Source organism: Haliotis rufescens, unplaced genomic scaffold (assembly GCF_023055435.1).
Source record: "Haliotis rufescens isolate VD_foot unplaced genomic scaffold, xgHalRufe1.0.p SCAF_14, whole genome shotgun sequence".
Lineage (NCBI taxonomy): Eukaryota > Metazoa > Mollusca > Gastropoda > Lepetellida > Haliotidae > Haliotis > Haliotis rufescens.
Genome location: NW_025963824.1, coordinates 28,576,756 through 28,637,703, shown reverse-complemented (window position 1 = coordinate 28,637,703; position 60,948 = coordinate 28,576,756). Strand labels below are relative to the sequence as shown.

At 41.3% G+C, this 60,948-nt stretch overlaps 2 protein-coding genes across 2 annotated transcripts in view; one reads left to right on the top strand and one right to left on the bottom strand.

Annotated features, from left to right (window-relative positions):
- Nucleotides 1–11,714: 11,714 nt before the first annotated feature.
- On the bottom strand, nucleotides 11,715–26,129 carry LOC124152699 (serine/threonine-protein phosphatase 6 regulatory ankyrin repeat subunit B-like). The gene is made up of 6 exons (XM_046525730.2): nucleotides 25,993–26,129; nucleotides 21,119–21,194; nucleotides 19,377–20,754; nucleotides 18,165–18,209; nucleotides 17,119–17,616; nucleotides 11,715–16,334 (listed from the first exon to the last, which is right to left on the bottom strand). The coding sequence occupies exons 3-6, from the start codon at nucleotides 19,504–19,506 to the stop codon at nucleotides 12,184–12,186; spliced, it is 4,824 nt and encodes a 1,607-aa protein (XP_046381686.2). The 5' UTR covers nucleotides 19,507–20,754; nucleotides 21,119–21,194; nucleotides 25,993–26,129; the 3' UTR covers nucleotides 11,715–12,183.
- A 25,827-nt stretch (nucleotides 26,130–51,956) lies between these two features.
- The window catches only part of LOC124152704, an 11,771-nt gene continuing 2,779 nt past the window's right edge, over nucleotides 51,957–60,948 (top strand). Inside the window, exons 1-5 of the mRNA XM_046525736.2 lie at nucleotides 51,957–52,029; nucleotides 54,241–54,276; nucleotides 55,122–55,231; nucleotides 56,449–56,517; nucleotides 59,243–59,489. Coding sequence (XP_046381692.2) covers nucleotides 52,011–52,029; nucleotides 54,241–54,276; nucleotides 55,122–55,231; nucleotides 56,449–56,517; nucleotides 59,243–59,489 — 481 coding nt within the window. The 5' untranslated portion in view covers nucleotides 51,957–52,010. The remainder of the gene's footprint in view (nucleotides 52,030–54,240; nucleotides 54,277–55,121; nucleotides 55,232–56,448; nucleotides 56,518–59,242; nucleotides 59,490–60,948) is intronic.

Genomic DNA, 60,948 nt, shown 5'->3' with positions numbered 1-60,948 from the left:
CCCTGAATTTATGTCAATCTCAGTAACAGAGCAGCAATTCTACCCTAGACGTCCATCTCGCGATCGGTTACAGAGGAGCAATCCTTTCCTCATATAAAGATATGTCCAACTCGGTTACAGGGGATCAATTCTAGCCTGAATGTCCAACTCGGTTACAGGGGATCAATTCTACCCTGAATGTCCAACTCGCTTTCTGGGAATCAATTCTACCCTGAATGTCCAACTCGCTTACTGGGAATCAATTCTACCCTGAATGTCCAACTCGGTTAAAGGGGATAATTTCTACACTGAATGTCCGACTCGCTTAAAGGGGATCAATTCTACCCTGAATGTCCAACTCGCTTAAAGGGGATCAATTCTAGCCTGAATGTCCAACTCGGTTACAGGGGATCAATTCTAGCCTGAATGTCCAACTCGCTCTCTGGGAATCAATTCTACCCTGAATGTCCAACTCGCTTACTGGGAATCAATTCTACCCTGAATGTCCAACTCGGTTAAAGGGGATCAGTTCTACCCTGAATGTCCAACTCAGTAACAGGGGATCAATTCAACCCTGAATGTCAAACTCGGTTACAGGGACCAATTCTACCCTGAATGTCCACCTCGGTTACAGGGATCAATTCTACCCTGAAAGTCCAACTCGGTTACAGGGGATCAATTCTAGCCTGAATGTCCACCTCGGTTACAGGGACCAATTCTACCCTGAATGTCCAACTCGGTTACAGGGAATCAATTTTACCCTGAATGTCCAACTCGGTTACAGGGATCAATTCTACCCTGAATGTCCACCTCGGTTACAGGGACCAATTCTACCCTGAATGTCCAACTCGGTTACAGGGATCAATTCTACCCTGAAAGTCCAACTCGGTTACAGGAATCAATTCTACCCTGAAAGTCCAACTCGGTTACAGGGATCAATTCTACCCTGAATGTCCAACTCGGTTACAGGAATCAATTCTACCCTGAATGTCCACCTCGGTTACAGGGATCAATTCTACCCTGAAAGTCCAACTCGGTTACAGGGACCAATTCTACCCTGAATGTCCAACTCGGTTACAGGAATCAATTCTACCCTGAAAGTCCAACTCGGTTACAGGGATCAATTCTATCCTGAATGTCCACCTCGGTTACAGGGATCAATTCTACCCTGAATGTCCACCTCGGTTACAGGGACCAATTCTACCCTGAATGTCCACCTCGGTTACAGGGAATCAATTCTACCCTGAATGTCCAACTCGGTTACAGGGATCAATTCTACCCTGAATGTCCAACTCGGTTACAGGAATCAATTCTACCCTGAATGTCCAACTCGATTACAGGGATCAATTCTACCCTGAAAGTCCAACTCGGTTACAGGGACCAATTCTACCCTGAATGTCCAACTCGGTTACAGGAATCAATTCTACCCTGAAAGTCCAACTCGGTTACAGGGATCAATTCTACCCTGAAAGTCCAACTCGGTTACAGGGGATCAATTCTAGCCTGAATGTCCACCTCGGTTACAGGGATCAATTCTACCCTGAATGTCCACCTCGGTTACAGGGACCAATTCTACCCTGAATGTCCAACTCGGTTACAGGGAATCAATTCTACCCTGAATGTCCAACTCGGTTACAGGGACCAATTCTACCCTGAATGTCCAACTCGGTTTGAGGGCATCAATTATACCATGTCGGTTACAGGAGATGCTGTAACGGTATGTGACTTTTGTCAGGCAGCTGTGTAGTGAGTGAGTGAGTTTGGTTTTACGCCGCTTTTAGCAATATTCCAGCAATATCACGGCGGGGGACACCAGGAATGGGCTTCACTGTACCCATGTCGGGAATCGAACCCGGGTCTTCGGAGTGACGAGCGAACGCTTTAACCACTAGGCTACCTGACCGCCCCTGATAAAACGATGAATTCCTTTCCATAAGCATAAGAAAGATCTGCTAAGAGCAGAGTCCGTGGTACGATTCCTACTATACATATAAGTATGTGTTTGAGTGGGTAAGTGGATTGTTGTTTTTGAATGTTCAGCCTTTAACACAATGATCTCCACGTAAGTCTGGACCAGGCAAGCTTGAGCAGCTACCAACTCTTTAAGGACACGATTCGAACTGCCGTATCATCCGACCGACCTTGCTATCCTCTTGAGTCGCCTCTTGCAACAAGCAATATAACGCTTGACACCTTCTCAGATCTGGTTATATTGCTAGAACATTGCTGACTGTGGGATAAAACAGCAGTCATTTGCATATATATTCCTAACATACGCAAAGGGCTCTTGTTTCATCCTAAAGCTACATGACGCACACACCTAGGTACAGGAATACACGAAAATATTAATATTATTATATATGTTCATATCTTTCAGAAACGCCTTTGTCAGCGGCTGACTATTCAAATATTGCACGGACCGACCCCAAGGGAAAGGCTACCCATCTTGCTGTGCAGAGTGTCCTCCCTCGTATCACGATCAAGCTATTGTGGGTATCGGAACAAATAATAAATTCGCCCCCATTATTAGCTGTGGCCTGCGAGCACCATACCTATCCGAATGGGTTCAACCACAGCGGAACTTATTTACATTTAGGGCATGTTGCAGCCGGTCCTCGTTACACCCTGAATTGACAAGGTGATGTGACTGCTAAAAGTGGAGTTTGGAGAAGAAATACATTGTAAATACTGACAAAGATGCTTTCACCCGCTGGCTACTTACCCCAGCTGTTGACTGTCATGTCAGCTCCGTCGTGACGGCAGCTCTAGCAGAATACAAACCTGATGACTGTCATGTCAGCTCCGTCGTGACGGGAAGCTCTAGCAGAATACAAACCTGTTGACTGTCATGTCAGCTCCGTCGGTACGTGCAGCTCTAGCAGAGTACAAACTTGTTGACTGTGATGTCAGCTCCGTCGGTACGTACAGCTCTAGCAGAATCCAAACCTGTTGACTGTGATGTCAGCTCCGTCGTGACGGGAAGCTCTAGCAGAATAGAAACCTGTTGACTGTCATGTCAGCTCCGTCGTGACGGGAAACTCCAGCAGAATACAAACCTGTTGACTGTGATGTCAGCTCCGTCGTGACGGCAGCTCTAGCAGAATACAAACCTGTTGACTGTGATGTCAGCTCCGTTGTACAAACCTCGTGGAGGAACAAGGAAGTGTAAAGTCATCCGCTGTGTTCATGAAATAAGTATTACTCTCAATCCACGTTCATTAAAAAATCATTTTAATAACTGCATCCAAGTATGAATGAATGAGTTTGTGATAGTTTTAATGAAGGGATAGAGAGATTTATGTCTTGGGAGTTTCTGTGATGTGTCCCAGGTCTCAGACGTTTACCACTTCGGTGAAACCTACGAGCACGGGTATGGTGCTGACAAACCTACAAACATAATCGGGGCGAACCGGGATTCCATCCCACAATCATAGGTTTATGGCGTGCCCAAGGGCCGCAACCTTGCACAGCGAATCGCGGCGCCTAAGACTGCCCTCTCATAATAATGATCAACTGATGTTATTTGATTATTATAACCGTGACAATCCGGGATAGAATAGGTCTTCAGCAACCCTGATTGTCATAAAAGGCGACTATGCTTGTCGTAAAGGGGACTAACGGGATCGGGTGGTCAGGCTCGCTGACTTGGTTGATGCATGTCATCGTTTCCCAATGGCGTGGATCGATGCTCATAATGTCAATCACTGGATTGTCTGGTCCAGACTCGATTATTGGTAGAATAAAATGTGGGGGATACTTGGTAATAACTTAATTGTAAAGGATAATGTTTGCATGATATCCATGAACGAATTGAACCACATTACAACCGGTAGTGAAGTATGACAGTAGATGTCAGGATTTCAAACGGTCTTGAGGTGAGGTGAGGTGAAATAGGGTTTAACGTCGCGTCCAAGATTATTGCACTTATATAGCGACGTGCATGCACGTGTGTGTGTGTGTGTGTGGCTGCTTGTACTAGTCCGGACTGATGCCGATTTATAGTGCTAGCTCACTGAGATACCATACCGCAGTTTAACATGAATACCCCACTCAGACAGAGTATACTGACTCCGAGCCGACCAGTCCTTGTTTAAGTCCCTTAATGCCGAGCGCCAGACAGGGTAACAACAAGTACCATCTTTTAACGTCTTTTGGTATGAGGCGGCCGGGGATCGAACCCCGGACCTTCCGCTCTCCGGGCGGGCGCTCTACCACTAGGCCACGGAGGCGGTCTCAAACGGTCTTGAAGGACGATAGGAGTAGGATGGGAAATTTCAAAGTTGACGTTTTTGGATCAAATATTCCTTCACTCGACGAGGCCCACTGCGTATAAGTCTCCCAATGGCGACTTGTGGGACACTCCTCTTACGGCGCCTGGCCAAGATCAGCCAACGTGGTCAGCGGCCTATGTCATGACGTTGACGCATACGTCTCCCTATGATATCCCAACACGTGACCGTAGAGCAGGTGGACGACGTTTCATCATCTGAGTGAGTGAGTGAGTGAGTGAGTGAGTGAGTATGGTTTTACGCCGCTTTTAGCAATATTCCAGCAATATCACGGCGGGGGACACCAGAAATGGGTTTCACACATTGTGCCCATGTCGGGAATCGAGCCCGGGTCTTCGGCGTGACGGGCGAACGCTTTAACCACTAGGCTACCCGACCGCCCCCAGCCTGATGAAAAGTTGAGGCAATTTGATTCGCCTTTTGAGCTCGATTTCGTTGAGCCTAATTTTGGTTCAACAATCCTGTACTGTTGCCGTGGACCTGGGACGCCCTGAACAGGGTCGATCGTCAATATTGTTAGTTTTTTGGTACCTGTTCCATAGTCTGCGAATCAGTATGACCATAGACGCTCCGGGCATTGCAGACGCAGCATTGCTAGTCCATACACGAACAATCAATGAAATCCAGTAAATCACAACTGTATGATAAGCTGAATCAATATGATTGACATAAATAATTGTCTACAAAGATTAATCGACCTCTCATGAAAGGTGTCAAAAGCAAGATTGTCACCCTATGCACGTGTGTCGCCTGCCAACTATTGGATGTGTTTTGGTGTTATGTTTTGCAAACATAAACGTTTTTTCACAGCATGTTTGTCGTCAACACTGATCTTTTTTTCTAATACCTGATATTAACATTTATATTTCATAATCCCCTTCTTTTTTAGAGAGTATTTCACCAAAATAGTTACCGACTATGAATAGAAGGGAAAAGGTGTAACTTCAAACTAGTCTAACCTTTTATTGGCTGAAGTAAACTTGTCAGGCGCTTGTCCCTTGAAGCTTTGCAATGGTACAAACTTCAGAAGCAGATCACAACTGTATAATAAGCTTCAAACTAGTCTAACCTTTTATTGGCTGAAGTAAACTTGTCAGGCGCTTGTCCCTTGAAGCTTTGCAATGGTACAAACTTCAGAAGCAGATCACAACTGTATAATAAGCTTCAAACTAGTCTAACCTTTTATTGGCTGAAGTAAACTTGTCAGGCGCTTGTCCCTTGACGCTTTGCAATGGTACAAACTTCAGAAGCAGATCACAACTGTATAACAAGCTTCAAACTAGTCTAACCTTTTATTGGCTGAAGTAAACTTGTCAGGCGCTTGTCCCTTGAAGCTTTGCAATGGTACAGACTTCAGAAGCAGATCACAACTGTATAATAAGCTTCAAACTAGTCTAACCTTTTATTGGCTGAAGTAAACTTGTCAGGCGTTTGTCCCTTGACGCTTTTCAATGGTACAAACTTCAGAAGCAGATCACAACTTTATAATAAGCTTCAAACTAGTCTAACCTTTTATTGGCTGAAGTAAACTTGTCAGGCGCTTGTCCCTTGAAGCTTTGCAATGGTACAAACTTCAGAAGCAGATCTAGACTGGAAGCAAGGAAGTCCAAATGTGTTGTACCTCCTGACGAGGAAGTCTTCATATTTGATTAGTGTTACTGTGTTCTGCAGTTTGATTTATATTAATAAGAATATTTCATGTTTTTGTGGGGTTTTTTTCGTATGAATCGTCCACTGTCATCGTCTTATTCTGAAAACAATACTATCACTGGAAAGCCTGTGTGAGTGAGTGAGTGAGTATGGTTTTACCACTTTTTTTGTAGTATTCCAGCAATGTCACGGCGGGGGACACCAGACATGGGCTTCACACATTGTACCCACTTAGGGAATCGAACCCGGGTCATCGGCGAGACGAGCAACCGCTGGAATCATCAGACTACCCCACCGCCCCTGGACAGTCTGAACGTGTTTCCTACAGTGTGTTGTGTTTTCCCCGTAAAAAACAAAAAACAGTGAAATAAACGCAAACATTCATCTATATCAGTTGTCTCATGCATTAAACAGGGAGCCGTTGGTTATGTTACTGGCACACACATGGCAGTCCGAATAAATGTACAGTAAACTACGGTTATAACGAACTCAAAGGAACCGCAATTGGGACCGATGACATTAATCAACCAAGTCAGCGAGTCTGACCACCCGATCCCGTTAGTCGCCTTTTACGACAAGCATAGTCGCCTTTTACGGCAAGCATGGGTTGCTGAAGACCGGATCTTCACGGGTCACATGCTTGTTGTATAAAAGTACATAAAATGAATGATAAAATAACATACGGCATAAACACTTAATGCATGAATTACCTCCCTTGTCAACATGATAATTGTTTCTGATCTGTGTACACTTTATGTGACCTATATTTTCTCTGACGCCAATGCGGATTTAAAAAGTTTATAACATTCCAGTTTGCTGCTATTGTGTACATTATCAGAACATGTCTGCCTCCAACAATGTACCATTCTCTGTGTTACGATAGAGAGGACACAGGGTTGATTGTCCACACTTTGCTCTGTCCAAGCCAAACGAAAGCAACAATGTGTCATACATGTGACCCATGTCGTTCTGCTGGATTCATCTCACTGGTATAACATTAGATAACAGGGTATATTGGTATCTACAACTGGGTACATATAACATTTTCAACCAGTATTATATCACATTAAACATGTAGGTAATATTGATGGGATGTCCACCCAGTTCACCTTAAACAGCTGCATTGTTTCTTCTTGGGTTGACAGACAATAATTGATAAGGGAACTTAATGTGTACACTTTCAAATCATCCATTACAAATGGCTGGCACCATCAATCTGTCAAACAAACACAGATAATCTTTATATATTAATGCTCATAGTATATACACATTTGAGAAAAATAAGTCATAGTGTTTTCAGCTTGTGGGGTTAAAGCATTTCTAGCCAAACCTCATGATAGCTTTGGGTGAAAAATATTCCCAAGTACTTGTATGCGGATACAATTTCAAGTTTTCAACTTTTTTCTGTTTGTTTGACTACTTGTCTGCGAAATACAATAATCTTTGTCTTGTCTAAATTTACATTCATACCATAATTTTCTAAAAAAGCTTGCTACACAGTCAATCTGACATTATCTGATTGTATTAGTTTAACAAGATCGTGAAAGAACAAAGTAAAAAGTATGGGCCTAATTATACAACCTTGCCTTGTACCCACTGTACAATAAAAGTATAATAATGTCGGATAATGTCAATCGGTCCACTTGTACATATACTTTTAGTTGACTGTACAGTAAACTACGGTTATAACGAACTCAAATTGACCACTAAGTTTAGTTCGTTATAACCGTAGTTCGTTTTAAGCATATATACAGCATCTATACAGCAAAAGGCCGGGACCGAAAAAAATAAGTTCGTAATATCCGTCAGTTCGTTTTAAGCGTACAAGGGTGAAAAGCCCCAAATACTTGCCATGTGTTTTGAAGAACTAGACAGTTTAATAGGTGATGATGTACACTTTCAAAAGCCTTAGAAACATCGATGAACAAACAACAAACAATGAACAAACTTTTGATTTTGCCAAATACATTCGAACTGAGGATTGAATTCTTGAAATATTATCTGTGGTATTTTTACCTTTTCTATACCCAGCCTGCTTTTCATATAGCTTGTTTTCTACATCACAGTAATGACTGATTCTGTTTCACACTTTGGTGAATGTGTATCAAGGAACTGATATCAGTGAGTTGACTCTGGAGTTATGTGGTACAGTCTTACATGATTTACTATGGAGTGGAAAGATGATAGATTCTGCCCATGCCAAAGGAAACACCCTCAGGGAGAATGTAGGCAAAACACTAATTGTCTTGGCTGTAAACACACCTTCACTCTCCTTGACAATAAAACATACTCTATCTAATAAATATTCATATATACTTTCTGCTATATTTAAATGGATTTTCCTTTCTGCACATGTCCAGCAGAAACTGGACCGATGCCATCATAATTAATTGAAACACCACAATGCCAGTAACCAGGTACTATACCTGAAAACTCACTTTGTGATCAGGTAAAACCCTAAAATCAAATAATATCAAAGTTTTTAAATAGGCATGAAAATTCAGTATTTATAAGTTTTTCTGATCCTACAAACGTTCCAATATAATATGTACGGTTTAGTCGTGAGGCCTTAACACAGAATAAACATGCATGCTTAAAGATAAGCTAGACGTACCTGGGAATCTCTCCTTCCCAGGAATCAACACTGAATAAAATCTTTTGTTAAATATTCAATCTAAGTGGGAATACTTTAAACATTTTATGTCAGGATCTTCATGGCGGAGAAAAGCTTGGGTTGAAGACCAATTCTAACGTGGATCTTCATGGCGGAGAAAAGCATGGGTTAAAGACCAATTCTAACCAGGATCGTCACGAGGGAGACAGCATGGGTTGTTGCAGATCAATTCAAACACGGATCTTTATGGGAGAGACAAGCATGGGTTGTTGAAGACCAATTGTAACCCGGATCTTCGCGGGTCCTGTTCACAACTGGAAGTTGAAGTTATTGCATTATATTTGTTCCAGTCTTTATTCAGTATTCAAGCTACAGCCCAGAGAACATGTTTGTAATTTAATATTTGATATAATCTACAATGTACAAACACATATACATACATATATGCTCATTTATGTGTGTAACACTCTAACATGCTTGTTGTAGCTGTAGAATGCTGTAGAATGTTGTTTAACGCCGCACTCAGCAATATTCCAGCTATATGACGGCGGTCTGTAAATAGTCGGATCTGGACCAGACAATCCAGTGGTTAATATCATGAGTATCGATCTACGCAATTGGGACCGATGACATGTATCAACCAAGTCAGCGAGTCTGACCACCCGATCCCGTTAGTCGCCTTTAACGACAAGCATAGTCGCCTTTTATGGCAAGCATGGGTTGCTGAAGACCTATTTTACCCCGGATCTTCACGGGTCACATGCTTGTTGTATAAAAGTACATAACATGAATGATAAAATAACATACGGTATAAACACTTAATGCATGAATTACCTCCCTTGTCAACATGATAATTGTTTCTGATCTGTGTACACTTTATGTGACCTATATTTTCTCTGACGCCAATGCGGATTTAAAAAGTTTATAACATTCCAGTTTGCTGCTATTGTGTACATTATCAGAACATGTCTGCCTCCAACAATGTACCATTCTCTGTGTTACGATAGAGAGGACACAGAGTTGATTGCCCACACTTTGCTCTGTCCAAGCCAAACGAAAGCAACAATGTGTCACACATGTGACCCATGTCGTTCTGCTGGATTCATCTCACTGGTATAACATTAGATAACAGGGTATATTGGTATCTACAACTTGGTATATATAACATATTCAACCAGTATTATATCACATTAAACATGTAGGTAATATTGATGGGATGTCCACCCAGTTCACCTTAAACAGCTGCATTGTTTCGTCTTGGGTTGACAGACAATAATTGTTAAGGGAACTTAATGTGTACACTTTCAAATCATCCATTACAAATGGCTGGCACCATCAATCTGTCAAACAAACACAGATAATCTTTATATATTAATGCTCATAGTATATACACATTTGAGAAAAATAAGTCATAGTGTTTTCAGCTTGTGGGGTTAAAGCATTTCTAGCCAAACCTCATGATAGCTTTGGGTGAAAAATATTCCCAAGTACTTGTATGCGGATACAATTTCAAGTTTTCAACTTTTTTCTGTTTGTTTGACTACTTCTCTGCGAAATACAATAATCTTTGTCTTTACATTCATACCATAATTTTCTCAAAATCTTGCTACACAGTCAATCTGACATTATCTGATTGTATTAGGTTAACAAGATCGTGAAAGAACAAAGTAAAAAGTATGGGCCTGATTATACAACCTTGCCTTGTACCCACTGTACAATAAAAGTATAATAATGTCGGATAATGTCAATCGGTCCACTTGTACATATACTTTTAGTTGACTGTACAGTAAACTACGGTTATAACGAACTCAAATTGACCACTAAGTTTAGTTCGTTATAACCGTAGTTCGTTTTAAGCATATATACAGCATCTATACAGCAAATGGCCGGGACCGAAAAAAATAAGTTTGTAATATGTGGTACAGTCTTACATGATTTCCTATGGAGTGGAAAGATGATAGATTCTGCCCATGCCAAAGGAAACACCCTCAGGGAGAATGTAGGCAAAACACTAATTGTCTTGGCTGTAAACACACCTTCACTCTCCTTGACAATAAAACATACTCTATCTAACAAATATTCATATATACTTTCTGCTATATTTGAAATGGATTTTCCTTTCTGCACAAGTCCAGCAGAAACTTGACCGATGCCATCATAATCAATTGAAACACCACAATGCCAGTAACCAGGTACCATACCTGAAAACTCACTTTGTGATCAGGTAAAACCATAAAATCCAATAAAATCAAAGTTTTTAAATAGGCATGAAAATTCAGTATTTATAAGTTTTTCTGATCCTACAAACGTTCCAATATAATATGTACGGTTTAGTCATGATGCCTTAACACAGAATAAACATGCATGCTTAAAGATAAGCTAGACGTACCTGGGAATCTCTCCTTCCCAGGAATCAACACTGAATAAAACCTTTTGTTAAATATTCAATCTAAGTGGGAATACTTTAAATATTTCATGTCAGGTTTAGTCTAATAAGAAAGAGAGGGAGAGGGAGAGAGAGAGAGAGGGGGGGGGGGGGGGGGGGAGAGAGAGAGGGGAGGGAGAGAGGGGGGGAGATGGTGAGGGAGATTGAGAAGGAGAGGGAGAGAGGGAGGGAGAGGGAGAGAGGGGGGAGGGAGATTGAGGAGAGACACACAGAGAGAGGGAGTTAGGGAGAGGGAGAGAGAGAGAGGGGGAGGGACGGAGAGGGATAGGGAGATAGAGAGAAGGGAAGAAAGAGAGAAGGGGAAGAAAGAGAGAAGGGGAAGAAAGAGAGAAGGAGAGAGAGAGAGAAAGAAGGAGGAATGAGTTATATCATGCACAATATAAATGTTTCACGAGAATAAAATCCATTCTGTACAATACACAACATCAGGTAGTTGGGTTCACGTACACACAGAGTTAGGCTAAACATTATATTCTATACACAACGCACCATAGAAGAGTTGCCACATACAACTGATATATTGTCATGTACAATACGACATATGAAATTAGTGTTGAAACACCAAGAAACTCAATTTACATATGCAAATAGCAACGTCTGTCTGTAATATGTGCCTGGCTATGTATTTTGCAATATGTTCATCAAATAAAAATAACAGGGGCATGAGTGACTGGTGACCAAGTCGTCACTCGTTCACCATTAAGGACTAGGCCTCATTTTAAATATCAAAAATAACTGTACAGTAAAAGAGTTATATTATTTGAACAGAGGTGCATCCAAGATTTGAAAAATAATAACGCACCTCGAATCTGCAATGAACGGCTCTGACCTCGTGTTTGTCCCATGTTTGTTTCCATCACCAAAGGCCCAATGATACAGCTGCTATTTTAACCTCAGTATAAATACATGTACATGTATATGTGACAAAATCCTTTCCATAATAATAAGAATCGCTGCCAAAAGCAGACTCCTTGGTAGTGTCCAACTATATGATAAGCACATATTTATGAATCACTGACAAATGGTGATGTTACCAGGTGTTTGGAAACAACACAACAAGGGACGGTGGGTAGTGGTTCTGGTATTCGTCCGTCATTCTTTAGGCCCTGGCTAACGTCATCACATGGTTAAAGGTTTCAGTGGGGTGAAGTTCTTTCTGGTGTCCCCAATCTTGACATTGCTGACATAGTTATCATCAGATTCTCTCACGCCACACTTTCATCCTCGTTATTGTTTGACATGGCACCGTGACTCTCGAGGACGCCAATGACTGTCTCGTCAGTGAGGTGCTTTGCTATGTCAAGTGGTGTCCTCCCACACCATCCACAACTATTGATGTCAACTACATTGCATGAAACAATGTACCTCACAATCTCTGCATTGCCTCCAATACAAGCCACATGAAGTATCGTCTCACCATAACCATCCTTGACTGCGAGGTCGCAACCTCCTCTCACAAGCAAGTCAAAGATGTTGCTGTGTCCATTCTGGGCTGCCAACATCACCGGTGTCCTCCCAAGGTGATCGCTGCTGTCAATGCTCACTATTTGATGTGACACAACGTACTCTATGATGTCTAAATGACCTCCTACACATGCCATATGGAGGATGTTTCCACCGCTATCACATTGTACATTCAGATCACATTTGTTCCTAACAAGACAGTCGAATACACTCTTTTGTCCCTTCTCTGCTGCCCACATTACTGGTGTTCTCTGAAGTGTGTTTCTACTATTGATATTCACAATGTTATGTGAAACAATGTACTCTATGATGTCTGCATTGCCACCATAACATGCCTTATGAAGGATAGTGTCACATTTATCATCTGAGACAGTAGGGTCACACCCTTTGTGTATAAGGAGGTCGAATACCCTTTTGTGTCCCATCTCAGCTGCCAACAAAACTGGGGTCTTCCTATTTTGCCCTCGACAGTTGATATCAAGTATATCCTGACCAATGATATCCTCTACAATCTCAACATGTCCTTCACGGCATGCCATATGAAGAATGTTGTCACCCAACACGTCCTCTAGTGTCATATCGCAATTTATACTAACAAGATGGTCAAACAAGTTCCTGTGTCCCATTTCCACTGTCAACATCACTGGAGTCCGCGCCAGCTCATCTCTACTGTTGATGTCTATTTTATTGTCTGAGAGAAGGTATTCTACAATCTCTATACTGCCACCTGAGCAAGCCATGTGGAGGATGTTGTTACGAGTGATGGTCTCTTCTGTCAAGTCAACCCCGTTTTCCACAAGGACCTCAAATGTTCTCCTGTGGCCCTTCTTTGCTGCTAATGTGACCGGGGTTTCGAAATTGTGCCCTCTGCTGTTTATGCTTACTTTATTTTGAAGGACGATGCTTCTTACAATATCGGCATTGCCTCCAATGCAAGCATATTGAAGGACATTGTTTTTGTCAACATCCATGTCAGATATATTCCACCATGTAAGCAAACGATGAAACATGTCAGCATCCCCTCTCTCTGCTGCCCACATTAGCGCTGTTTTCCCACGTATATCACCTTCAAAAGTACCTGTTTTCTTTAGGGATAATTGATGATCTGCAAGTTCGCGATTTCCTGTCTTAGCAGCAACAAGTACAACATCATTTCCATCATTATCCCGTATGTCTACATCAGCTCCAGCAGAGATCAGGTGTTGACAGATGTCTGTGTGTCGGCTATAGGCTGCCATCAACAGGGGTGTTCTGCTGTCACTGTTCACAGCATTGATGTTAACGACATGAAATGCCAAGATATCTTCCACCAAAGGCAGGTTTCCCCCATGAGACGCAAGATGTAACAGTGTGTTCTTATCTTTGTCCACAACTGATATATCTCCTCCTTTGTCTAAAAATGATTCAAATATTTGTTTGTGCCCCTTTTCAGCAGAATATGACAATGGCGTTTTTCCACAAATGTTTTCCTCGTTAACGTCATTTTCTGTCAGTGTGCGTATAATAAACACGTTGCCCCCTTGGCTTGCAAAATGGAGGATTCCACTTGACTGTTGATCTTTTATGGACAAGTCACAGTTTTTGCCAACAAGAAAGTCAAACATGCGATGATGCCCCGCGGTTGCTGCCAACATTACCGGTGTCCTTCCCTTGGCATCTCTGGTGTTGATGTCAACCTTTCCCTTTGATAACAGGAAGGCTGCAAGATCCATGTTGCCTGTATCTGCCGCTGTATGAAGCAGACTCATTCCACGCTCATCCACAAGTAACATACTCGATCCTTTTTTATCTAGACATGTGCTAAGTGGCGGTGCAACATTTATATTGTGTGTTATCTTGAACCTGTTGCCATGCTCCCGTGATTGGAGAAATTCTGTCAAATCTTTAGAGTTGTCTATGTGCCCGCAGACTAATGTCTCTGTCATACTGAAATGTTCAGGGGATATGTGACAGCTCTTCGAGAGAAGTAATTGAAATACATCTCTGTGACCTTTGAAAGCTGCTATCATCAAAGGAGTCTTTCCATACTGTCCAACAGTGTCTATATCAAACAATGAACTGGAAATGATATGCTTAACAATTACTAGGCAACCACCCTCACATGCCAAATGTAAAATAGTATTGCCGTAATCATCGACACCAGTCAGATCACACTTTTTGTCATTGGTCAGATAGTGGTACAAATGACTATTACCATGGTGAGCTACCATCATGACTGTCGTGCGTGAATCTTTGCCTTTTGTGTTCCATCCATCACCAAGATGTGGTAAAAGTACTTGAGCAAGCTCGGTATATCCATTCACACATGCCAAATGAAGAGCTGTGTCGTTAGCGTTGTTTCTCATCAGTGGATCGACACCAGCATCCATTAAGACCTTCACAATAGGCTTCACGTTCCCCATCACAGCTAGCATGAGAAGAGAGTTGCCATCTGAATCAGTGAAGCTCAGTTGATTGTTTCGATCAAGCATATTCTGCCATAGATACAGGAAAAACTTTGTGTGGTTCAGTCTTAGGAAAGAGGTGAGTGCTTCAGTGACATGAACTTGTGACAGTTCCTGTTTCTGTAATACTTTCTTACACAGGTAATCATTGCCTGACTGTAGGAGCCAGTACAAGAAACTATGTGTGGTAGCAGGATGCTGATTCGCTTCTCGTAAGTCCAACACCTCCTTAAGATCTTTCCCAAGTCCGATAAAGAACCTGTCTATGTTATCCTCCCTGGTAAGAACCGGATGGGAGAATGTATACCTGAATTTCCCTCTCCTAACACGGTCAATCAACTGTGCAAGGAGCTTGTCGTTGTTTGTTCTGGAGATAAAAATAGTCCTTGTATTTGAAGATTCCAGGTCATCACCTTCAAAAATGGCTATGCAGTGTTTCCACAGAAACCCAGGGAAGTTTGCATCAGCAAAATACACACACACATCGTATGTCAATGGATCATTGAAACATACTGTGTAGCCCTCTTGGTATAGGTAGGTCATATTTAGTTTGTGTATCATGTCAGGTAGGTCTTGTTTGACAACTTTAGGAAAGAGAGTGCCTATTGCCCTCAGTGCATTGGTGTCAACAGCTTCAAAATCATATTCATAGTCTTTAGTACAAATACAAGTAGCATTATGGCCAAGCTGATATAAACCAGGATCAGGATCAGGATCAGAATCATCATCATCATCATCATCATCAGGATCAGAATCTGATTCTTGATAATAGTGGGTAAGATTAACCTTGTTTCCAGATATCAGAACATACATTATTCCAGCAGAATAGTCTTGATTCGCAAATAGTTTTTCAACTTCCGTGATGAAGTATGAATGGGGGCTTGTAAAATATGAGACAGGATCAGCAATAGGTCTGGCCTTCCAAAACTGCTTCATCACCTTTGGGAAACCAACGTAGCATGGATCAAGCTGTGCAATAATCTCATCTCGTGTTTCTGATGGAATGTCTGTCTGAATTTGCATCATTCGAGAATATTCTTCTTTTGTTCTCTCCCAGTTCCTGTTACGTATTTCTGTAATGTTCACTGTGATTTCGTTTGCTTCAAACAGATACGGTACCCAGTGTCTTTCCTCTTTATCGCGTTCTTCTATAACAACTAGATGCACGTTCTTCCTGTTACGTGGGAATTTCCCACGGGTGTAGCGATCGATCTCATCCAGCACCACAAGTGTTGGTTTGGTCGCCTGAAGTACCTCCAGATTGAAGTCCTCCTTTCTGCTGTACGTGACAGTGTTGTAGCCTTCTTGTTGATAGTCATAACACAGTTTTTGTCCAATTGTGGTTTTACCTTCTCCGTGGCCACCAGTCAGTATAACAAGGCCGTTTTGTTGCAGTTTTGTCCGGACTTCGTGGTAGGCAGCCGTCTCCACAAATAAATCAGTCCACTCTGAAACAACGACCGATGTAGTTATATAACCTTGTCGTGTTTATTATTTAACAATTACAGTCAAACCCTGTTGTGTCTAACTTTTATATGTCGAACTTGCGATTGTAAAAGTAAAAGTTTGGTCCCTGCATATTCCATTTTTATTCATAATTTTTGGTTGTATTGAACCTTGGATAACTCGAAGTATTACGTATGTCACTTCAACTTTGACACAACGGTGTTTGGCAGTATTTCATTCAATGGAGATCGTTGTTAAAAGGTGACAAGTTCCTCATGCATATTGTTATAACTGACTACAGTGTGGAGGGAGTTAATGTGTCAGACAATGATTAGCTTAGTAAGACTTGGCTATTTATTGCCAGTCGGGATATAAATAGAATGATGACGATTGCTTCGTTTAAGAACATTCTTCCAACACATTCTAAGTGGTTCTTATTTTCTGAAAAGGTTGTGGCTTATTTTGAATCCTGTCATTTGACTATGATACTACTATGTTCTTATAACCAACTGTGTGGGTTTCACCGAAGTGGTTGATACTTGCATCACTACGGGGTATACACCAGGATATAACTGGAATACTTAACTGAATATAGTTAATTGACTATGACACTACTATGTTCTTATAACCAACTACGTGGGTGTCACCGAAATGGTTTATACTTGCATCACTACGGGGTATACACCAGGATATAACTGAAAATACTTAACTGAATATGCTCACCCACTATTACAAAATAAAGTACAGTACAAGAACTTTGGAAAGCAACAAATGAAAACTGCTAACCTCTCTGCCTCTCAGATAATTGCTGATTGAGCATCATTTCGAAAAACATCTCCCTGGTATGATCCAGTAGCACTGCATCGTATTGAAGAGAGTTGTAGAGGGTATACTTCTCAACATTTAACTGAAGGCATTTGAGAGTTTTATGAAACGTTTCACAGTACTTCCACTCGTCAGGTCTTATGACGCCATGAACAAGATGGAAGTTGGTGCCATGTTCCCTTCTTACTGTGCACGTGAGAGTCTGGGCAAGGGAGGAGTTGTAGTGCAAGGCGTCAGTAGTGTCACTTTCTACGAACGTGAGCACTTGAATCATGCGGTCTTTTGTAAACACATAAGCATCACAGATGACGCTGTCTGGAGCTGGCACCTCTTCCTCCGGCATCAGGGAAGTGAGCAGTGGAGAGTTCACGTAGATAAACTCTGTCGGGGGAATTGATTTGATCGCACCAAGAATGTCTTTCTTCAGGTACAGCTCTACATCTTTGGGATGAATGACACCTTCAACAAACAAAATTTCCAGAAGCTAGATACACGTTAAAAACGTTGCTAGGTAGAAGACAGTCAGTCCCCTGATGTACCATACTCATTAATATGGTGCATGTACTATCGCCTATGATACCCTTTTCACAAACATCACCATCGAATAACCATTTCCTCAAACAAACATGGGAGTATGCTTCCAGTTTAGTATACGTTGGTTTGAAGAATTGTGTGATGTAAAATAGTTTACACGCATGATGCACTCCATGCTAGATATTTATGTTATCTGTGTGCGCTATTATGATGACCTTTACATATCCTATCTCCTGCACATGCTTGCCGTAAGAGGCGACTAACGGGATCGGGTGGTCTGGCTCGATGGCTTGGTTTATGCATATTATCGTATCCCAATGGCGTGGATCGGTGCTCATGATATCAATCACTGGATTGTCTGGTCCAGACTCTATTATTTATAGACCGTCGTCATATAGCTAGGATATTGCTGCGTGTGGTGTTAAACAACAAGCAAAAAAACATGCTAGAAGGTACACAACTAATAGACTTACCCTTTTCAACATCACAGCGATAAAGATATGCCAAAAAGGAGAAGTCTGAAATAGAAAATACGTTATTGTTTTATCACATCATAAAGTTAAATGATCATAAAAAAAATTACCACCATCTTGACTTACTTGAGCCTCAAATAAAACAAGCATTGCAGTTAACCAACTTCAATTAGATGATTTACATGTGGAGAATATTTCCAGAGGTGACGCATCACCGACAAAATATATGACTGATGCAATTTCCTATTGTGAGTTTTACAATGTTTTCCCGTTGTTTTCCAGGTTCACAATTGACTTGCCTTTTCATGTATTTGTGACAGGTTCCACTGGTGGGATAGGATATGCCCACTTCTTCGAGAAAATCTTGTATCATTACTATTTGATAGTGATTGATTGATATTGCTCAAGATAGAGTTGGAATCGTACAATCGGTTCTGATTTTGGCAGAGATTTGTTGTGAATGCGGAAAGGGTTTTGTTGCTTATATTTACCTAAAACGTAATTTTGATCTAGAACTTGACGTTTCATGAGCACCTGCTTATGTTCCATTCAGTTTTGTTCCTGAGATATCAATAAGAAATATCTAAATAAAATGGCCATCACCCATAGGATGGCCAACAGTGGGCCCAAGAGAGGGCCCAACGCCTACCAAATAGATGACGGGTGAAAAATATATGATTTTATATAATAGCTTCATAGATAATAGGCTGGTTCAATTAAAGGTGGTTATTGAGATTTGAAACCTCTCATTGACAAATCAGAAGGTTTGTTTTCCAAATTTAGATGAAAATAGGATTTCACTTACAAATAGGACATATTTATTGATAATTGGCATGTTGGTATTACAATGATTTGTGCATACTCATTACAAACCGTCACTTGTGCCATAACTGAAAATTATTGTTTATCTTGTTGTGTCAGAACACATTTATTCATCAATTACCATTACAAGTTTTCTCGTAATTTTCGGGGTGAGGGAGAGGGTATTGTTCTTGGAGTTTTGATATTTTCCATCACAGCACCAAAAGATATTTTTTCTGTAATAAGGAGGAACCGGACACTTTCTCTTATTTTTTAATCACATTTTGTTCGGACATTCAGAAGAGTTTAACTTCATATGTATGTTGCAAAAGCTTTTTCCAGAACAGAATACCGCACGCATACAGGCACGCACACACGCACGCGCATACTGTATAATGATCAGCCCCTTACCACTGAACTCCAAGGGTCTTCTCGTCGGTGAATGCTTTCTTCTGTACTTGCTGTTAGAGCACTCGACAATATCGTCAGAGCTGTAGCTGCTAGATAGATCTGAGTCATCACTTTCAACAGCTGAATCCATGCTGATCAAAACTGTTCTTCACCTGAGGGTGAGCTTTAGTGGTTGAAATGTTCACTCGTCAGGTCGAGAGCTGAGTTCAATTTCTCAAAGATTTACAATGTGTGAAGCCCATACCTGTTGCCCCCTGAAATATTGCTTAATATGGCGTATACCGATACCCCCGCCTCCTTTTTTCAGCTGACTTTGTGTTAATTCCTTTCCATGGAGGCAGTTTTTGGATTCTCCTCAACCACTTTTGTCTGTCCATCCTGCGAATAATTCCATGGATTATTTCATAGGTACGAGGCCCTTCCCTATCACTGAACACTAAACCACTAAAATATCCAACAGCCACTTCTAGAATATATCTGGTAGGTGATACGGGAATATTGTATGTTTCAATCTTTATCAGATTAGGTGGGAGATCACCAAACTCCCCACTGCAGTGTAAGACGCACACATTTTTCTGGATCTTATCCAAAATCTCCTTCTTGAAGTTTTCAGGATTATCAATCTCAAAACCTATATTTTCGATAACCTTCTTCTTGTAACCATCCTCTGTTTCACATCGTTCGGCTAATCCAACATAATAAGACCCACCTCCATCAACTTTCGACAAGGACGTCAAGTTATCCTTCAACTTCAGACCATCCCAGATGTATTCCACTAAATCTGATTTGTCCCGTTTGTCTGGCAAAAACTTCACCTCAATATTCCGACACTCGTGATTGTACGTGTCAATACCTCTTAAAGTGGCTTCAACGGTCTTTCTATCTTGACTATATGCGAGTAAAGAGACAATATTCCAAGTAGATGCATTTAACTTTTCAAAATCATTACAAATCTTGGTGTTGAAGTTAACAGTGGAGATACAGCAGGTGTTTTCAACAGTAATTAGTAATACATCTGGAAACAGTTCGAATCCATTAAGAACATATAGCCATGTGCAAACATAACTATCAGTATATGACTTTCCACACTCAACCAAATCCTGCAGTGTTTTGTCAACAAATTCATGAAAGTACTCCAAATATCTGTCTCCCTCTTTGTGACCGTCCACGTGGACTAGAAGATGGCCCCCGTGTGTGTTCCTGAGAGCCGACACCTTCTTCTCGATATCCTGAAGGATCCTCTTCTTCCCCTTCTTCACCTCTTTATCCTTTCCTGATCCTGTGATGAGTTTTCTCTGTGCATGGACTAGGAACACATTCGGTTCGTTGTTTCGATGGACATACTCCTTTTCTACGTCTTTGCATACTTCACATGATTCTGCAACGAGAATTACATTGGAGGGTGTTTCAAAAGGGCCAAGCAATTTCTCCAGTGATACATGGAATGAGAATTTCACGTTAACTTCTATCTGGTACTGTGGGTACAGTAGACAAGAGAACCTGACATAGATTGGATTTGTCAATTAGAAAAGTTTAGTCAAGTGACTGTATATTTGACTATTCATTTGGTATGAGATCAAGGGTTTTGGAAAACCTGTTAATGTTTGCTAAATAGTTCAATGAAATAGCCATGACATACGTACAATATTTGGAAGATATTTTCAAAATTACAGACGCAATTGCTGACAAGTTAGGCATATCTTGGATAATGTCTAGAATACCTCGTATGGAACGGCTCTCACCTTCGTATGTTTGTGTTTTTGTTTGATTTTCCCCGGTTGCCATAGCAACTTAGCATCCATGTGTTCAGATCAGAATCTGAAAGTAATGAAAACATTCATCACAAGGATGACTCAACATAAATAATCTGTTGTGACGAAATTAATGCGGTACCAAATGCATGCGAGTGCCGGCTTCTAGCTGATCGTGCGCCCTGAGATTAGTGCGGATATCTATGCCTTTGAAATTGTAAATACACATCTACGTATACACATACATGAACACCATGATTGTAAAATGATCTTGACGTACAATGATATCCAGTGTGTCAAGATATATGGAGCATTAATTTCATGTTTTGAAAAGCTCTCTCAGTCAGCATATCTTAGTGTACGACAATTACTACGTAGGCACATAACAAAAGTCACACATGATTACATTATAGGTTATTGTTTAATTCAAGATTTTCGTCATTGTCTTTGGTCGAGTGGTGGTCACATGTCATTCGACTGAAACGCGTCAAGTCAGGTGTTACTGTATTGAAGTGAATTACTAACACTAGAATGAGAATTACCCGGAAGTGTTCCTGTATTGAAGTGAATTACTAACACTAGAATGAGAATTACCTGGAAGTGTTCCTGTATTGAAGTGATTTACTAACAATAGAATGAGAACTACCCGGAAGTGTTACTGTATTGAAATGAATTACTAACACTAGAATGAGAACTACCCGGAAGTGTTACTGTATTGAAGTGAATTACTAACACTAGAATGAGAATTACCCGGAAGTGTTCCTGTATTGAAGTGATTTACTAACAATAGAATGAGAATTACCCGGAAGTGTTACTGTATTGAAGTGAACTACTGACAATAGAATGAGAACTACCCGGAAGTGTTCCGGTATTGAAGTGAATTACTAACACTAGAATGAGAACTACCCTGAAGTGTTACTGTATTGAAGTGAATTACTGACAATAGAATGAGAACTACCCGGAAGTGTTACTGTATTGAAGTGAATTACTAACACTAGAATGAGAACTACCCTGAAGTGTTACTGTATTGAAGTGAATTGCTAACAATAGAATGAGAACTACCCGGAAGTGTTACTGTATTGAAGTGAATTACTAACACTAGAATGAGAATTACCCGGAAGTGTTCCTGTATTGAAGTGAATTACTAACACTAGAATGAGAATTACCCGGAAGTGTTCCTGTATTGAAGCGAATTACTAACACTAGAATGAGAATTACCCGGAAATGTTCCTGTATTGAAGTGATTTACTAACAATAGAATGAGAACTACCCGGAAGTGTTACTGTATTGAAGTGAATTACTAACACTAGAATGAGAACTACCCGGAAGTGTTACTGTATTGAAGTGAATTACTAACACTAGAATGAGAATTACCCGGAAGTGTTCCTGTATTGAAGTGATTTACTAACAATAGAATGAGAATTACCCGGAAGTGTTACTGTATTGAAGTGAATTACTGACAATAGAATGAGAACTACCCGGAAGTGTTACTGTATTGAAGTGAATGACTAACACTAGAATGAGAATGACCCGGAAGTGTTCCTGTATTGAAGTGAATTACTAACACAAGAATGAGAATTACCAGGAAGTGTTACTGTATTAATGTGATTTACTGACAATAGAATGAGAATTACCCGGATGTGTTCCGGTATTGAAGTGAATTACTAACACTAGAATGAGAACTACCCGGAAGTGTTCCTGTATTGAAGTGAATTACTGACAATAGAATGAGAATTACCCGGAAGTGTTACTGTATTGAAGTGATTTACTGACAATAGAATGAGAATTACCCGGAAGTGTTACTGTATTGAAGTGATTTACTAACAACAGAATGAGAACTACCCGGAAGTGTTACTGTATTGAAGTAAATTACTAACAACAGAATGAGAACTACCCGGAAGTGTTCCTGTATTGAAGTGATTTACTAACAATAGAATGAGAACTACCCGGAAGTGTTACTGTATTGAAGTGAATTACTAACACTAGAATGAGAACTACCCGGAAGTGTTCCTGTATTGAAATGAATTACTAACAATAGAATGAGAACTACCCGGAAGTGTCACTGTATTGAAGTGAATTACCATCAATAGAATGAGACCTATTCGGAAGTGTTACTGTATTGAAGTGAATTACTAACAATAGAATGAGAACTACCCGGGAGTGTTCCGGTATTGAAGTGAATTACTAACAACAGAATGAGAACTACCCGGAAGTGTTACTGTATTGAAGTGAATTAGTAATAATAGAATGAGAACTACCCGGAAGCGTTACTGTATTGAAGTGAATTACTGACAATAGAATGAGAACTACCCGGAAGTGTTACTGTATTGAAGTGAATTACCATCAATAGAATGAGACCTATTCGGAAGTGTTACTGTATTGAAGTGAATTACTAACAATAGAATGAGAATTATCCGGAATATAATAATAGGCTATTTTTATTGCGTATATTTCCACACCACTCAGGGCTCAAAGCGCTAGTATTACCGCGGTTACTGGATAACTGTGCACTCAAGAATCATTCTCAGCTCCCTTGGGAGTATACAACCTGTTAGGCGCTAGAAGGTTAACAACCACATTGCCATCTCATCCTACCTTTAAATATGAAGCATAAAATGGTGTAATAATGTACCATGTACATTGTGGCTACACATAAATATAAATTGTACAAGAGTGAATACTAGCAACACCTCGTCCACATATGACTAAAAAGTACTGTTTCTTCGATTTCAGATTTTAAATAAATGCAGTTAATATACAAAATAGATAAATATTCAAACAACTCAATTAGTACTAATTGGGCCTTGGCACAAATACAGCGTATCAAAGGTTTTTATGTCTATTTACACGTAGAGGTGTGTAAAAATATGAACAAAACAGACTATTGTGAAACTGAGCATAACCAGGTGTTAGTAGATCCAGGTGAATGTCCATGACCTATGACACCTTGACGACAGGTGAAAACAGGTGCTTGAAACCCACGTGCATGTGATTTGTTAGTGGTAAGTGATTTGTGAGTTGCATTGTGGGATAGTGAATCATCGTCAAAATATCAGAACGTAAAAGTAGCATATTCCCTTCTCAAACAACAACTTACATGTCATTATCATTATGTACATGAACACAGCTGTTATTTTTATTGTTGTTTTGATAAGGTTTTTTTCCAGGCTAATTTGCATTATGCCAATAGCCTGTTTCTGCCATTTCAATTTGGACTTAGTTTTATTTTTGAATGTTGAAAGTGCCTACAAATTACCAATACATTTTGTATAGAGCACTGAGATAAAACTAACAAATCCAGACTAGTACTTTTCCATTTGTTTTGTTATTTCGTATTTACATCTACGTAATGCTTTGTGTCGATTGTGAAATCCAGTCAAACATTTTTTTTCATTTCCAGGAGTACTTTTAGATATCACCAGAGTGCATATCAGCAACACTGACAACCCATGACTACAGGAAACAATAGTTCTCGTGTCCACCGCCGTAAAAGCGGCGTAAAACCATACTCACCTACTCACTCATACCATCAACACTGTGACAACACATGGCGTGGAAATGTAGTGAATACCCACTCACCTCTGGTTGAAATGTTTTTTACATAGAAAAAGTCAACGCCTGAGACACACCCCCCCCCCCCCCCCCACCCCCCCCCCACCCCCCACCCCCACCCCCCACCCCCACCCCCACCCCCCAAAAGTAGCACCCGACACTCGCACTTTTTGAATGAAACAGGAAGTGTTTGTTTGTAGCCTAACGCCACACATCAGTACGTCTGTGGCATGTCAACAAACCAGACAAACAAGGGCCAGATAAACCACCGACACGCATTTACTGATTTTGTTGAAACTGAAAACCCTTAACCTTTCCCTAACCCTAACCCTAACCCTAACCCTACCGATTTTGTTAAAACTGAAAACCCTAACCCTAACCCTACTGATTTTGTTAAAACTGAAAACCCTAACCCTAACCCTGCCTGTGGTGTACAAGTACAGGGGTTCTGTTTCTCATTTGTAAAGAAAATCAGCACAGGTAAACACCGCAGTCAATAATAACCCGGCTGTCACACGACGGCGTGATTATACAATGTATAACAAAGGCCCCATGCACCAGTAGCTGATATGATCCAAGTCACGATGACACACACTAAACCAGGTCAGGTTTGCTATCTACTGACAGCCGTGTGTTGGCATGCAATGAAAGCGTCTGGTACTTGAAGCCGAGTCAGCCCTGGATAGGAAAGCATATCAACACACTGGTACTATGATGTGTGGAACATAGTGGAACATAGTGACCCCAACCCTTACCCTAACCCCAACCCCAACCCCTTACCACAACCACAACCCCAACCCCAACCCCAACCCCAACCCCAACCCCAAGCCCAACCCTTACCCCAACACCAACCCCAACACCAACACCAACACCAACCCCAACCCCACCCCTAACCCCAACCCTAACCCCAACCCTTTACCCAACCAAACCCCAACCCCAACCCCAACGTAACTTCACTCACTGCAGGAACTTATGAAACAGTGTGTGGCTACAATGCTGGAGTGAACAACCACGTTTATCTGATAGTCAGAAGAGGTTTGAAGACATGTTAGTGCAGTGAAACCCCCGCACAGCGAGAAACACTAAGGTAAAAGCTTATTGATCCATATACCTTACATCGATGCATGGAGCGTTGCGAAACTGCCCTATTGTTGAGGCCAGTCCCAGCCCGCTGACTTCGACAAATATCGTTTGACATTTGCAATACCGATCTGACAAGGGAACTTCAGGTGTGATACACAACCGTAAGAGGTCTACCTACACCTCTAACAGACTGGGTAAGATGAAGAAACTAATAAATCAGAAATATCTACCTGTGTCTACAAGCTGCAGATTTAATATCCCGGTCCCATGTTGTGTTGTCTCTACACACAGGCTAGGCACCAGTTGGTCACGTGGGTTAGTGACGTGGCTGAACATAAAATACAAGGCTGGTGTATCATGTCTACTGTACGGTGTTAGAGGTGTGAGTGACGCAACATGCCTTCACTATAAGCACAGGGCTGGTGTATCAGGTCTACTGTGCAATGTTAGAGGTGTGAATGACGCTTTCTGCTTCCACTATTAGCACAGGGCTGGTGTACCATGTCTACTGTGCAGTGTTAGAAGTGTGAATGGCGCTTTCTGCTTCCACTATTAGCACAGGACTGGTGTATCATGTCTACTGTGCAGTGTTAGAAGTGTGAATGACGCTTTCTGCTTCCACTATAAGCACAGGACTGGTGTATCATGTCTACTGTACAGTGTTGGAAGTGTTAATGACGCACCATGCCTTCACTAAAAACACAGGGCTGGTGTATCATGTCTTCTGTACGGAATTAGAATAATGAGTTTTAATTGAGTGTAAAATATTGATAATGCTTATGTTATTGATTATGAAATACTTATTCCACTTGAACAACTTTGCGTTTGCAGTACACAGGGTGCGTTTAAAAGAAGCAGGAGTAGAACGCACCTGTATATTTTCACCCCGTATTAATTTCGTGTAACATATTAGAGACACGCACCTTTTTTACTTCTTATCTGAGTCACGCGCTCTTTTCTATTTAAGGACTGACTGTGTATTATTTTTCGGTTTATTGAGGTATGAATTAAAAACGATGTGCAAACTGTATGAATCCGCGAAACTGTATGAATGAACCGAAAACAAATACACAGTCAGTGCTTATAATTAAATTCGACAGCTTAAAACATGTTTTATCTACAAAAGTTTAACCAAAAACAGTTGTATATATCAAAACAGATTGAAAAACATAATGGGGCGAACCGGGATTCAAACCCACAATCGTATAGGTTTCTGGCGTGCCCAAAGGGACGCAACTCTGCACAGCGAATCGTGGCGCCTTAGACGACTGGGCCACCCGTGCCCCCACTGAAGAAGGAGGAGCTGGACACTGGTGATTCGCAGTGCAGAGTTGCGTCCCTTGTGCACGCCAGAAACCTATGATTGTGGGTTCGAATCCCGGTTCGCCCCGATTATGTTTCTAGGTTTGTCAGAACCATACCCGTGCTCGTGGGTTTCACCGAAGTGGTAAACGTCTGAGACCTGAATCACTTCGGGTTTCCCTCCCACATTAAGCTGACACGTCGCGATTTAACTCTATTACTGTTAAAAGCGGCGTTAAACCCAACTCACTCACTCACTCACTACAGGGACCTGTGGACATGTTTGTAATCTATTGCTGGTTTTCTCATTTTCTTTGTTTTCCATGTCTTCTTGTGTATTTGAGGTATCTGTTGTCTGTGAGAATCTATTCACGCCGTTATAGATATTTTGGCCAGGTTAGGTGCCCACCAATTCAATTCTAGAGGAAACTATATTTTGTGGTGCACTTCAACGTCTGTGTAAGAGACAATTGACAACTGTCTTGGTGGTTTCTCTATGTCCATATTGCCTTTGAAAATTGAAGATAACAGGCTTCTTTAACGTATAAGTAGCCACACACACACACACAGACACACACACACAGACACACACACAGACACACACGCACGCACGCGCACGCACGCACGCACACACACACAGACACACACACAGACACACACACACGCACGCACGCACGCACGCACACACACACATACACACACACACACACACACACACACACGTACACAAACGCTATCTTAATTGCTGAAACTGGTGCATTTTATATAGTTTGGTGCGTCGGGTTATATGCAAGGACCTTGCCATTCTTCAATCACTGTCCACACGCTTATGAAGCGATATTTGCATTTGGTGGCGTAGAAAATGCTCCTAGATCTTGTCGTGTGAGGAAACTGACCGCGGGATATGTCCACGTTTGCTGTCAATGAAAGCTAACAGGCCCTCACATTTGCAGGACAAAACTGCAATTAAATGAAAACAGAGTCCAAACTGAATCTAAGAGAACTGTCATAGCTTTCTTGTAACTTAAAGTAAATTCAATGTAGTGAACGCACTAACTGACCGCAGCATGCAAAATACAGTAAACTACGGTTATTACGAACGCGCTTATAACGAACTGACGGATAAGACGAACTTACTTTTTTGGTCCCGACTATTAGCTGTAGTTATGCTGTATATCTGCTTATAACGAACTACGGTTATAACGAACTAAAATGAGTAGTCCCTTTGAGTTCGTTATAAGAGTACTTTACTGTATGTATGTTTCACATATGCGGCCAAACATACGGTCACTGTAGCTGCGAGACAGTGGCCCATTATGCTAGTCTGCCCAGCTAAGCTGACACAAAGGGTCACCCTCTCGGGGAAACCGGTGATAAGTGTGTTATCTTCACGTAGCAGGGCCGGCACACATTGTCAGCCCGACTTGGAGATAAGGGTCAGTTAGGCAAAACGACAACCTACTTGAATATAATCTTAAACAATGACACAACCGTCAGTGGTTACATCCGATCTTGTAAGCGGCGCTCTGTTCAATATACAGTATGCTACGGTTATAACGAACTCAAAGGGACTACTAATTTTGGTTCGTTATAACCGTAATTCGTTATAAGCATATATACAGCATAACTACGGCATATAGTCGGGACTAAAAAGTTAGTTCGTTATATCCGTTAGTTCGTTATAAGCGTGTTCGTTATAACCGTAGTTTACTGTATTTTCTATTAGGAATTTGGTGTACTGAGAAAGCTATGACAATACTATCTGAAATATAAACATCGTGTCATAAAATGGGTAACGTCCATTGAGAACATATCCTAAAACGTGTTTTGTGTCCGTAGAATAAATGTCAGAGTAGATTCAGTAAAAAACCACTCTCCTCCACGCTTATAACGAACTGACGGACATTACGAACTTAATTTTTGGTCCCGGCCATTTGCCGTATAGATGTTGTATATATGCTTATAACGAACTGCGGTTATAACGAACTAAAACTAGTGGTCCATTTGAGTTCGTTATAACCGTAGTTTACTGTAGTCAACTTTCCCTTCATGTCGAGCACTATTCCTTCAGCCTTTTGAGGTACAATCAAGCTTGCTCTTTCTACCAAGATTTCAAAGAGCGTCATCCGACTCTGGCTAAGAAGCTGTTTGATCAGGTTACATTTTTCAAGGCCTCAGTAAAGCTTTCAAAAAGTCTAATAGTAGACATGTGAAGGACTATTCAAAATTTGACGCATCGGTGACATGTATCAGCCAAGTCAGCGACCCTGACCACCCGATCCCGTTAGTCACCTCTTACGACAAGCATAGTCGCCTTTTACGGCAAGCATTGGTTGTTGAAGGCCTATTCTATCCCGAATCATCACGGGTCCCGCAGTTGGTAGGACGACTGCACCAGCTAAACCTGGTTCGACTGAAGTGTTTGGTATTGTGCCAGCACGAGGAAATAGATCCTCTAGCAGTACTTCCTGTGTGTACAAGTGGCTTTACAACAGCAAACATAGCGGATACCTTTACAGCATGCTGCGTTTGATACCAAGTACGCAGTAATCACAATATCGTCGCATAGAGGATTGTATCACTATTCACGAAACGTGAAATATATCAGGACGATTTCTATTTTTAAGCCTGTATACGCTAGTTACTCCAATATGTCCCATGTTGTTGAAGTGACCCATTATTACCCATCCCCGATGCCCAGGTCTGTATGTCCATGTGGTGGTGGAATGGGGTTTAACGTCGCGTCCAAGATTATTGCACTTATATAGCGACGTGCATGTACGAGTGTGTGTTTGCTTGTACTAGTACGGACTGATGCCGATTTATAGTGCCTGCCCACTGAGATACCATGCCGCAGTTTAAAATGAATACCCCACTCAGACACAGTATACTGACTCCGAGACGACCAGTCCTTGTTTTGGCCCCTTAATGCCGAGCACCAGACAGGGTAACGACAAGTACCATCTTTTAACGTATTTTGGTATGACGCGGCCGGGGATCGAACCCCGGACCTTCCGCTTTCCGGGCGGACGCTCTACCACTAGACCACAGAGGCGGTCCTATATGTCGATGTAGTCCCACATATACCCTTGATCCACACCAGGGTTCATATCTTCCACATGTACCCCTTGATCCACACATCCTCGATCAGTGTCACTTAAGCTTGATGACGGTTTAAGAATTTATATCAAATGTCGCTATATGCAATAAACCAGAAGTTGTTATCCATAAAGTTGCACGTTGTACTTGGCGGTATCAACCTTGTCTGGACGTGTTATGTCACTGATTACTGTCCACATCTTGTGTGAATGTAATCCATTTCAAAATGAACATATTTAATATATAATGCAAGAAATATTTCAGGGCACAGTTGTGAGAGATGCAGAGAGCTGAAACTGATGGAGGGATATATTTTAAGATACACTGAAGTGTTGTGTTGCAGTCTATGCCTTAGAAAAATGCTACATATGTATCACGGATAACTCATGAGACCCCCCTTCGACGCCAGTACACTGCTGCTGTCAGTTGCAGTCGCCCCATGTTGGAGGTAGAGAGAAAAAAAAACTTTATTTGTGCTGTAAGGAGTATGGGAGTGCAGCACCACACTCACACAACTGTAATACGAGACAAAAAGTTGCCCCAGTACTCTGCTGCTGTCATTTTTAGTCGCCCCATGTTGGAGGTAGAGAGAAAAAAAACCCTTTATTTGTGCTGTAAGGCGTATGGGAGTGCAGCGCCACACTCACACAACTGTAATACGAGACAAAATGCCGCCCCAGTACTCTGCTGCTGTCAGTTGCAGTCGCCCCATGTTGGAGGTAGAGAGAAAAACAAACTATATTTGTGCTGTAAGGAGTATGGGAGTGCAGCACCACACTCACACAACTGTAATACGAGACGAAAAAGCCGCCCCAGTACTCTGCTGCTGTCACTTTCAGTCGCCCCATGTTGGAGGTAGAGAGAAAAACAAACTATATTTGTGCTGTAAGGAGTATGGGAGTGCAGCACCACACTCACACAACTGTAATACGAGACAAAAAGCCGCCCCAGTACTCTGCTGCTGTCACTTTCAGTCGCCCCATGTTGGAGGTAGAGAGACAAAAAAAACCTTTATTTGTGCTGTAAGGAGTATGGGAGTGCAGCACCACACTCACACAACTGTAAAACGAGACCAAAAGCCGCCCCAGTACTCTGCTGCAGTCACTTTCAGTCGCCCCATGTTGGAGGTAGAGAGAAAAACAAACTATATTTGTGCTGTAAGGACTAGGGAGTGCAGCACCACACTCACACAACTGTAATACGAGACCAAAAGCCGCCCCAGTACTCTGCTGCTGTCACTTTCAGTCGCCCCATAATTATATATTATTCTTCAGTTGATAAAGCTTACAAGAAAGCTAATTATTATTCAAAACCTATTTATGAATTGATGTGACCATAATCTAATGACAACAATTATGTTTTAATTTCCGGCATCATATATTATGTGTATAGGTTTAATGTTACTGCCATAAGTAATAATATGTCATATTGAGGATAAAGGGGAATAACTTGAAATCCAATTTGCCAATCCTCCCCACATAGAATATTCCTTTTTGTACCACTACACAAATATTTGAATTTGTTGAATTTGGCAAAGAGTGAAATGTTTGGGTTGAATTTCAAATATGTTACTATGTACTGTTTGATCTAATAAATATTTGCCCCAAAATTAGCTAACGCAAGATGAAATATATCAAATGATAATGAATATTGAACTTCAATACAGACACAGAATACATATTTGTAAATCGCATTGACTTTGTTGACAAGTACACATGACAGTCAGTGAGTTTAATGTCGATATATTTTTGAAATTGTAATGTCTTCATTGAATAACCTTTAATGTTCACTGTATTAATTGTTTTTGTTTATTTATCTACCTATCTATCTGTTTAATTATATTAAGTCCTGACGATAAATATTGTGAAAAACAAATATGTATGTTAAGCATGAACCATCACAGACACATGCAAAGGTAAGTGAATTGTTCACCTGAAAACCCCCCGGATATATAGGGTACATGTCAAAATAGGGAACTGCATCGGACATCATTTGTATCACTAATGTCTTGAATGTTGTAACCTTGATCAAACAACTTCTGAGCAAGAGTTGTATGACGCCCTGTTAAATCGTGGTTGAAAGAGCATGCTAGATGGTACCTCAAAATCGTGAAATGTAGACACCAAGGGCTGGAGCTGCAGGAGTATTGCTTGACAAAAACGGAACGTTGACTGTTCGGAAGTTGAAGTCATCCCTATAACCTTTAACGACTTAACTGTCACATCAACAGTGGTTTACGTAGAAAGTACAGCCGTCATATAGCTGGAATATTGCTGAGTGCGGCGTTAAACACAAACAAACGAAGAAAGTAGTGACATTGAGCTGATATATTTTAATTGGGAATAAACAACAATGAGACACAATTCCGATAATGAATATACACTTTCGATGCCATATAATCATCTCAAATCACTATTAATGAATTATGACCCTTTTAGGTTTTTCTCTGGCTGTTTGGCTGATTTGATTTTTGTTGCCGTTTTGAATATATATTTTCCATGGTCGTTCTTCGGTTTGTCCGTTTTGACTAAAAAACAATTTGCAAAGCAAGCAAAGTGATCAACAGAGTAGCCGTTGTATTAGTGAAAAACAAAAACTATGGAAGCCTAATTCAGTCATACATCATCATATTTCGTATTTCTGATTCCCACATGTGAAATCAAGAGACTATGAATATGGTGACGCTTAACTTTTGTGCGTGTGTATATAAGTATTCGACATCTGCGTCTGCGCGAAAACAAAGGAAATTAACTCCTGACACTAAAGCGTTGCCTGACTACGGAAGTCCTACGATAAGAGCATGTGCGCATATGCCATGCATCTTGACCACAGCCGGAAGGAAAGCCCCAGGGGTCCTGGTGCATCGCTTACACTCAGACTAACATTTAGTCACATGGCCTCTGATTTAGTCTATGAAATCTTATATTACACAATATCCTTTTTGACTCTTAAAAAAAATCCCTACGCTGATTTCATTGTTTTCCCCGCCTTCAAAATGACCAAAAAATGTAAAACAAGAGACGAGGAATCTCCGTTGTTGATTAGTCCCAATATTGAAATGTTCTCCAACTACGTGGTAATATTTTGAGTATGTGGATCTGTGGTTGTGACAAAAAGACCTTATCTAGTATGCCTCTTTTTGCAATATGGAGCCCTTAGTATTTTCATTTACATTATTATAACCAAATACCTCATTTTGCCAAGTGTATAAAGAATGTGATCTATCATTTGAGTATGTGCAGGTGCCAATGTTGTTGGCAGTTTTGATACTATTTCCACATGTTTTCATTTGTGCCAGAAATTGCTTCCATTTGTTTCGATCTACTTTTTAAACAAAGACCCAGGTTAGAATAGGTCTTCAGCAACCCATGCTTGCCGTAAGCGGTGACGAACAGGATTGGATTGTCAGGCTCGCAGATTTGGTCGATGCATAACATCATATTCCAATTGCGTAGTTCAATGCTCTTGGTGTCAATCACTGGATTATCTGGTTCAGACTCGATTATTTACAGACCGCCGTTATGTGGCTGGAATACTGCTGAGTGCGGCGTTAAACAAAAACTTATTTTTAAATAGACCTACCCTATGCAAATGTATTAACTGTATTGCCCAATACTCAAAATAAATAATATTTTTTTCCACAACAGCGTTGTGTTATTTGTGGTTAATATAATTATGCTTTTTCATGCCTTTCAGTAACATCATAATTATGCGTTTGTGAGGCATCACATATGGCGGGGAACTTTGATGCTCTGCATCAATGTTTTCTTGTAGACTGTGGAATAGAGCAAGCTAGAGCTGTCTAGACTTGCTTTTGTATGCGTTTCTAGATTATTTTTTGTTCATAAAATAAATATATTCCACGGTCATGGTGTAGGACCAACATTATCGCAGCAGTGATCGTTAATGATAATCTACTGCTGAAGCCTGCCTGTTCTTCGGCATTTGGTCGCTACAATTACACAGCGTCTATACGTGTTTTCAGTGCAAAAGCGGTAGAGGAGGGATGCATTTTGCGATCTGCCAGATCGTGTTTAGTACTCTATACATTCTGACAGTGTTAGGGGCGGTCGGGTAGCCTAGTGGTTAATGCGTTCGCTCGTCACGCCGAAGACCCGGGTTCGATGCCCGACATGGGTACAATGTGTGAAGCCCATTTCTAGTGTCCCCCGCCGTGATATTGCTGGAATGTTGCTAAAAGCGGCGTAAAACCATACTCACTCACTCACTCACTCACTCACTCACTCAGTGTTGTAATACGTTTCACATAGTATGCCCTGTGACCTTTTAAACCGAATATAGAAATGTGTAGTATGAATAAAAAAGCTCCCTGCGTTCCCTGGATCCGCGTGTAAACAGGAGGCCTGAAGGCGTTCACCGCACGGCAGGTTAACCAGCTGCAACACTTTCTGGTACATAAAGCTTGGCTGTTTGTCGTGAACTGGTTCAAGGCTATATATAGCCATATGCTGAATACTCCGCAATACGAAACCCTGACGGAAGGTACCGGAAACATTCGAGCGTTTAACAAATAACACTTAGGCTGGTGCGTTGGAGTTTCCGCACTACAAATCCCAGTCAGTCTGACGCGGATTAATCTTCGCTGCCCTTGGCCACACCAGGCGCTCTGGTTAAACATGTCACGTGACGAACTCAGCGATCGGATTAATCTTCTGTGTGAGTGTATATATAGCAGAGCCACGGCTCGTGGCGTCATTAAGGCAGATGGCGTGGACATGTAGAGGCGCAAGACACCAGCAGGAAATGGTGAGTACGTTTATCATTATATATGTGACATGTTGGAGAATTTTGTTAGGCTACATCACATAGAATATCTATCCCATTTTATTTGCATATATTTTTTTTTGCTGCACATGTAAAGGTGCGAAGGTGGGGAGTCAGCTTTAGAATAGGTCCCCAGTAACCTTGCTTGTAAGGCCCCTTTACACAGGGCTGCGATCTTGATGCCACCTTTTAGCGATCAAAAACTGGCCAGGACGTTCAATGGTCGCCTAAACCCAGGAAATCATGTTTCTATGTAACTGCTCCAGCTGTTCAGCACTAACTACTCGAGTTGTTCAGCGTCTGCAACCACAATGAAACACTGCAGGTACAAACCCTCTATTTATAGGCAGACTGAGGAGGCAGTACATATAGCTCAGAAGATGCAGATAAGACGCAGAGGCATTCCTTTCGTAGGAGTGTAACAGCGAGTTAACTATGTATTACAGGCACACAGAAGGACATGTAGTGTAACAGTATGTTAACTCTGTATTACAGGAACCCAGAAGGACATGTAGTGTAACAGTGTGTTAACTATGTATTACAGGCAGACACAAGGACATGTAGTGTAACAGTGTGTTAACTATGCATTGCAGGCAGAAGGACATGTAGTGTAACAGTGTGTTAACTATGTATTACAGGCACCCAGAAGGACATGTAGTGTAACAGTGTGTTAACTATGTATTACAGGCACCCAGAAGGACATGTAGTGTAACAGTGTGTTAACTATGTATTACAGGCACCCAGAAGGACATGTAGTGTAACAGAATGTTAACTATGTATTACAGGCACACAGAAGGACATGTAGTGTAACAGTCTGTTAACTATGTATTACAGGCACACAGAAGGACATGTAGTGTAAGGGTGTGTTAACTATGTATTACAGGCAGACACAAGGACATGTAGTGTAACAGTGTGTTAACTATGTATTACAGGCACACAGAAGGACATGTAGTGTAACAGTGTGTTAACTATGTATTACAGGCAGACACAAGGACATGTAGTGTAACAGTGTGTTAACTATGTATTACAGGCAGACACAAGGACATGTAGTGTAACAGTGTGTTAACTATGCATTGCAGGCAGAAGGACATGTAGTGTAACAGTGTGTTAACTATGTATTACAGGCACCCAGAAGGACATGTAGTGTAACAGCGAGTTAACTATGTATTACAGGAACCCAGAAGGACATGTAGTGTAACAGTGTGTTAACTATGTATTACAGGCAGACACAAGGACATGTAGTGTAACAGTGTGTTAACTATGTATTAGAGACACCCAGAAGGACATGTAGTGTAACAGTGTGTTAACTATGTATTACAGGCAGACACAAGGACATGTAGTGTAACAGTGTGTTAACTATGTATTACAGGCAGACACAAGGACATGTAGTGTAACAGTGTGTTAACTATGCATTGCAGGCACCCAGAAGGACATGTAGTGTAACAGTGTGTTAACTATGTATTACAGGCACCCAGAAGGACATGTAGTGTAACAGCGAGTTAACTATGTATTACAGGAACCCAGAAGGACATGTAGTGTAACAGTGTGTTAACTATGTATTACAGGCAGACACAAGGACATGTAGTGTAACAGTGTGTTAACTATGCATTGCAGGCAGAAGGACATGTAGTGTAACAGTGTGTTAACTATGTATTACAGGCACCCAGAAGGACATGTAGTGTAACAGCGAGTTAACTATGTATTACAGGCACCCAGAAGGACATGTAGTGTAACAGAATGTTAACTATGTATTACAGGCACACAGAAGGACATGTAGTGTAACAGTCTGTTAACTATGTATTACAGGCACACAGAAGGACATGTAGTGTAAGGGTGTGTTAACTATGTATTACAGGCAGACACAAGGACATGTAGTGTAACAGTGTGTTAACTATGTATTACAGGCACACAGAAGGACATGTAGTGTAACAGTCTGTTAACTATGTATTACAGGCAGACACAAGGACATGTAGTGTAACAGTGTGTTAACTATGTATTACAGGCACACAGAAGGACATGTAGTGTAACAGTATGTTAACTATGTATTACAGGCAGACACAAGGACATGTAGTGTAACAGTGTGTTAACTATGCATTGCAGGCAGAAGGACATGTAGTGTAACAGTGTGTTAACTATGTATTACAGACACCCAGAAGGACATGTAGTGTAACAGTGTGTTAACTATGTATTACAGGCAGAAGGACATGTAGTGTAACAGTGTGTTAACTATGTATTACAGGCACCCAGAAGGACATGTAGTGTAACAGTGTGTTAACTATGCATTGCAGGCAGAAGGACATGTAGTGTAACAGTGTGTTAACTATGTATTACAGGCACACAGAAGGACATGTAGTGTAACAGTGTGTTAACTATGTATTACAGGCAGAAAGTCATGTAGTGTAACAGTGTGTTAACTATGTATTACAGACACCCAGAAGGACATGTAGTGTAACAGTGTGTTAACTATGTATTACAGGCAGAAGGACATGTAGTGTAACAGTGTGTTAACTATGTATTACAGGCACACAGAGGGACATGTAGTGTAACAGTGTGTTAACTTTTTATTACAGGCACCCAGAAGGACATGTAGTGTAACGGTGTGTTAACTATTTATTACAGGCACCCAGAAGGACATGTAGTGTAACAGTGTGATAACTATGTATTACAGGCACACAGAAGGACATGTAGTGTAACAGTGTGTTAACTATGTATTACAGGCACCCAGAAGGACATGTAGTGTAACAGAATGTTAACTATGTATTACAGGCACACAGAAGGACATGTCGTGTAACGGTGTGTTAACTATTTATTACAGGCACCCAGAAGGACATGTAGTGTAACAGTGTGTTAACTATGTATTACAGGCACCCAGAAGGACATGTAGTGTAACAGAATGTTAACTATGTATTACAGGCACACAGAAGGACATGTCGTGTAACGGTGTGTTAACTATGTATTACAGACACCCAGAAGGACATGTAGTGTAACAGTGTGTTAACTATGTATTACAGGCACACAGAAGGACATGTAGTGTAACAGTGTGTTAACTATGTATTACAGGCACCCAGAAGGACATGTAGTGTGACAGTGTGTTAACTATGTATTACAGGCACACAGAAGGACATGTAGTGTAACAGTGTGTTAACTATGTATTACAGACACCCAGAAGGACATGTAGTGTAACAGTGTGTTAACTGTGTATTACAGGCACCCATAAGGACATGTAGTGTAACAGTGTGTTAACTATGTATTACAGGCACCCAGAAGGACATGTAGTGTAACAGTGTGTTAACTATGTATTACAGGCACCCAGAAGGACTTGTAGTGTAACAGTGTGTTAACTATGTATTACAGGCACCCAGAAGGGCATGTAGTGTAACAGTGTGTTAACTATGTATTACAGGCACCCAGAAGGACATGTAGTGTAACAGTGTGTTAACTATGTATTACAGTCACCCAGAAGGACATGTAGTGTAACAGTAGGTTAACTATGTATTACAGGCACCCAGAAGGACATGTAGTGTAACAGTGTGTTAACTATGTATTACAGGCACCCAGAAGGACATGTAGTGTAACAGTGTGTTAACTATGTATTACAGGCACCCAGAAGGACATGTAGTGTAACAGTGTGTTAACTATGTATTACAGGCACCCAGAAGGACATGTAGTGTAACAGTGTGTTAACTATGTATTACAGGCACCCAGAAGGACATGTAGTGTAACTACCAGTGTGTTAACTATGCCTTACAGGCGCCCAGAAGGACATGTAGTGTAGCTAAAAGTGTGTTAACTATGTATTACAGGCACCCAGAAGGACATGTAGTGTAACAGTGTGTTAACTATGTATTACAGGAACCCAGAAGGACATGTAGTGTAACAGTGTTTTAACTATGTATTATAGGCACACAGAAGGACATGTAGTGTAACAGTGTGTTAACTATGTATTACAGGCACCCAGAAGGACATGTAGTGTAACAGTGTGTTAACTATGTATTACAGGCACCCAGAAGGACATGTAGTGTAACAGTGTGTTAACTATGTATTACAGGCACCCAGAAGGACATGTAGTGTAACAGTGTGTTAACTATGTATTATAGGCACCCAGAAGGACATGTAGTGTAACAGTGTGTTAACTATGTATTACAGGCACCCAGAAGGACATGTAGTGTAACAGTGTGTTAACTATGTATTACAGGCACCCAGAAGGACATGTAGTGTAACAGTGTGTTAACTATGTATTACAGGCAGACACAAGGACATGTAGTGTAACAGAATGTTAACTATGTATTACAGGCACCCAGAAGGACATGTAGTGTAACAGTGTGTTAACTATGTATTACAGGCACACAGAAGGACATGTAGTGTAACAGTGTGTTAACAATGTATTACAGGCACACAGAAGGACTTGTAGTGTAACAGTGTGTTAACTATGTATTACAGGCACACAGAAGGACATGTAGTGTAACAGTGTGTTAACTGTGTATTACAGACACCCAGAAGGACATGTAGTGTAACAGTGTGTTAACTATGTATTACAGGCACCCAGAAGGACATGTAGTGTAACAGTGTGATAACTATGTATTACAGGCACCCAGAAGGACATGTAGTGTAACAGTGTGATAACTATGTATTACAGGCACACAGAAGGACATGTAGTGTAACAGTGTGTTAACTATGTATTACAGGCACACAGAAGGACTTGTAGTGTAACAGTGTGTTAACTATGTATTACAGGCACCCGGAAGGACATGTTGTGTAACTAACAGTGTGTTAACTATGTATTACAGGCACATGGGACTCGTTGCCATGGCCACTATGGGCACGGATGCCATCTCGTCAAGATTCGTCTGAAAGAAAAACGCTATCTCAGTATGAACGAGGTGTTGCCACGGCAAAGCCATTAGCAGTTGGTTGAATATCCACCTACCAATTGCTGCGTGATATTCGGAGACGGTGCACGCAGTGACTGGGCCATGCAGGTTACACACGTACAGCAGCACCAGCCCGGGATGGGATTGAATCAGCCCTTCAACACTAGAAGCACGACGTGTATGCTGAACCTCAAGGTGGCTCAAGTCTGCACACATGGACACACACAAACGTCGATCCACTAATGGAGATTTGCAGTTGCACGTTGCACTTACCGTCATTGTATGATATCCTTCATGATCCTATCTCGTGTGTGTGAGTGTCTGGGCTTCTTCAGGACGCCAGGGTGGTTACTGGAACTGGTACATACCGATCAGAAATGACAATGAGCTCTAAGACATACAACGTGAATGTGTTCAAGGACATCGTCTTCTGCAAACCGTGTTAAGCATGAGAGTCTGACTGTAACGTTTTCCTCAGGGATAACCAAGGATGCACAGATCATACGTTTGATCTTTCTTGTCGATTGTGACTGGGTTTGTATTAACACAGCACTTTCATGTTACGCGTCCGACTAGATGAGCGTCTGATAGCTTCTCATGGTTTACAATGTTTGTATGTTGTTAGTAGTGATGATTCAAGTATAGCTTCATAGTATATCAAAATGTAAGCTCGCCCGGAGGATGTTGTTTTCTCTGGCCTATGAACGGCAAAAACGTTCAATTTAAACAAAATATGCGATTTACACTCGGCGCGTCATAACGAAATGATTGTAAAGCCCGTTCATAGGCCCGGGGACTTTTCCCGAGCTCGAGATTTTACATTTTCAACTAAAACCGACTGTTTTAGCAAACTTATGAACCGTCTAAATGCAAGAAATTACACAAAAAATAGCAATACGTCGTGAAACCTTCTAGTAAAACATTACAATGTGTCGCCTTATAAATGTAATTCGATCGAAGCGTACGAGAGAATGACTATGCGCAGCATGCACACATTTGAAGTCATGACATGTAATATTGAACAAAAATTATCACCTGCTCATCATCCACAATGAAAAGGTTTCATTTCTTTTCTTCGATTTTAGAACATTGGACGTTTTAAACAAAAGTCAAAATATCATCTGCTACTCAGCTCAACGGGTATAAGTAGGAAAAAGTAAAACCCCCTACGGGTTCTTACTTGGAAAAAATAAAACTTTATACTCGGGATGATGTTATGCCGAGATAAGAATATGCCTACAATACACTAGGCGAAAGTAGCAGTAGTTTTATAAGTATATTTATAACACTTCTTCCATCATTTCTAAATAACACATGGCCCATACAATAGTTAATAAATAATAATTATTAATCTACTAATTAAAGAAACAAGCTTTGAATAAACTACAAACCTGTCAAAGATCATCTGTCACGCCGTTCCCGTCTCTTATTCTTTGCAATAGAAAACCACATATAAAAAATAAAACGGTAGTTTTTAAACAATAGTTCAATGATCTGACTGAAATAGGACACCCAGAGTGTGAGAGCCTTGTTTTGATTGCTCTTGTTGACTCACCCTGGATATATGTCCCGGTGGGACATTACACATAACACAAATAACACAAGTAAGGAAGGAATAATCTCATTTTCTGTAAATTACAATACCGAAGATATTCCGATAATGGTCTTCCCGTCTCCTTACACCACATCAACACACTCTTCTTGCAATTCCCTGTCATGGATGTTACGCAAGTGTTTGACAGGTGATTATAAACATTTGTACTTTTCTACACCATGTGTTTTAAATTCTTGCCCTGGGTTGGTCTTTACATCGTGAGACATACAGACAGTGCCTCGCTCTCGTACTGACTGGAACTTTTCCTAAGATTCTTAGGATTAAGACAGTTTTGCTTTGCTGTCGAGTTTTCCGAAAATATATGGGATATTGGACTTACAATAAGTCACTTCTTTACACCTTGTCACTGCATTACAGAATATGTTTTAACATATTACAATGCCAAATAAAATCTATGTTAAACATAACATAAAAGAATAATATTGAAGAATATACTTGATACATAATACAGGAATCTTAATGACTATAACATGAGAAGCATTTTTTAAGAAATTGAAATGCTATTCTGACAATGGCGTTAGCTCTTTCTTTGAACAGCTGTTTCTACAGCTCCCTAACAGCTTCTCAATGCAGTTTCTCGGGTTAAACTGTGTGTGATAGGATTATCCACATATAAGCATCCGTTGTGATTTTCTTCTTTTTCCATACGACGTGCGTTGAAAACCGACCTTGGGTTAGTCTTAACTTCGAGAGACATGCTCATTAAGCACTCGTATTTGCCCAATAAAAAAAACATAAAATAGTTTAAAATAGAAACCATTTACTCTTGCCCTTTTACCATCGACTTTCCACAAATGGTTCTCGGGTATTTTCCTTGTTGTCTTGTTTTGCTCCACAACGTTTCTTGAAGATTGTCCCTGGGCTGCTCTCAACGTCGTGAGACAAGCATTGGGCTTTTTGTGAGATGAGCAGAATGCTTATGCCTCGTAATTTCCGAGACTTCAAATAGGATTATCCACATATAAGCATCCGTTGTGATTTTCTTCTTTTTCCATACGACGTGCGTTGAAAACCGACCTTGGGTTAGTCTTAACTTCAAGAGACATGCTCATTAAGCACTCGTATTTGCCCAATAAAAAAACATAAAGTAGTTTAAAATAGAAACCGTTTACTCCTCCCCTTTTCACATCCCCTTTCCACAGGATGAGTATATATAGGACTAGTATTCCCTGCAAGCCCTCCCTGCGTGAATGTTCATCATTGGTGCGTTGTTCAATCGCTTGCCTCATCTTCACTTTTATTTAGTGTCACTAAATCCTCTCTAAGAGCAGTGCTCGGCATCGCTGCATCACGAAGGTCATTCAGCTGCAGCTGTAAGATGGCCGTCTTTGCTCAGCTCGCTACGTAGTTTTACAAGACTCTCTTTGTAAATGTCTCTTTCTCGTTTAACATGTCTGAACTGTCGTGTTTCTGATCGAGGTTGTGTCTTTGTGACATAAATGCTGGCTTTTAGGCTGTTAACTACATCAACAACACGTCCGCTGATAATGTTCTCAATGTAATCTTCTGTCAGAATGTCAGTAAGTTCTTTCAATCTTACTGTGGATATCTCCATTGTGCATACGTACTGTGTGGCTCGCAGTTAGTAAGACGACTGCACTAGATAAATGATATGGACCCTGGCTCGACTGAAGTGTTTGGTAATGTGCCAGCTCGAGGAAATAGATGCTCTAACAGCTCTTCCTGTGTGTACAAGTGGCTTCATAACAGCAAACAATGTTAATAGATTCATCAGAATATAGTGTTCGATCCCAAGTAAGCAGTAATCACAATAGTGTCACGTAGAGGGGTTTTATCCCCATTCAAGAATTCATAATTAATCTAACTTCAATCCCTTTATCATTAATCATGTACGTAAGTTACTCCTATATGTTCCATGCTGCTGAAGGTGCCCATTATTACCGATCCCCGTTCAGTGTCACTTAAGCTTGACAACGATGTAAGAATCTATATGTTTATTTCTTTATTCAACGTACTGAGGAGGCCACAGGCCTATAGTACAATAGTAGAAAATGGTTATCACCACTAAACCAATCTTAGATGATACTGATGGAAACATAAATATATAATGCATTCAAACATTTAATTACCTTACGTTTTACCTTAGGGATAAGCTGGGCATTTAATAGCTGGACCAACAACGTGCAGCGTGGGTGACGCCATTTCTCGCAAATACGAAAACAACGGAGATAGCTCCCGTTTGAAATTAGAGTGACCTCCCTTTCCCAATATGACCCACTGATAATGCGGATAATCCCTTTATCATTAATCATGTACGTAAGTTACTCCTATATGTCCCATGCTGCTGAAGGTGCCCATTATTACCGATCCCCGATCAGTGTCACTTAAGCTTGACAACGATGTAAGAATCTATATCTTTATTTCTTTATTCACCGTACTGAGGAGGCCACAGGCCTATAGTACAATCATGAATCAGGAGCAATTGGTACAATCATATAATTTCCAAACTTGATTTTCTTTGTATAAAAGCATGATATATGTACATAGTAAGATTTCTTATGGTTTCAATGTTGCTAGTGGTCAGTAATAGTTTAAACTTAAATGTACAATGGTTTATATGAAATATTTTGGTAAATATACTTTCTTAGTTCATCATAATGCGGACATACTAGTAATATATCAAATGTCGCTATATGCAATAAACCAGAAGTTGTTATCCATAAAGTTTACGTTTTCTTACGAACTTACCCTTGGCGGTATCAACCTTCTCTGGACGTGTTATGTCACCGATTACTGGCCACATCTTACATGTGTGAATGTAATCCATTTCCAAATGAACATATTCAATATATAATGCAGGAAATATTTGAAGGCACAGTTGTGAGTCTGATTGCAGGATTCAGAGAACTGCTATTGATGGAGGGATACATGTTTAGATGCACTGAAGCGTAGTGTTGCAGTAGAAACACGCTACTATGTTCATAACCCCCCCCCCCCCCCCCCCCCCCCTTCATAACCGACGTCAATTCACTGCTGCTGTCACTTTCAGTCGCCCCATGTTGGAGGTAGAGACCATAACAAACTATATTTGTGCTGTAAGGAGTATCGGAGTGCAGCGCCACACTGACACACGTGTAATACGAGACGTAATACGTAATACTTTTTATAAGACCAATTTATTAAAAAATGGAATACCGATTTAGCTACAAGTTCCAAAGCTTGCAATTATAGAATTTACAAAACTAACTTCAAACTTGAACAATATCTTCTCTTATCAGAAATCTTTACTCCAATTTTAAAATTCAGAACCTTAAATAACAATTTGCCGATTGAGACTGGCCGCTGGGAGGGCATTGCACGCGAATATTGCACATGTAAACTTTGTACCTCCCAAGCCATAGCCGACGAGTTCCATTACCTCTTTAGATGTGAATATTTTGACCAGCCGAGAAAATCGTTAATTGATAATGGATATCTAAACTGGTCAAACATATTTCCTTTCAACATTTGATGTAAATATGAGCGCTTACAATCTTAAAAAACTATCTGAATTTGTGAAAATAATACTCTCTGTTCTAAAGTTAACCACTGTTGCCATTTGATCACATTGTATTTTTGTATATATGTATGTTATTATGTTGCTTATTTACCACCGACTGGAGGTTTTAGTTAATAAAGAAATTGAATTGAATTGAAATTTGAGACATATAGCCGCGTCAGTACCCTGCATGTCAGATTGACCTGTTTGTGTTTGGTACATTACGATTTAGTCAATTGTATACTACTCAAAAGAGGTTAAGGATACCTGATCCTTTCATATTACTATGGTTAATCTCTCATGTCATGACAGATTAACTTTACCATTATGAAAGAATCGGGTGATCCTTAACTTCTTTTGAGTAGTATACGTTAATTATTTGTGGAAACATCAGTTAGCATCAGAGGAAGTAGGTGATTGCAAAACAATTTTTTTAGCTGATGTTCATTTTTTTACATTAACAGTGATTATATATTAGTATGAGTGTCCATTGATAAAGTTTACAAGAAAGCTGATTATTATTCAAAACCTATTCATGAATTGATGAAGCCTTAATCTAATGACAACATTTATTTTTTTAAATTCTGGCATCATATTTTATGTATTTAGGTTTAATTGTACTGTCATGAGTAATAATATGTCATTTGGGGATAAAGGGGAATAACTTGAATTCCCAATTGCCAATTCTCCCCTTTGGATGAACAGAGTATTGCATTGTAATACTTAATTATATGAAAAATGGTGTCAGTTAAGATGCAATTAATCAAGAACAATTCCAAGTGTGTTTGTTAGTGTTGTTCCCGCTGAGATCAGTGATGAAGTATGTTCAAATTATTTTGACATATTTTGCAGGGATAATGCAGTCAAACTTCCAAGGCCTGTTACTAGTGAAATGTTTCCCAGATTGTGTTTTACATCCATTAATCTATTGATGAAGCATTTTTAAAGTCTGTCTTTACTACCCTGACAATTTGAGTATTTGAGCCTGGCAATATTGTCCGAGTATTTCTTTTTGGGCCACTACTCAAATATTTGAATTTGTTGAATCTCACAAAGAGTGAAATGTATGGTTTGAATTTCAAATATGTTACTATGTACTGTTTGATCTCATACATTTGCCCAAAAATTCTCTAAAGCAAGATATAATAAGTCAAATGATTATAAATATTGAATGTCGATATAGATACAGAATACAGATTTGGAAATCGCATTGATTTTGTTGACTAGTACACGTGACAATGAGTGAGTGTGTTATGTGTCGTTATATCTATGACATTTTAATGTCTTCATTGAATAAAATACAATGTTCGCTGTATTCATTGTTTTTGTTTATTTGTCTACCTGCAGTATATTTAGGCCTGACAATTATTGTGGATTTTTTGTGTGTACGTTACGGCGGTAAGGTCTGTTAAACTATCCTTTTTATACTGAAATTGAATTAACAGGGAAACGTTTTCTATACCTTGCCAGCCTTCTGCGAGGAAAGTCTGACTTCCCTATGTAATGCATAGAACAGTCGTTTCAACTGTCCAGTGCCCCTCTTCACACAACGCCTTGTTTTTTATGTGATCTGACAATTACAATAAACCGTCAAAAACACATGCAAAGGCAAGCCAAGTGTTCACCTGAAAAAAACCACGGGAATATAGGGTACATGTCAAAATAGGGAACTGCATCGGACATCATTTGTATCACTAATGTCTTGAATGTTGTAACCTTGATCAAACACCTGTGCATGAGTTGTATGACGCTCAGTTAAATCGGGGTTGAAAGAGCATGCTAAATCGCACCTCAAAAGTTGTGAAATGTAGACACCAAGGGCTGGAGCTGCAGGAATATTGCTCGACAAAAATGGAACGTTGACTGTTCGGAAGTTGAAGTCATCCCTTTTGTCATGCAGTCTTGTGCAGAGTCCTTTAACGACTTAACTGTCACATCAACAGTGGTTTACGTAGAAAGTACAGCCGTCATAGAGCTGGAATATTGCTGAGTGTGGCCTTAAACAACAACCAAACGAAGGAAGTAGTGACATTGATATATTCTTATTGGAAATAAACAACAAAGAGACACAATTCCGATCATGAATGTGCTCTTTTAATGTCATATAATCATCAAAAATCTTCATTACTAATCTATAATAAATTTTGGCCGTTTTAATTTTTTCTTTGGCCGTTTTGCCATTGACATTTTGACCGATTTGCCTTTTTGGGGGCCGTTGCTCGTATATTGACCATGGTCGTTCTTTAGTTTGTCCTTTTTTACTACAAATCAATTTGCAAAGCAAACAAAGAGATCAACAGAGTAGCCAGTGCATCAGTGAAAAACAAGTGCATTAACCAACAACTCCGGCCTTGGCGCACTAAGAATTATACAGCCTTTGTGTGTGTATTCAGTGCAAGAGCGGTAGAGGAGGGATGCATTTTGCGATCTGCCAGACCGTGTGTAGTACTCGTATTCTTTCTGACAGTGTTGTAATAAGTTTCACATAGTATGCCCTGTGACCATTTAAACCGAATGTACAAATGTGTAGTATGATTAAAGCCTCACTGCGTTCTCTGGATCCGCGTGTAAACAGGAATATGTCACGAAGACGTGCAATACAGGTTAACCAACTGTAACACTTTCTGGTGCATAACGCTAGGCTGTTTATCAAATATAATAAATAGCTATGCTGTTGCGAACTGGTTCAAGGTTATATATAGCCACAGGATTAATCCTCCGCTTTATAATATGTCCGTCCGTCCGTCCGTCCGTCCGTCCGTCCGTCTGTCTGTCCGTCCGTAATCACTTCCCTTTCCGGGGCAGAACTAAAAAAACATTCAGTATCTGATCAAAACTTGGCAAATCTATCAGTCATATACTGAAGTTGTACCTTTGGCTATTATAAGGAATTTTAGAATTTTTTATTTTTTAAGTTTCCATGGCAACAAGTTGTAATTGGGTTCTATAAAGGTGGTGTTCATTTCCGGAGCGTAGTTTAAAAACTGTTGAATACTTTCTCACAAAACTTAACATTTCTACCAGGCACATACTGAACTGGTGCCTTTTGCTATTTAGGATTTTTTTATTTTTTTTATTTTTACGTTTCCATGGTAACAAGTTGGACTCAAGTTTTAATATAGGGTGGTTTCACTTATGGAGTATAACAAATAAACTGTTAAATATTTCCTTGCCAAACATTGCATGTCTACATATAAAGTACATGAACTGGTGGCATTTGATATTAAGGAGTTTTAGAAATGTTTATTTTAGAATTTCCATTGCAGCTATTTTGACATGGGCTAAGAGAAATGTTGGGTCAGTTACCTGGTTTTGGACCATAACGTGTTACAATGGGCGGGGGACTTAGATGACTTCGTTGACTATAAGCTTGTTTAGTTATTGTTTCTTGTAATTTGTCATTTGTTTGCATAAAAAACACAGAAACACACTTGTCTTACTTTCCAATTCATATGGATGCGACCATGGTGGATCTTTTGTGGGTAAATAATGTATGCTTCTTCAAAAACATTCAACTCTTGACTCATTACATACAGAATTGCACATTTACTTGTGGTTACTTTACAAACAACTGCCGGGGGATATGTCATCTTTCTGATGACTCTTGTTACCCGCGTGGTGAAGATACAGGTGGTAAGATACTATATCCGTACGTCACCCACGTGTCGTACAAGGTTGACCTCGTTTTATTCGTTTTGAATGGATAATCATTACCTCGAGCTCTGTCACACCGGGACTACTTTTTTCATTCATATAAAATCGCGAGACGTCTTCTATTTGCAACTACAAAGCAGAACTGAAGCAATCGCATGAGAGCGAGAGATTTACAAACACTTTATAAATCAAACAACATAGTCACACGCATCAAATTCAGTTTGCATTCTATTTTAGTTGTGCATAGAGCTTCCACAGACATTACATAATCGAGTTATATCCATTTACAATGTACGACTACCGATCAATAACTCGTCCCCATGAGCGTGACGCATCCGACCACTTTCGCATTTTTCAATTTGATTTAACGTAAAAGAATAAGCGTGGTGAAATGAAGTCAGTTTAAACTATCTGGACAGATATCTAGACTTACTTGGGATGGTCCGGTTGTGCCATCAGTGTCCCCTTCGAAGCGTATTTTGTGGCACTGTTTCGGGAGTTGTTTGTTCACGACTGCACAACCAGATCACTCAAAGTGACCATTTCCGATACAAATCATTTGAAAACTCCGTAGAAGTGTGCCTGAATTCTGATTATGTCCCAAAATATACCAAATGTGAACAAAAACATCGATGCTTATGATATCAATCACTGGATTGTCTGGTCCAGACTCGATTATTTACAGACCGCCGTCATATAGCTGGACTATTGCTGAGTGTGGCGTTAAACAACAAACCAACCAACCATATCTTTGCATGCAAAATGTCTGAAGTAAGAATCACGCACGTACATGTATCTACGTTGAAAGCGGACATATACCACTGTATTTAATACTAGTCTTCTGCTATCTATTCTCTAAAACCTGTTGTAAATTAATGTACAAACGTTCCTCTAATGGAATATATAAAGGTGAATGTCACTGTACCACTGTATCTTTGTCAATATGATGGAATTCATCAGCACTGTTTGATGATGAAGATGGCCATTGATAGGCTTCCGAGAAGATGTAAAACCGAATAGCATGTATCACGCTTGAGTTTGATAACTTTACATCTTTTGTATTTGAGTTTGATAACTTTACATCTTTTGTATTTGAGTTTGATAACTTTACATCTTTTGTATTTGAGTTTGATAACTTTACATCTTTTGTATTTGAGTTTGATAACTTTACATCTTTTGTATTTGAGTTTGATAACTTTACATCTTTTGTATTTGAGTTTGCTTTTCTGCCTTTTACTGTACCATTTAAAATTTGCTTCTGTGAATAAACATAATTGAAGTAAACAACATACATTGTATTTTCTGAGGCGCATATTAGTACTCAAATTGCCATGGCGTGAGTGAGAGAGTGAGTTGGGTTAAACGTCGCTTTTATTCAGTATTCCAGTTATATCACGGCGTGTCAACTTAATGTGGGGGAAAAGCCTGATGTGATGCAGGTCTCAGACGTTTACCACTTCGGTAAAACACGAGCACGGGTATAGTGGAGACAAATCTGGAGACATAATTGGGATGAACCGGGATTCGAACCCACAATCATATGTTTCTGGAGTGCTCAAGGGACGCAACTCTGCACAGAGAATTGTGCCGCATGGGACGACTGGTCAACCCGTGACCCCGTATTGGTATAGAATATGTACTGATCGATAACAAGTTAATTGTTAATAAGAATGTCCGACTCGGTGCAAATCCTTGTTTAGAACATGGTATGTGACAAGGGCGCTGTCTCCAGGACATCAGGTCATAGGGGGCAGGTTGGTTGGTTGGTTTGTTGTTAACGCCGCACTCAGCAATATTCCAGCTATATGACGTCGGTCTGTAAATAATCGAGTCTGGACCAGACAATCCAGTGATCGATATCATGAGCATCGATCCACGCAATTGGGATCGATGACAGTCATCAACCAAGTCAGCGAGCCTGACCACCCGATCCCGTTAGTCGCCTTTTACGACAAGCATAGTCGCCTTTTACGGCAAGCCTGGGTTGCTGAAGACCTATTCTACCCCAGTCTTCACGGGTCCATAGGGGGCAGGATAACACAGACATCCACTTCCGGGAAACTTACAACACATTTTGACGTCTACGAAACCTCCCTGACGTCATCTGTTGCATGGCGGTTCCGAAAGATGACCTCCAATGATCTGCGGTCAACACCACTCGATGACAGAAGTACACGGCTATTCTGGTGGGGGTTAAACAACCAGACAATAACCTTTAATTTGCTCAATCAAACTGCCGGGAAAAGAAAGTATACTCGCGAATATTGGATGTGACCGTTACAAAACGTTACTAGGTTTGTTTGTTGTTTAACGCCGCACTCAGCAATATTCCAGCTAGGTGACGAGGGTCTGTAAATAATCGAGTCTGGACAAGACAATCTAGTGATTGACATCAGAAGCATCGATCTATGCAATTTGGTTACGATGACATGCATCAACCAAATCAACGAGTCTGACCACCCGATCCCGTTAGTCGCCTCTTACGACAAGCTTAGGCGCCTTTTATGGCAAGTATGGGTTGCTGAAGACCTAGTCTACCCCGGATCTTCACAGGTCGTTACTAGGTAGAAACCTTGTTTCAGCCATCAAACATGGATGTATACTTTCTTTCGCCCGGCAGTTAAGGTATTTACACCGTAATAACAATCTGGCATCTGCTGAAGTAGTTATTTATTTGACCCGTGAAGATCCGGGGTAGAATAGGTCTTCAGCAACCCATGCTTGCCGTAAAAGGCGACTATGCTTGTCGTAAAAGGCGACTAACGGGATCGGGTGGTCAGGCTCGCTGACTTGGTTGATGCATGTCATTGATCCCAATTGCGTGGATCGATGTTCATGATGTAAATCACTGCATTGTCTGGTCCAGACTCGATTATTTACAGACCGCCGTCATATAGCTGGAATATTGCTGAGTGCGGCGTTAAACAACAAACCAAACCAGTTATGTGTTTGTTACTAACGCCGCACACAGAAATACACCAGCAGATGAAGATCATTTACAGAACGCCGTCACATAACTGGAATACTGCTGAGTGTGGCGTTAAATGACAGAGAAACACACACAACTGCGGCATACAAGAACACTCATTATATCACTGAGTTGTTATGACAAAGGGCGGTCGGGTAGCCTAGTGGTTAAAGCGTTCGCTCGTCACGCCGAAGACCCGGGCTCGATTCCCGACATGGGTACAATGTGTGAAACCCATTTCTGGTGTCCCCCGCCGTGATATTGCTGGAATATTGCTAAAAGCGGCGTAAAACCGTACTCACTCGCTGTTATGACAAACCACCTAGTTAACGGTCACTCCCTTGGGTATTGCAGGGTGGTGACCTCTTGGGCGAGATAATTCACACAATGTCCGCCGCCGGCTCACGTGTCTTCACAGATAAGGGAAGGTCAAAGCCTAGTCTTATCGAGGCACCATGTTGGCTCTACTGGCAGGTAGCTTAGTCAAATTTCTTTTTTACATTTTCTTAACGTCTTCTGTAGCGACATATTTATTCCTCTGCGCGTCGAATATAGACGAAGACATTTTGTAATTTCATGTTCTACACGTATATCTCCGACAGGCAACAGCGACCTCGGTGGCGTGGTCTTAAATTCATTGGCTTGTAGTGTCGAAGACCGGGTTCGATTTCCAAGGCTGGTGAAATGTCTTAAGCCCATTTCTTGTGTACGCCAGTAATTATATTGCTGAACTATTTCTAAACGCGGCGTAAAACCTTTCTTACATTCTTGCTTTGATGTGCCCCGTGAAGTGCAGTAACGTCACATGTTGGTTTGTTTGTTTGTTGTTTAACGCCGCCCCCAGCAATATTTCAGCTATATGACGGCGGTCTGTAAATGACCGAGTCTGGACCAGACAATCCAGTGACTGACATCATGAGCATCGATCCACGCGACTGGGATACGATGACATGCATCAACCAAGTCAGCGAGACAGACCACCCGATCCCCTTAGTCGCCTCTGACGGCAAGCGTGGGTTGCTGAAGACCTATTCTACCCCGGATTGTCACGGGTCACGTCACCCTGTACATTATGAGTTACTTTATAGCATGTCGACATGGAATTTGTATAGTTTTTGTTAGGCTACTTGCACGGCTTTGTTAAGATATGGTTGAGGCACCTGCTGAGTATAGTGTGTCGGACCCCTACCTTCATATACCTGGAACAGTGCTAAATAGCCCAACTCACTCACTCACTCACTCACTCACTCACTCACTCACTCTTAGATAACCATCAAGGAGAACCAATTCTGGACATTGAATCTGGTAAGATTTAGTCGACTCTCGCGTCTTGCATCAATACCATTTATTATTTCTTTCATTGTTTTGTTGGGATAAATGTGATGTTGGATGGGGACTTATGAGAAGGAAAGAAATAGAGTAGGAATTGAATCGGTTTGTTTGGGGACATTTTATTTTGGGGAGTTAAGTTAGAGGGGTGGAAATAAGATCACGTTTAAGATAAATGATGTGGGTTTGAACAGGATGAGATGGGAAGGGAAGTGGGAAACGTATGAAGGTTATGACAAAGCACATGGAGGTTTTGCCCCTTATTTGTGTTAGGAATTAAACTTTAAATAAATCTTCATTCCTGCATTTTTTGTTTTTCAATAATTAGAATTGATAAACGGGCCAGAACATCTAGGCAAAGAATACTGCACAGGGAGAAGAGAGTGAGTTTTGGCTTTACGCCGCTTTTAGCAATATTCCAGCAATATCACGGCGGAGGACACCAGAATTGGGCTTCACACATTGTACCCATGTCGGGAATCGAACCCGGGTCTACGGCGTGACGAGCGAACGCTTTCACCACTTGGCTACCCGACCGCCCCGGGAGAAGAAAACACGACTCAAAACACTGCAGTTGGTTGGTTGGTTTGTTGTTTCACGCCGCACTCAGCAATATTCAAGCTATATGACGGCGGTCTATAAATAGTTCAACCTGGACCTGATAATTCAGTGATTAACATCATAAGTACCCATGGGGATACGATGCCTCGCACTCGTTTTGTTTGTTTGTTGTTTAACGCCCACTCGGTATTATTTGTGCGATATGACAGCGGCTGGTAAATAATGGGACAATTCAGTGATTGACATCAAGAGCATCGAACACGGAGCTGATATACGATGACATGCGTAAACCATGTCAACGATCCTGAACACCAGATCCTGCTCACAATCCCAATCACTGGATTGTCTCGCCTTCATATTGGCGGGATATTGCTGACTGGCGTCAAACAGCAAACAAAAAAATAAATAATATGTCGCCTTTTTTTCGTTGGACATGGCGCTTCCACCGTCATACATATCAAATGTGTTTCCGTCTCTGTCCAATATAGGGGGCACGGGTGGCCCAGTCGTCTATGGCGCCGCGATTCGCTGTGCAGAGTTGCGTCCCTTGGGCACGCCAGAAACCTATGATTGTGGGTTCGAATCCCGGTTCGCCCCGATTATAATTCTAGGTTTGTCAGCACCATACCCGTGCTCGTGGGTTTCACCGAAGTGGTAAACGTCTGAGACCTGTATCACTTCGGGCTTTCCTCCCACATTAAGCTGACACGCCGCGATATAACTGGAATATTGTTAAAAGCGGCGTTAAACCCAACTCACTCACTTACTCTGTCCAATATATGTCTTGTGTTTCAGTTACCCTTGCCCTTGTCTGCATATCACACGGAGAAGGTACAGTGGAAATACTACTTTGGGTACATGTATGTGAGGTGAGGTGAAATGGGGTTTAAGGTCGCGTCCAAGGTTATTGCACTTACATAGCGACGAGCATGCACGTGGGTGTGTGTGTGTGGCTGCTTGTACTAGTCCGGTCTGATGCCGATTTATAGTGCTAGCACACTGAGATGCCATCCTGCAGTTGAACATGAATACCCTACTCAGACACAGTATACTGACTCCGAGCCGACCAGTCCTTGTTTTACCCGAGCGCCAGACAGGGTAACAACAAGTACCATCTTTTAACGTCTTTTGGTATGACGCGGCCGGGGATCGAACCCCAGACCTTCCGCTCTCCGGGCGGACGATCTACAACGGAGGCGGTCGGTACAAATATGTATTTTCATAGATGTAATTTGTTTATTACTGTGTGATCACCATAAGAAACTCGAAATACATCGACACTGAAAATTTATTATAAATATACTTTTTTTAAATAACAGAGCTCTCCAACACCCATTACATGGCTATCCTAATGTATTTTAGATTATATAAGGATGTTAACGTGTAAGCGACACACCAATTAATATTCGAGTGAAATGGAGGGCTTCGCATTTTTGTCAGAAAGAGAATTCGTTTTTGGCCAGTTCTTCTGTGAAAGGGCGAACCGAACAGTTAATTGTTTTCAGGACATGTACAGCTAAGAATTTGTTTTGTTTAAAGACGGAGAACAGCTTATTTGTTTTTTTCAAACAAACCTCGAATATGAAATGGCCGGTCTCTAACTTGGCTAATACGACCAATCAAAGATGGACATTTGTGTAACATCCTGGTGACTATTTATGGTCTGTCCGTTGCAGCTCAGTCGGGGCTCCAGTCGGGGCTCCAGTCGGGGCTCCAGTGCTACAGCTGCCTGCACACACCCCATCCAAAGGACTGCACTACCATCAAAACATGTGCTGCAGGAGAGGTGTGTAATACTGATGGTTTGTGTGTGTGTTGTTTTCTTTGTTGTTTAACGCCGCACTCAGCAATATTCCAGCTATATGACGGCGGTCTGTAAATACTCGAGGCTGGACGACAATCCAGTGATGGACATCATGGGCATCGATCCACTTAATTGGGACACGATGACATGAATCAACGTCAATCAGCCTGACCACCCGATCCCGTTAGTCTCACGACAAGCATGGGCTGGCGGGGGACAACGCGATTCGCTGTGCAGAGTTGCGTCCCTTTGGGTATGTTCGAATCCCGGTTCGCCCCGATTATGTTTCTAGGTTTGTCAGCACCATACCCGTGCTCGTGGGTTTCACCGAAGTGGTAAACGTCTGAGTCCTGCATCACTTCGGGACTTCCTCCCACATTAAGCTGACACGCCGTGACATAGCTGCATGGAATACTGTTAACAGCGGCGTTAAACCCAACTCACTCACTTATCAGCATTGAGAATCGCTAAAATGGTTAGAGCTAAAAGTGGCCAAAATGCACTTTGGCCCTTTTTGCATATTATTGCATAAATAACATCTATGAGTTCTTGTCTACCTGTAGAAAAATATTGTATGTTTTCATTGATGCGTTTTTTTAAATATAGCTACTTAAACTTCTATATAAGGGCCAAAGTCAAGTTTCAAAAGGGCCAAAGTCACTTTGTTAGATTTTGGCCCTTTTAGCTCTCATTTCCGTGTGTGGTTGAGACTGGTTGTCTGAGAGAGATTTCGAAAGTTTGGAACCTTATTATCATATTTCAACTATTTCAACAAAGTTGGCATTAGTTTAAATCATTTAAAAGTACTTCAATAGCATGTGTTTGTACTTTTAGTAGTAGTTTATCAATCTCACATGGTAAATTTCATGCAAATGCCTGAGGGTCAAAAAGGACCAAAATTCAGACACTGGCCCCTTCCACCCTCACACAAATTAAAAACATAAGTTTATTTCCTTTTTTGAATGTTTTTATAACAACATTTATATCTCTGCTGTCAGAATGCGTTCATGTCTCGGAATTTATCGGTGAAATAAAAGTTCATTAACATGCATAATCATATGTGTTTTCATCACTTTTCTCAAAACAGACTCCACATGACATTGGCCCTTATGGCTCTAAGCTCTTCACATGTGCAAATATAGGAATGTTATGACACACGATCATTCTACTGACTTAGGGGTAATATTTCTATGTTTCAGGAGTGCATGACCCTTACTAAGTCCCATGCAGGACACGTCGTCTATGAGATGGGATGCAAATCGAAGAGGGTAAACGTTCCTCTTTCTCTCCTATCTGTGAGGCGCGGGTTTCCCAGTCGTCCCGTTCGCCGCGACAATACGCTATGAAGAGTTACGTCCCTTAGGCGTGCAATAATCGGCTGTGGGATTGACCCAACATTTGGAGTCGTCTTTGTTTCATGAGTTTTTGCATAAGTGACATAAAAATGCCATGATCATAGGACATTTCAACAAAAAGTAGAATCTATTATACCATTCGGAGTACATAAAACGAATGTTTTTATGAATCACTTTTAAAAAAAAGCCAGAGAATAACCAGTCTCGATTTTAGGCGTAAAAGACAAAATAGGGGTAATAGATTACTGAAAACAGTGATTAACCGGGAATTAGGTGAGCATGTCCTGCTCTACCGGCGGGACCCGGTTTTCACACAGGTTGCAGTAAAAAGGTATGTGACCCGTGAAGATCCGGGGTAGAATAGGTCTTCAGCAACCCATGCTTGTCATAAAAGGTAACTATGCTTGTCGTAAGAGGCGACTAACGGGATCGGGTGGTCAGGCTCGCTGACTTGGTTGGTGCATGTCATCCATCCCAATTGCGTGGATCGATACTCATGATATCAATCACTGGATTGTCTTGTCCAGACTCGATTATTTACAGACCGCCGTCATATAGCTGAAATATTGCTGGGGGCGGCGTTAAACAACAAACAAACAAAAAGGTATGTGTTTGTGCTGACACAACACATCAGTACTCCTGAAACGTCTTACGCCTAGATCTCGTTTTGAGATTGCATTTTTCTATAGCGTTGTTATAAATAGAAAACTAGTATAATGCTGGCTATGTGAATTCGCACGCTCAATGGATTTACAATATACAGCAGTACATCGGAATTGTTGTGTTGAAAAGGGGCATTTGATTTTACGATATCTCAAAGAAATAAGCCCGCATTATAAAGGAAGAAATTGTGTATAATATATTTTGTTATCGTGTAGTGTATAGTTGATATTACGTCAGAAAGGAAATGCAAAAGACCTAACAACCAAGTAGGTATAAATACGATTCATGGCATCACATTAACTGTTGGTTGCACTACTTGGGTTGTCTGTCCATGATGAGGGGGGCACGGGTGGCCCAGTCGTCTAAGGCGCCGTGATTCGCTGTGCAGAGTTGCGTCCCTTGGGCACGCCAGAAACCTATGATTGTGGGTTCGAATCCCGGTTCGCCCCGATTATGTTTCTAGGTTTGTCAGCACCATACCCGTGCTCGTGGGTTTCACCGAAGTGGTAAACGTCTGAGACCTGCATCACTTGGGGCTTTCCTCCCACATTAAGCTGACACGCCGCGATATAACTGGAATACTGTTAAAAGCGGCGTTAAACCCAACTCACTCACTCACTCACTGTCCATGATGAGGGAGTAAATCTTCGTCCATGTTGTATTTACCACGTGAACATATGATGAGAGTGAGTGAGTGAGTGAGTATGGTTTTACGCCGCTTTTAGCAATATTCCAGCAATATTACGGCGGGGGACACAAGAAATGGGCTTCACACATTGTATCCATGTCGGGAATCGAACCCGGGTCTTCGGCGTGACGAGCGAACGCTTTAACCACTAGGCTACCCGACCGCCCCTCATGTGATGAGAGAATCACAGCCATGTCCTGCTTCAGCGTATAGATTTGTCCATGACAATGAATACTTTTTATCAAGCTTGTAATTTTTAACTATATATTTAATAAGGCCAGTGTCCATTTAAGAGAAATTGGCTAAATTGATACATTTTGAATAATTTGAGATGATATTATTGTGATATCAACAACTGATATTATTGGACGCCGTGCCACTCGGCGAGGGGTGTGTGTTAAATACTGTTGAATTATTGTACCGCTGTCAGTTGCTTGCCTCCCGCAGTGATTCCGGGTAAGAGCAGTTCCAAGTAACCTATGCTTGTCTCCTTGTAGGGATTCCGGGTTAGAACAGGTCCCCAGCAATCTATGCTAGTCTCCGTGTAGAGATTCCGGGTTAGAACAGGTCCCCAGCAATCTATGCTAGTCTCCATGTAGAGATTCCGGGTTAGAACAGCTCCCCAGCAATCTATGCTAGTCTCCCTGTAGAGATTCCGGGTTAGAACAGGTCCCCAGCAACCTATGCTGGTCTCCATGTAGCTGGTCTCCGTGTAGAGATTCCGGGTTAGAACAGGTCCCCAGCAACCTATGCTGGTCTCCGTGTAGAGATTCAGGGTTAGAACAGGTCCCCAGCAACCTATGCTAGTCTCCATGTAGAGATTCAGGGTTAGAACAGGTCCCCAGCAACCTATGCTAGTCTCCATGTAGAGATTCAGGGTTAGAACAGGTCCCCAGCAACCTATGCTAGTCTCCATGTAGAGATTCAGGGTTAGAACAGGTCCCTAGCAACCTATGCTGGTCTCCATGTGGAGATTCAGGGTTAGAACAGGTCCCCAGCAACCTATGCTGGTCTCCGTGTAGAGATTCAGGGTTAGAACAGGTCCCTAGCAACCTATGCTGATCTCCATGTGGAGATTCAGGGTTAGAACAGGTCCCCAGCAACCTATGCTGGTCTCCATGTAGAGATTCAGGGTTAGAACAGGTCCCAAGCAACCTATGCTGGTCTCCGTGTAGAGATTCAGGGTTAGAACAGGTCCCCAGCAACCTATGCTGGTCTCCGTGTAGACATTCAGGGTTAGAACAGTTCCCGAACTGTGTCCGTCACACATATGTATGTCCAATGCAGGTATGTGACCCGCTCAGAAACAACGTGCACGTGATTGTCGGGAAACGCGCAACAACAACATCCTGCACTGACTGCTGTAACAACGTTTCCCTTTGTAACAACATGCTGTGCGCAGAGCCAACGGCGACTTCTGCAACCACACTTGCAGCAGACACGTCAACGGCAATACCAACAACTACCACGACAACACCACCGGCTACGACTACCGCGACAACAGCACCGACTACGACCGACAAGTTGGCACTATGTACGTTTATGTTGATATATTACTGAAATATTTCCCACCGCTACGAGGGTACACAATAGGGACCTACACACTACCATCGAAAATGTATTCACGAATGTTCTCTAATTACAAACTTTGTCAAAGGAGTGAGTGAGTTGGGCTTAATGCTGCTTTGAACAGTATTCAAGTTATATCACGGCGTCTTAGTTTAATGTGGGAGGAAAGCCTGAAGTGATGCAGGTCTCAGACGTTTACTACTTTGATGAAATCCAGGAACACGGGTATGGTGCTGTCAAACCTAGAACCTGGATTCGAACCCACATTCATAGGTTTCTGGCGTGCCCAAGGGACGCAACTCCGAATAACGAATTGCGGCGCCTAAGAAAACTGCTCCCTACTAACTCAAGGAAAATTGACTACCAAGCATATTATAAAACTTCGAAAAGGAGCCCGGGTCGCTTTCACGTCTATGTGGTCTCAATTCCTTGTCCAGAGTTGCGCCCCTTAGGCATACCAGGAACCTATGATTCGTCCTGATCATGATTCAGTATGCGTCAGCACCATACCTGTGCTCTTGGCTTTCCCCAGAGTGGTAAAGAACACATTGAGATTCCTCCCACATAAAGCTGACACAGTGACGTAAATGAAATAACGTCCAAACCTCAGTGTTTGTATGTTGTTTAACGCCGCACTCAGCAATATTCCAGCTATATGACGGCGGTCTGTAAATAATCGAGTCTGGACCGGACAATCCAGTGATTGACATCATGAGCATCGATCCGCGCAATTGGGATCGATGACATGCATCAACCAAGTCAGCGAGCCTGACCACCCGATCCCGTTAGTCGCCTCTTACGACAAGCACAGTTGCCTTTTACGGCAAGCATGGGTTGCTGAAGACCTATTCTACCCCGGAATCTTCACGGGTCCCAAACCTCAGTGTACCGCAGCTGAATTCTAATACTCTACCTTCAAATTGGACAACCGCAGACATCAACCGACGATGAAAGCCATCGATGAAGTATCTTTGGTAGATATCACATAACCCAACTGAAATGAACACTCGTTACCTCATGATAATTCCGGGTCAGAACTGGTCGCCAGAACGGGGCGAAACAAAGGATCGGGTGGTCCGTCTCGGTGGATTGGTTGTCTTCTGTTATCAATCACTGAAAGGTCTGGTTACACTTGTACTTACCAATGCTTGCCGTGAAAGGCGACTATGCTTGTCGTAAGAGGCGACTGACGGGATCGGGTGGTCAGGCTCGCTGACTTGGTTGATGCATGGCATCGATCCCAATTGCGTAGATCTATGCTCATGATGTCAATCACTGAATTGTCTGATCCAGACTCGATTATTTCCAGACCGCCGTCATATAGCTGGAACATTGCTGAGTGCGGCGTAAACAACAAACAAACACACTTGTAACTTAGAGAACGCCGTCATTTGGCTGGAATATTTGTGAGTTAAACATCTGCA

What these genes read in the sequence shown, in the direction of transcription:
- LOC124152699 (XM_046525730.2), bottom strand. Translation starts at nt 19,506, where the DNA reads ATGGATTCAGCTGTTGAAAGTGATGACTCAGATCTATCTAGCAGCTAC. An exon ending in TCGCTGTGATGTTGAAAAGG is followed by an intron (nt 17,617 to 18,164) that starts GTAAGTCTATTA and finishes TGTTTGTTGAAG; the next exon opens with GTGTCATTCATCCCAAAGAT. An exon ending in ATTATCTGAGAGGCAGAGAG is followed by an intron (nt 16,335 to 17,118) that starts GTTAGCAGTTTT and finishes TCGTTGTTTCAG; the next exon opens with AGTGGACTGATTTATTTGTG.